This window comes from Capra hircus, chromosome 15 (assembly GCF_001704415.2).
Source record: "Capra hircus breed San Clemente chromosome 15, ASM170441v1, whole genome shotgun sequence".
NCBI lineage: Eukaryota > Metazoa > Chordata > Mammalia > Artiodactyla > Bovidae > Capra > Capra hircus.
Window position 1 is genome coordinate 26,711,972 of NC_030822.1, and position 71,239 is coordinate 26,783,210.

The 71,239-nt window shown below is 50.8% G+C and overlaps 1 protein-coding gene across 1 annotated transcript; it reads right to left on the bottom strand.

Annotated features, from left to right (window-relative positions):
• On the bottom strand, nt 23,307–37,067 carry TSKU (tsukushi, small leucine rich proteoglycan). Its single transcript, XM_018059313.1, has 2 exons — nt 36,981–37,067; nt 23,307–25,822 (listed from the first exon to the last, which is right to left on the bottom strand). The coding sequence occupies exon 2, from the start codon at nt 25,813–25,815 to the stop codon at nt 24,736–24,738; it is 1,080 nt and encodes a 359-aa protein (XP_017914802.1). The 5' UTR covers nt 25,816–25,822; nt 36,981–37,067; the 3' UTR covers nt 23,307–24,735.

A 71,239-nucleotide genomic window follows, 5' to 3' on the forward strand; every position in this document is an offset into this window, starting at 1 on the left:
ATCCATCTGAGAAGTGACAGGGCAGAATGGGAACCAGGTCTTGTATGAAGATAACCCCTGTGGTCTTTCCCTACCATCTCAGGGAGCCAAACTAGCAACTGGCAGCAAAATGGATGAGGTTATCCCCACTGCAGGTCTGATCCCTGGGTCCGGAAGATCCCCTGGAGGAGGAAATTTGCCATTTCCAGTATTCTTGCCTGAAAAATCCCACGGACAGAGGAGCCTGATGGGCTACAGTCCGTAGAGCTGCAAAGAGTTGGACATGACTGAGCGCACACACATACATACCTACCCCCGCTGCAGAGCAGCTCTTGAAAGCCTGAGTGCCTCCCAGGTGAGAGCAGGAAGCTCACATCTCAGCAGGACTGTGTGAATATCGACTCCTATTTAAGTGAGCATTTCTTAGAAGCCAGGCTCTGTGCCAAATGCCTTGCAATATACTTTCCCTAAACATCTCCCAAGCCCTGTGAACTAAGCATTTCTAAAACCCAATTCTCAAGTGAGGAACTTGAAGCCAGGAGTTAAGCAATTTGCCCGAAAGGCTTGTTGAGGAAGGGGCTGGGATCTGAATCCATATTCTACTGGCTACGGGTGAATCTAAGTGCTGATGGAATCAGTGGAGCCTCACAGGGCTGAGAGAGCTTCCTGTGTGTCTGGAAGAATCTCTGGAGGCACCAACGACCATAGGCAAGACAACCTACATGGGACAAGCTGAGAGAGAAAATCTTCACCTTGAAGATACAGGGAAGCTGAGACTTTGATGGAAAAAGAAGGTTTCATTGGAGAGTGGACAGTTTTGTTCCTCTCCATCCCCGCCTGTACAGACCCCCATGTGAGAAGGGTAAAAAGGAGCTTCTTCCTTTCTTAAACCAACTGAGGGAAGCTTCCAGGGAACCACCCAGAGAATGTTTTGTGTGTGTGTGTCTTGACATTTCATGGATGTAGAACTAGTCCCTGAACCACACCTGAACATGTATATGGGTGACAGCCTTGGCTAGAGCGCCCACTGGTGGCCGAGTCATGACATGGCATGCTTTGGGATGCAGGGTGTTTCTCACAGCCAGGTTTGTCTCCATGGAGAGAAGCGGGGTTAAGAGGACACTCTAGAAGGGCCTGAATGGGAGCTGAACTGAGGGAAAATACATAGATTTCAGGCAAAAGAGGCAAAACCGTGTCAAGGTGCCAAAGGTGGGAGATCCCTGGGGATGGGGAAGGGCCATGAGGCACTCAGGCACCCTTCCACAAGGCAAATGCCAGTGATCACACAGCTACCTTCAAGAAGAGTCCAGTGTTATGTCTGCACCTGTAAATTCAGACTTCGGCTGTTCTGATCTCAGCTCCCCTCCACTTCCACCTAAGGGGGTTTGGAATGTGTCGGGGAGGATTGGGGTGAACAGCAGCTAGAAGAGCTGGGTGTGGAGATACCCAGCCCACCAAGGGCACCGACTTAGAGACCATTGGACTCAGTCATTTCCTTCTGAAGCCAAAGGGATAATCATTCAAGATAGTTCATTTCCTTGTAGTGATGAAATATTCCACATCTGGAATAAATCACCATTTTCTTTTTTAGTATCCCTTTAAACACTGCCACTCCTTTGCCCTGGAATAGGAGTGGGAAGTGTCTGCCGCTTTTTTTGGAGGGGCTGCACTGCAGCATGTGGGATCTAAGTTCCCCAACCAGGGATCCAGGGATCGAACTTGTGCCCCCTGCAATGGAGGTACGTGGTCTTAACCACTGGACCACCAGGGAAGTCCCACCTGTTGCTTTTAAAAAATAATTATTATTATTTTTGTGCCTGTTCTTTTAAATTGACATCTGGCTACACTGTGGCCGCTCAGTTCCATCTCTTACCTTCTGTAAGCAAAGATGTTTCTGAAGGAAAAGGCCTGCTCTGGACAGGAATTCCACATGCCATAGATGGGAGGAGTTCCAGGGTATGGTGGAACCCAGTACTGAGCTGCTACTTTGTACCAGGAACTTCCTCAGTGCTTCCGGGGAGATGACTGAGGATCGTTGTTTGTGTAAAAACATGGAGGGGCTTCCCTGGTGGTCCAGTGGCTAAGACTCTATGTTCCCAATGCTGGGAACCTGGGTTCAATCCCTGGTTGGGGAACTAGATCCCACATGCTCCAACTAATACCTGGTGACGCCAAATAAACATAAATAAATAAAAAAGTTTTTTTAAAGACATGAAGGAAAATGTCTGTCCCCCAGGGAGACTGTGCCAAGCTAACCAAGCCCAAGAGAGACCCCAAAACAATCATCACTAACTTTGGAGTGAGTGGCAGGCATTTCACTCTTATTATAAGAAGATAGATATTATTTTTTCTGTTTCATATATGTATTCAGTTATTAACAGACATTTTATTATGAACTAGGCACTGTGCTCCATTCTGTGTATAACTCCCAGATTTAATCAGAACCTTTAGGGAAAACAAGAAACATCACTTCACTAAATGTACATACAAATTTTCAGACACATCACGAATTAAAAAAACAATCCAAGGAGAATAAGGCATGTCTTGGAGGTGAGGAGCTACAGCAAGACTCTTGGATGGGACTGCTTTGGGCCATCCTGACTCTCACCAGGCCTCTCTCCAGAACCTGGACCTTCTTCCCCAACCCTGGCCTGAATCCAGCTCCAAAGCTGCCAGGAACCCTGGGACTCACTCAGGACCCTGCCAAGGCCCTACGACGCCATCTGGGCAAACCCTGGATGACAGAACAGGGCAGGGCCGTGTTTCCAGATGGCGCCTAGGAACAGCTTGGTTTTTGAAAACAGTTGATCAGCTCTCACTGACACATCAGGTTGGGAGAGCAGGGTACACAAAGGATTTAATGGGACTAAGAGATTCAAGATGGATGACAATGAAATAGAGTGAATTTCTTAAAAACACTTCCCATGGGGCACTAGCAGTAAAGAAATCACCTGCCAAAGTAGGAGATGTAAGACATATGGGTTTGATCCCTGGGTTGGGAAGATCTCCCGGAAGAGGACATGGCAACTCACTCCAGTATTATTGCCTGGAGAATCCCACAGACAGAGGAGCCTGGCGGGCTACAGTCCGTAGGGTTGCAAAGAGTCAGGGACAGTTTAAGTGACTTAGCACATTATTACATAATAAGCTTTTCCTTGTTGAAAATTTGAAAAATACAGAGGAGGCAAAAGAAAAATAGCTATCATGACCCACTTTCATCATTTTGGTGTGTAGTGTGGAAAACTGACCCACCTTCCCCGGCTTGCCTGCTGCCCTCAACACACACGCATCACACTCACATAGATCACACTCACATATCCACCTTCTCACACACCTCCACAACACACACATGCATGCACATCACACATACATGCTCACTGCACGTACATCAAGAAGAGAACTAAAGAGTTTGATAAAAATCCTTATTAGAATGGTCAATCTGGGGACTTCCCTAGCGGTCCAGTGGTTAAGAAGGCAATGCGGGGGAGGCAGGCTCAATCCCTCCGCAGGGAACTAAGCTCCCACAGGCCATGGGGTAGCTGAGCTCTCGTGCCTCAACTACTAAGCCCACGCACCACAACCAGAGTCTGTGCACTGCAGCAAAAAACCCACATAATGCAACTAAGATCCAACACAGCTAAATCAATGTTTAAAAAAGGAATGATCAATCTGAACACCTCCTTCATTTGAGGGAGAGAACCAAGGGGCAGAAGTTGCAAGCCTCGATGGGTCTGAAAACTACCCAGAGACACGTTGAAGGCACAGATATCTGGTCTCACCCCCAGGATTCTGATTCTGCACATCTCGGGTCAGGGTGGGCTGGGTGGGTGGATCCAAACAGTGAGACCTCCCTCCTGCGGTGGGCACTGGATATCTGTGGGACTGGAATGGAAGCAGATGAGAGGCTTGTGAGAAGGAGGCTTTTGGAGAAAGAGAGGTGTGGATCTCAGAGCAAGTGTGTTAGTTGCTCAGTCATGTCCCACTCTCTGCGACCCTGTGGATTGTAGCCTGCCAGGCTCCTCTGTCCATGGCAAGAATACTGGAGTGGGTTGCCAGCAAGTGAGGGGAGGTTAGAAACGGGTATGTTGTGTGGGGACCTCTCCTTTTATGAAAAATCCTAAGGGTTTCCCTTCCATATGCTGGGAAATGTCAAGAGAGGGAGAGCCTTAGCCTTCCCCTTGGATACTGTAGCACCTTTTAGGATTGTTCAGTTCTTCTATGCAGAAAGGTTTATTCCTTGCCCAATTTGATGTTTAACTAGAGGGAATGAAGGGGCAGGGAAGTGGGGAGAATGGGGCCTTGTTCCTTTCCATCTCCCCCAGGACTTCTATGGAGAAAGGTGTTCACATCCCACTTAGGGGCTACAGCCCAGGTCCCAGTGGATAGTGGCCCAAACTGCCAAGAGTGCTCCAGAGTGGACAGTTTAAGAGAGGCAAGAAGACTGAAGTGCCTCTGACCCCTGCTTGTTAGAAACGGTTTCATTTTTGAAAGGAGAAAGAAAAATACCATGAGTATTGGACCACCTGTAGCCCACTTGGTACCTCTGTGCAAATTAGAAAAAAGGCCCTCCCTCAGGACCCTCAACTTCCATCTGACAAACCGACATAATACTATGAGGGAGCAAGCACTAGACTGCTATCTACTGGAAAACTGTTGCAACAAGCATGCACCTCTCAGTGGGGAAGGGCACCCTGACGTGCCCCATGATTGCATGGGTCAGACTTGCCTAAGGTGTCTAAGAATTGTACAGAATAGGAAGCTGAGCTGAGAGAGGATGAATAGGTAATTTGACCAGGGTCACATGGCTGGTTAGAGATGGATTCAAACCCAGCTAGTCTGACTCCAGTGCCCAGGCTCTGCACCATCAGGCCACTGTTTCTACTGGAAATACATGTTACTCCCTCATCTCCTTGAAAATACCTTAACTATTATCCTTAAAAATGTCAATTTTTACATTTCAAGTACCACTTCCATTTAGGCAGCCTTCTTTGACCTCACCATGTCCAGTTGGCCATTCAGTCCTCTGATCCCTGCTCTTGGACTTTATCTGGCTGTCTACTGAAGCCTCATCACACTGAGTGAATTCGGTGAGTTTACTGTCTGTCTTTCCTCTGAGACTGTGAGCAAACTCTTCAAGGGCTGTTGGGGAGACTGAGAAGCGCCAGCTCTGAGCCCCCAGAGCCTGGCACTGAGCCCAGGGCAGAGGAGCAGCTCGGTGATGATAAATGAAAAGAACTGAAATGAGCTCTCCTGCGAGGGGATTGGACACCGTGCCCTCCCAGGACCACTGCAGCTCTGACCTTCACAAGCGCTTGACTGAGTGTTTGATTCTAAACCTCTGCCAACACTGGGGGCCAGAAATGACAGCCATGCAGAGCAGAGGGAGGCAGGATAAAGAGTAATTGCCAGGAAACGGCAATTACATCTGCTTAGAAGATGCTAGAGTGATTAGATGGAAATGGGTCTAGAAATCGTGAAGCTTCTTAGGAGGCTCACAGGAAATACCACTGAATGCCTGAGGCCTCCCCAGGCAGGGTGGTCGGAGAAGCTGTCAAGGTCATCACCAACTCTGAAATCCTCACGCTCCTCCATGAATAGGTTTTCAGGAAAGGAAGAAAAACACAATGGGCTGTCATTCTAATCAGAGAACATTGATAATGCTTTTACTAGAAAAAGGTCAGGGGCTTTTTGCCAATTTCAGCCAAGTATCCAAGGACATCCTGGGCATGTAGAAATTTGGGGGGAATAGTGAGAGATTAGTGAGCTCCGGGGCGTGACAAGACACAGCTAGTGAGACCCCCCCGGTTCCACCCGCTTCTCTGCACTTAGTGGAATGAAACTGAACCCCATGTGGGCTGGGCCCCACCATTAGAGAAGAACAGGCCTTCTCACTCCAGAACTCAGGGGGATCTTGAGGGCTCAGGGGTGTCTCTCACCCTTTAGATTTTACTAGCACTGAGCTCTACTAATCTGGGGGCAACTAACATATAGTGACTTGTATTTGGTGATTTAATCTCTTTATAATCCTGTTTAATTCACTCATCAATTGATAAAAAGAATTCCCAATGTATCCAAAAGATTCACAAAGTTGCTCTCGCCCCTTCATCAATTCATTCAATGTGGTTTTCTTCATGTCTGTCATGAACTTGTGGCCCAGCCCAACAGCATCTTACCCCTGTCCTCCTCATCCACTTGGAAGGAACACCCCCAGCGCCCTCTTAAGCCAGAGATCCTGATGCAATTCATTAGTGGCTTCTGTCCCACCTAGACTAGGGTCTAAACTCCAGAAGGATTGCACCATTCACAACCCAGAGAAGTACCCGCCCAGCTGCTGCCTGGGCCCAAGGGGCTGCTTTTCCATGTGACAGAACACGCAGGGTGCGGGGCAGAAGCACCTTCAGACCCTTCGGCATGGCTCTAAGGGACCGTCAGTTCAGACTCTGCATCTTTATAGAGAGGACATGGATTAGTAACCTTTGATTTTGTTCCTAGAGAAGGAATGAGGGAAATACATAAAGATGGTAAAAATCCCCTGTGACTCATCATTAAGAGATAATTGTTTTTAATATTTTGATGTTTACTATTTCAATTTTTAAAAAAAATGCATACATAAACACTAACAGTAGTTTTACAAAAACAGAATTACTCTGCAACACTTTTTTATGACTCCCTTCCAAAGCATAAATTATTGTGACTATTTCCTCATATTTCATATTTCATAATATTGCTTAGTATGGATATAACAGTTTATTTAACTTCCTCTCTATTGACATCTAAGTTATTTACAGTGTTTTTCCTACTGGGCAAAAAATAAATTTTTAAAAGAGATGATGGGCATATCTTATTATTAATAACTCACTATGCATCCCTCTCCCTTGGTTTTTCCTTCTGTCTCCTCCACCAGCTTGTCAGCCAAGCCAGAACTCTGGAATCAATCCTATCCCCTCCCTGCCTCTCACCCCCACCCCACCCCCCCATCCAATTAGTCACCAGTCGCCCAACAGTCTCTTCTGTTGGGCCTCAGCCCTAGCTCAGACCTTGTCCGTTCTTTCTGGAGTTATCACAAAGTTCTGGTCTCCCGGAGACACCCCTCAATTCCTCCTCCTCCCCACTCTGAATCATTTTGGAACCAGGATGATATTCAGTTTGCTCATCTAATGTCATTGGGGGCAGAGAATGCAGCCAAAAGCTCCTAGTCTTGGCAGAAGAGAACTGTGTTTAATGGGGATAGCCATACTCATGTTTTGAGGACACCAGCCTCCAGGGGACAGGGGAGAAATTGGTGATGGGGTGTCAGAAGGAGACAGTTCTGAATCTCTGGGATCTCTGCTAAGGGTCCTCTGGGGTCAGTCAGGGTGCTAGCTGGGAGCTCAACCTTGGGCCGCTGGCTGGAGCCCTTCTGGGCCCTTCCCCTCTGCTTTCATAAGTCCTCATTCTGGCAGGAGCGCTCAGCCCCTCCTTGGAGGAGCGAAGGGGGAGCCAAATCTTGATTTTGGGAAGATGAAGGCCCTGTGGGCAGGAGAGACTGTGCGTGTTTAAGGCTGGCTGCAGTGGGATACAGATCCCACTGGGAGTTGGGTAATCCTGTGACTTTGGCTCCAGACACTTCTTTAGTCCAGAGACATGACACTGCCTCTTGGGTGCAGAGGGAAAATAACCTTATGTTCTCCTTTTAATCAGGGTCAACTTGGAATCTCAGACTTTAGAAAAACATGAAAGGCCTTTTATTCCAGCCTCTCTGTCGCCTACTAATGTTGTCTCCCCAGAGTATTCCAAACACAGCCAGCTCCTTCCAGGCCCTTCCTTCCAAGGAAGGAAGGCTTTTCAGTCTTCACATGGATCTTTAGAACTTCTTGGACCATGATGGGGAGGCCCTTTCTCACGTCCTTGCCTTTGCTTTGTAAGTTGGCTCTGTCCTTTCCCATCTTCTTCACCAGGGCAAACTCCCATTCCTTCTTCAAATCCTAACCTAAGGTCACTTCCAACTTCCTTGAATCTCACAGACTGCGTTCTGTCTCCGGATTCTCCCACAGTTCCCTGAGTGTCTCATTATCATTGGCAATTGTTAGTTTACTCATCTACATTCATCCCTGTTCTCCCCTAACCCCTCCTGCCACCATGGACACTTCTGAGGGTGGTACCCTGGCTGATTCATCTATCACCAGTGCCTGGCCCAGGGCTTGGCCAAGAGAGAAGGCCTGAATGAGTGGATGAAAAGGGAAGAAAGGAGGGTCCCAGAACTCTAAACAGCAAGAGCTCCTGGATCACCTTTGTTATCCCAGGTCCCTGATGTTGCTCTTATAAGTCGTGTCTGACTCTTTGTGACTCCATGGACTGCAGCACACCAGGCTTCCCTGTCCTTCACTATCTCCCAGAGTTTGCTCAAATTCATATCTACTGAGTCACTGATGCCATCCAACCATCTCATCCTCTGCAGCCCTTTTGCCTTAAAGCTTTCCCAGCATCAGGGTATTTCCAATGAGTCAACTCTTCACATTGGGTGGCCAAAGTATTGGAGTTTGAGCTTCAACATCATTCCTTCCAGTGAATATTCAGGGTTGATTTCCTTTAAGATTGACTGGTTTGATCTCCTTGCAGTCCAAGGGACTCCCTCCCTTATTCCTGGTCTTACTGGATCCTCACAGCAGCCCTGAAGTGGTTGATGGTGGGGCCACACGTCCTGGTTGGCAAACAAGGAAGCTGAGGTCCAAGGGGAGAAGTGACCTGTTCAAGGTCACTTCAGAATGCCTTGCGGGAGACCAGGAACTGTTTCCTTCCTTCCTCACCTTCTTTTCCTCAGCTTCTCTCACCTGATTCCGGTCCCTCGGGACTGCTAGAGCAGAGCCGGTTCCGTGAGACCTGAGGGATTTCAGAGGCCTGGAAGTAGTTCCGGGCAGTGAAGTGTGTGTATGGCGTGCATGCAGGCTCCCCGGGGTGTTTGTGGGGGAAGGGTGATGCTGGCTCCCACAGGACCCCAGATGAGGTCTGGCACCAAGATATCTCCCAGGTCCCCTTTCTACCCCCTGCTCCTCAAAGGGGAATCCCAGATGGCCCCCCAGTGTCCAGAGAGCTCCAGCCATGTCAGTTGAGTCAACAGAATGCTGTGCCATGACAGCCACTGATTAATCCCCTATCAAAATTGCTGTGTGACCTTCAGCAAGTCACCCAGTGTCTCTGGGCCTCAGAGTCTGGATCTAGAATATTTAGAAGCTTGGAGCCTTGTCCTCAGGAAATAGGGACAGGGACAGATCGTCATCTCCCAAATTCTATAGGACTGCACAAGGAAAGGGGATCGTGCTTCTTCGTACAGCCCAAGGGGCAGGATGAAGGTGGATGAAGGAAAGTGGAGGAGTGGGTGTAGATTTGGGGTCAGTGGAAACACTAGGTGATTCACTGGGCACTAGAGCAGCTCTAGAATGGAAGCAGACCCCCTGACTGGAGGTAGGCAAGTAGGGGCCAGGTGGGAATCTGGGGACACGATATAGAGGATGGTAGTACCGGACTGAATGACGCGTGAGGTCTGACTCAGAGAGCTCTGATTTCAGTCTCCCTTGGAAGTCCCCTTTGTGCCCAGCATAGTCTTTCGCCCATTTCAGCAGGGTAGTGAAAGCGAAAGCTCAGGATCAACGCTGGCAGACTAGAGCCAGTCTTCATTCAGATTGGTAAATGTCTGCAGACTTTGGATAAGTGACTCCTCCGCCCTGCCCTACAACTGCCTAATATCTTTAAAATTTTACTTTCCTCAAATTAATTAATGAATTAATGAATTTTTAGGTATGCGGGGTCTTTGTTTCAGTGCACAGGCTTCTCACTGGGGTGGCTTCTCTTGTTGCGGAGCACAGGTTCTAGGCCCACAGGCTTCAGTTGTTGCATCATGCAGGCTCAGGAGTTGTGGCTCCAGGGCTTAGAGGCATGTGGAATCTTCCTGGACCAGTGATCAAACCTGTGTCCTTCACACTGGCAGGCGGATTCTTACCCACTGTACCACCAGGAAAGTCCCTGCCTGATATTAAACCAGAATAACGCAAGAACATGGTTACTAACAATAATACTTGTAAACTAAGAAATTCCATACAAATATCAAAGATTAGCATATAAAACAACTTTTTGTGTGTGTTTTTTCAAAAGTAAAACATGTTTATCACGGCAAATATGGATAACACCAACGAAGAAAATTTAGAATTAGCCATTATTCCACCATCCAGAGACTACCAATGTGAACATTTGGACATGTCTTCCTTTATTCACTTTTCTATGTGTGTATATATTCATATAATTTTTAAACTAAATATTATATCAAATAATAGATACTATTTTGTCCTCTGCTTTTATTTCTACTTAAGATAGCTATCTATACATGAATATTTTCTCACATCCTTAAATATTCTTCTGTAGGTTTAACTTTTAAGGAAACACTTTATTGAAGTATAATATAGATACAGAAAAGTTCATGGATTATAAATGCACAGCTCTTTGAATTTTCACAAGCCAAACTCATCTGTGTATCCAGCACCCAGATCAAGAGAACAGAATATTACCAGCTCCCCAGGGGGTTCCCTCAGGCTCCCTGCCAGCCACCACCTCTCACTCCTGGGGTTGTAACTTCATACAACATTTTTATTTTGAAATAATTATAGATTCAGAGGAAGTTGGCAGAAGAGATGTACAGGGAGGTCCAGTGAATCTTTCACCCAATTTCCTCCAACGGCAATATTTTTGCACAACTATAGCACAATTGGAGAAGGAAATGGCAAGCCACTCCAGTGTTCTTGCCTGGAGAATCTCATGGACAGGGGAGCCTGGTGGGCTGCCGTCTATGGGGTTGCAGAGTCGGACACGAGTGAAGCGGCTTAGCAGCAGCATAGCACAATATCCAGAGAAGGCAATGGCAACCCACTGCAGTACGCTTGCCTGGAAAATCCCACGTGCAGGAGCCTGGTAGGCTGCAGTCCATGGGGTTGCTAGGAAGTCGGACATGACTGAGCAACTTCACTTTCACTTTTCACTTTCATACATTGGAGAAGGAAATGGCAACCCACTCCAGTATTCTTGCCTGGAGAATCCCAGGGACAGGGAAGTCTGGTGGGCAGCCGTCTATGGGGTCGCACAGAGTCGGACACGACTGAAGTGATTTAGCAGCAGCAGCATAGCACAACATCAAAACCAAGAAATAGACATTGGTATCATCTACTGAGTACTCACATTTCACCAGTTTTATATGCCCTGATTCTTTGTGTGTTCTTCTATGCAATGTTGTCACTGGTACAGATTCATGTAACCATCATTACAATAAAAATACATAATTGTCTCATTTCCACAAGGCTCCCTCCTGCTCTCCCCATTATAACCATATCCACTCCCCTATTCCTAAACCCTGGCAACTGCTCATCTGTCCTCCATTAATTTTGTTACTTCAAGAGTATTAAATAAATAGAATCATACAGAACATAACCTTTGGGATTACCTTTTATAACACAGCATTGTGCATGAGTGCTAAATTGCTTGAGTCCTGTCTGACTCTTTGCAACCCTATGGATCAAAGCCCACCAGGCTCCTCTGTCCATGGGATTCTCCAGCCAAGAATACTGGAGTGGGTTGCCATGCCCTCCTCCGGGGGATCTTCCTGACCCAGGGACTGAACCCAAGTCTCCTGCAGCTCCGGTATAGCAGGTGAATTCTTTCACTGCTGAACCAACCAGGGAAGCCCATAACATAGCACAATTCCCTTGAAATCCATCCAAGTTGTTGCATATACCAATAGTTCATTCCTTTATATTGCTATGCAGTATTCCATAGTGTGGATATATCACATTTGTTTAACCATTTATCTGTTGAAGAACATTTGTTCCCATTTCTTTCCTTCTTCTTTTTTTTTTTTAAATACTGAATGTTCCAACCCAAAGTGTGAGATTTCTACCTGTTTATTTATTTATTTAGCTGCATCTCAAGGCATGCAGGATCTTAGTTCCCCAACCAGGGACTGAACCTGTGTCCCTTACAGTAGTTAAGACCAATGGACAGCCTGGAAAACTTGTTTCCATTTCTCGACTATTGTGAATCACCTTTATGAATATTTGTGTGTGAACGTGAGCGTTCATCTGTCTGGGATAAATGCAGAAGAGAGTGATTGCTGGGGCACATGGTGAGTGTGTTGTTTAGTTTTATAACAAACTGTTTTCCAGAATGACCGTTCCCTTTGCATTCCCATCAGCAATGCACAAGTGATCCGATTTCTCTACATCCTTGTCAGTATTTGGTATCATCACTATTTTTTTTAATTTTTTTTATCACTATTTTTTAATTTTAGCTATTCTGAGAGGTGTATTGAGGTACCTGACTGCGGTTTTAATCTACATTTTACTGATGACCAATGAAGCTGAACATCTTTTCACATTTATTTACCATCTGGACATCATCTTCAGTGCAATCTCTGTTCTTGTTTTTTTGCCCGTTTTCTACTTGGGGTGTTCTTTTTCTGTTGAGATTTGAGATTTTTTTTGGTATTCTTAATACAAGTCCTTTGTCAGATATGTGGTGTCCAGCTATTTTCTCCCAATCTATAATTTATCTTCTCGTCCTCTTCATGGGGTCTTTCATGGAGCAAAAAATTAAAATTCTAATGAGGTCTAAATTATCCATTTTTATTTTATGGATTATGCTTTTGTTATCAAGTCTAAAAATCTTTTTGCCTAGATCTTAGGCTTGAAGCTTTTCTCTTCCCCACCCCCCTGAAGTTTGCATATGTTTATGTTTTACATTTAGGTCTGTGATCCATTTTGAGTTAATATTGTATAAAGTATGAAATTTGGATTAGGGTTGACTTTTCGGTTTTGTCTATGCACAGCTTAATTTTCAATGAGTGGACAATGTTCTATCCTTAGACATAAGTTACTTACACAGCCACCCTGTGGATGAATCTTCAGATTGTTTTCAATATTTTTGCCATTATCAGTAGGTGATGAATATCCTTGTAGCTAAATTGTATACTTCTCCATGATTGTTTTCTAAGAACATTTTTAAAGTGGCATCACCCAGGCAATTTTTAGGGTATTGGGTGCATACTACCAAATTGCTCTTCAGCAAAGTTGGTGCCAATATGCTGTCTCTTTCGAGCATGGCATGAGACAGCCTACTCTTCCTGCCACCTCCTGGAAACAAACCAAAACTTCACATGAGCTCTCCACTGTGTTTTAATTTGCAATTCTTTCATGACTAAAGGCAACCTGGGAGGCAGACATAGGGGATTCTGCGCTCCCGTGTTGCTTCCTTCTTCCTTGTCTTTCTACGTACATGTTCTCACCAGGTCGGGGGACCAGGACTGGAGTTTTCTCTCCTATCACTGGATATACGGCCCTGGACAAACCCCATTCCTCTTCTCTGACCCTTGGTCTCCTCTTTTGTAAAGGGAGCTCACAATGCCATCCTAGCTCCTCACAGATTTTTGTTAAGATCAACATATGTCATGGACATGCAATGGCTTTGAAATGTTACGTGCTGTTCAGGCTGTAGGGCATTACTCATTTTACTGTTCCTTTTAGTTCTTCTTTCTGAGTATTTTCTGGCTAAACTTTGCATTAGTGTCATTTGTTTTATCCGTGCCCCCAATTGAGTAGTCAATGAGATAATGACCCAATCCTCACTTTCCAGATTAGACCTAACGATGTAAGGACAGCAGCAGAAGAGAGTCACAGGATGTAACTACTCAACATGGCACTAGTCAAAACCGACGTGGGGCCCTGTCCTGGGATATTCACCCTGAACCTCCGCCTTTGGAAGGAGAGGAAGGAGATGATGCTACCTAAGTCCCTCAGTGGGTCAGGCATGTGATGGGGCTCTGAGCGTGGTGAGAATGGGCTGTAAACACTGTTAAGGTCACCACTTTCCTGCCAGGTAACTGGAGCTCAGAGGGTAAAATGCCTTGGCTGGGGTGATGCAACTAGAAAAGTGGCAGGAGAGACTGGGATGCAAGGTGCCAAAAGCTTTCTCTGCCACTCTGAGTTTTTAAAAATATTAATTATTTTATCTGGCTGCTCTGGGTCGTAGCTGTAGCACATGGGATCTTCAATCGTCAGTTGTGCATGTGGGACCTCTGAGTTGCAGCACGTGGAATCTTTAGCTGCGGCATGCCAGCTCTTAGTTGTGGCATTTGGGATCTGGTTCCCTGACCAGGGATTGAACCTGGGCTCTCTGTATTGGGAACGTGGAGTCTTAGCCACCTGACCTGCCAGCCTGATTTGAGACGCAAAACATTTCCTTCCCCCGTTGACCTACCTTAGTGTCTGAGAATCCTCACATAACCAAATATTTTTAGCAAATCTCTAAAGTCCCTATTAGAAAGCCATGGTCTAGGACAGAGACTAGGCCGTGTCCTCATCTGCCATGAGCAGTGGCCCACGAGACGTTTTTGGGCTTACGCTGTGCTGAGCAGGGCCCTGTGAGCGAAAGGGAGGGTCCGCCTGGATAGGAAGGTCAGAGGACCCAGGTTCAAATCCATGACCACATGGCTGACCAGCTTTTAGAAGGTTACCTAAGGAGGGGAAGAATGCAAACTGAGGAGCCTCCCAGAGTAACTGCCCTTGGCCAGGAAAACACCACCCAGCAGTGAGCAGACGCTGCTTCTGGTCGACCCTGCTTAGAGGCTGTAGCATTGGGCTGGAGCCTGGATCAAAGCAGGTGGATCACTGGCCTGCAGGACCCAGAGTCCCTTCTGAAGTCCCCACCAAGCCCATCTTGGCTTTTGTTAAGGAAAGAGCCAAGGAGACTGACTCTCTGGGATCCTCTGTTCCTGATTATGTAAGGTTAGTATTCTACTTTTACATTTTATGCACTTATTTTATTTCTGGGCTCCAGAATCAGAGATATTTACTTTTAAAATCTGTAATCCGTCACTTTCTTGCTGTGTGACCTTGGGTAAATTATTTAACCTCTTTGAGCTTCAGTGTTTTCAACTGTCAAACACCTTTTTGCATGATGTGTGTATGTGTGTGGTCAGTGTTGGCCAGCTCTTTGTGACCCCATGGACCGTAGCCCACCAGGCTCCTCTGTCCCTGGGATTTTCCAGGCAAGAATACTGGAGTGGGTTGCCATTTCCTTCTCCAGGGGATCTTCCTGACCCAGGGATCGAACCCGCATCTCTTATGTCTCCTGCATTGGCAGGTAGGTTCTTTACCACTGAGTCACCCGGGAAGCCCATTTTATATAGTAAGAATAAAATAAGTCAATGTATAAGCATTGGTTTAGTTGCTAAGCTGTGTCCAACTCTTGCGACCCCATGCACTGTGGCCCAACAGGCTCCTCTGTCTATGGAATTCTCCAGGCAAGAATACTGGAGTGGGTTGCCATTTCCTTCTCCAGGGGATCTTCCCCACCCAGAGACAGAACTCACGTCTCCTGTATTGCAAGCAGTCTCCTGCACTGCAGGCGGATTCTTATATAAATAGTTAATATAAACATCAACTATTTGTTAAATTGGAAAAATAAATAACCCCCCCTGAATACATGTTCGTTTTAAAATTCTGGAAAACACAAGGCTGGAAGTTATTTCATCCAGGGGAAGACGTGAAGGTAATGGAGTCCTTGCAGACTGCCAAAAACCACTGTTCCTTCCAATTTCTGCTGTCCGTACTCAGCTTCCCTCTAGGAATGCCCCTACTCCCCTTCCAGCCTAGGCCTGGGCAACAGCAACTCCAGGAAAAAAAGGCGCGGAGAAAGGGCGGGGGAGAGTCCCAGGCAGCGCCCTCTGGTGGCCGATCAGAGACCTGGACTCAGCCCCGAGCTCGGCCAGCTGCTCAGATCTGGCCGGGACCAGAGGGGTGGGGGGTCCTCCGTTAGTCCCTCTGTTAGATGGGAACGCACATTCCAGCCCCGCCTATTTAGTCACTTGCCACCTTGTATTGCAGTCGACAGGGATCCCCCGGGACCAGGGCTGGGTTTGGTCCGCCTCTGGGTGCCCTGTGGCCAGGACTGTGGTTTCTTTCTAACAAACGCTGGCTTGAAAGTGCGCGTGGGCGGATTCTGAGCTCTGAGGCCTGGGGCTCAACCCCTGGGCTGCCCTAATCTTTTGAGTCAGTCTCTCAGCATCCTGTTGCCTTTGTCCCCGAGTTTTATTATTCCTGTCATCTCTCACTCCCACCTCCTAGAGAATGGGCTTCCTACCAAATGATTTAGCTCTCTGCCAGGGCTCAGCAAGCTATTTGGGCAGGTCTATCAAGTAATTATTCTTTTTTTTTTTTTTTCCCCTTTTTCTTTCTTTCTTTTTTGTTTGAACCAGAATCACTCTGGTTCAATCACTCCGGAGAAGTGGGAGGAGAGTTTGGAATAGGTCTTTTGACTTCAAGTTCCAGATTCTGCCACCCACTCTCTGGGCATCATTTTGCCCACCTGTGAAATGGGTTCCTGATAGACTTTCCTCACGAAAAGGTTGTGAAGAGGACACGAGGTATGGGTGTGAGAGGAAAGTTTTGTGTAAACTTTAAAGTGTTGTCTAGACCTGATTATGCAGTAGAATCCTCTGGATTTTTTGTTTGTTTGTTTGTTTTTAAACCTTGAAAACTACCATCACACACACACACAATATATATATATAGTGAATGTTAGAAACTTATGTAAAATACTAAAGTAAAACTGTGGAACCTTCCCTGCTGGCTCAGCTAGTAAAGAGACCCAGGTTCAATCCCCTTCCAGGTCATGAAGATCCCCTGGAGAAGGAAATGGCAAACTACTCCAGTATTCTTGCCTGGAGAAATTCCGAAGACAGAGGAGCCTGGAGGGCTATAGTCCATGGGGTCTCAAAGAGTAGGACATGACTGAAAGACTTTCTCTTCACTTCAAAACTCTGGTATGTTTGAAAAAAAAAAACAAGATTTCTGGGGCTTTTTGGTGCTTGGTGAAGGTTTGTGCCTGATGCCACACAGAAAGCTGGCCAGCTAGCCTTCTTCAGCCTCTTTCCTACAGGTTCCCAGACCCTCAGTTAGAAGGAGCCTCCAGATCTCCGACTCACGTTTCTGCTGGGAAAGCAGGCTCAGAGAGGTGGGACTTGCCCTCCCATAGCCAGTGGGGCTGCTGTTGGGATGGGTGAGGCAGGGCACAGACTTAGCCACCCGGTGGAAGTCAGGTGGGTCCCTGTCAGGGTGCCGGAGAGGAAGAGGTGGATCCTCACTGTGGACTCCTGCCCATCCAGGCCTACCAGTGCACACACCTGCCACTTGAGGGATGGGGAGGGAAGCAGGGGGAGGGAGGGTCCTGTTTCACAACTGAAAGACTCAAGAGTTGGTTTCTTGCTGAATTTGTTGTGCAGCCTTAGGGGAAAAAATCCCTTAACCTCTCTGAGCCTCCACTTAACCATCAATAAAATGGACATATTTTTTATTTTTTGAATATGTGTTGGTAACAAGTTATGTGCCAGGCACCCAGCGTAGGTGCTAGGGACCCTTTGGAGAGCAAATGTAGGCACAGTTCTTGCCCTCAGTGTAAAGTGGAAGCTGGAAAAATAAACAGAGAATCAACGCGCTGAGTGTCACTCTGGAGGGAAGATGGGGTGAGCATGGAGGAGGTGCACCTAACCTTACCTAGAGTGGGATGGCAGAGGTGGCCAAGGGAGGCATCCCAGAGGAGGCGGCAGGGACACTGAGAGGGGAAGGATAGGGGGAGGAAATCGGGCTAACAGGTGTGAAAGCAGGGGAGCATTCAAGCCCCCTCCCCTGTTCCTTCAGGCATCGTCTTCCTGTAGAACATGTAGGCAAAGGGAAGTTCTCCATAGTCACTCCTGAGGAGTCTGTTCCAAACCTAAACCACACTCCCTCCAAGCACTGCTCTTGGTCTCCACTCCCTACGTGTCTGCACAGACGCAGATTTTACCGGCAGGTGGGGCCAGTCAGGAGAATTACAGTGTTTGTGTGTGGGGAGACTATTTTTAAAGCTTGAGCTAAGTATGACTTTGTCCACAGTCTGCGGGAAGTGCTAAAAAGCTTCGCCTTTCCCAGGCCCCCTGTGTTCCAGACTGGGTTCTCCCTTGCCTATTCTCATCAGACTGCTCTCACCTGTCCCCACCCAGTGCCTGTCCGCCCCCCAGCCTCCTCAGTCCTCTGCTTGTAAGCCCCTGGGTCTGGAGGAAAGGCCCTGAGGGAAGGAGATGGTCCCTTTGCAGGAGGGTGGGTCTAGGTCTTTACGTCCCAGTTCCCAGCTGCAGCTGTGGAGAGATGAGGGTGAGAGGTAGGTCTGGGGACCTGCAGGTCACTTGTCTGGGCTCTGAGGGGAGTGCAAGGCCGAGGGGAGACAGGCCAAGCCTGCTGGGTGGCTGTGAGGCAAAAATATAACAAGAGATGATGAGCTCATGTGCAGGCCTCATGAACTTTAAAATAGGGGGTACATGTGTTTCCTTTCAGCTGTGCCTCTCTGCCTGGTTCCTAAAGGAGTCTCTGGATGTCTGGCTTTGTCATTCGGTGTCTTTGCCTCTTCGGTTGCTCAGGTACCATGGCTAGGTTAGCTATTCTTCCACTAGGAATGCCAGAGGGGTGGAGGAGGGACCACAGGGCTGGTGTGTGTGTGTGTGTGTATGTGTGGCGGGGGGTGGGGGGCAGTGTGGGGGAACCCAGCCTGTGACTTGCTTGTTTTGGTTATCTACTGCCATGTAGGGCTTCCCTGGAAGCTCAGCTGGTAAAGACTCTGCCTGCAATGCAGGAGACCTTGGTTTGATTCCTGGGTTGGGAAGATTCCCTGGAGAAGGGATAGGCTACCCACTCCAATATTCTTGGTTTTCCCTGGTGGCTCAGCTGGTAAAGAATCTGCCTGCAATGCAGGAGATCTGGGTTCAGTCCCTGGGTAGGGAAGATCCCCTGGAGAAGGGAATGGCAACCCACTCCAGTATTCTGGCCTGGAGAATTCCATGCACTGTATAGTTCATGGGGTCACAAAGAGTCAAACGTGACTGAGCGACTTTCACTTTCCCTGCCATGTAAGAAACCACTCCAGAGTATAATGGCTCAGCACAGCAGTCAATTGCATTTCATATCACTTATTATATGGAACTTATTATATGCCAGACACGATTCTAAGTATTCTGTGTACATTGACTGACTTATTTCCCATATCAACCCTTTGAGGTGACTACTATCTACATTTTATGGAAATATGGGAAATGTGGAAACTGAGGCTCAGAGAGAAGCTGAGTGGCTTGGCCCAGCTCACTTGGCTGTATGTAACAGAGCCGTCCTTGATCGCAGGCAGCCTCTTTTTAGAGCCTGTGCCGTAACCACTTGTTATGCTGCCCAAAGGAACACTTGCGCCACTGACTTAACTTCATTTGAGAACTTAGCTTTTTTCAGCCCAAAGTAGGGCTCTGTGTCCTTCTTTGCCAGAGCAAGGGGGCTGAGGTCTTGAATTATTAACTCCGTTTTGGAAAAGTTGCTGCCTCTAAGAATCAACTAATTAGAAAATTTTTCTTGTGTTGACACTTCTGTCCTTAAAGCAGTTTCTCTTTTTCTGTCCTTCTGTACCCTTCCTATATTTAATAACTATATATATATGTTACATATACGAATGTGTATACATCAAGAAACATAAATGTATGCTTGCATTCCTAATTCAAAATATGTTGACTGATGGGTATGCCAAATAAAATAATAAATAGCTTCTGGAATTACATTGTAAACACAGGAAGAATTTCCCACCCAGCTCAATAAACACAATAATCTCCATAAATACAACCCCTGGGACTTAAATAAATAGAAGAATAAACACAGGGCATGTGACTTAACCAGATGGCTATTTGCTGTTGCCAGATGTTGAGCTATGGACCGACATGAGGTACTGACACGCAGAGCAATGATCAATGCAGTGAGCCACCTGTGAGCACTGACACTGTGTATATTGGGCAGTAGTGGACATTTGCCCTTTGTGAATATCAGCCACTGGTGAGGGCTGTCATGGATGAACATTAGGTGTTGATAAATGTCAGTTATCAACCGGACATTTGCCCCTTGGTGAAATTAGCTGTCATAGAACATTGAACATCAGTGGGCAAGACCTTGTTAGCCTATGATGATGTCTAATGTCTTGGTGGACATTAGGAACAAGCAGAGGTAGGTCTCTGCTCCCCACATGCCTGGCAGTCTAGTCCAGAGACACATCCTATGAGCTGGTTTGGAGGCAGTTGATGGGTGATGGTATCTCCATACCCTCTCTGAGGGGTCAACCGCTTGGCCATGACAATTTGGGGAAATCAGGTGGTGGTATGATAACACTCATGGAGGGAAATTACTGGATTTTCAAGATCTAAGCACAGCAGGACTGGCTTCAATGGGCAACGGGAACTTAGAAGGGCCCCATGCTTGGTTTAAGACTCTGCTCTTGCCATCTTGAATTCTTAATAATTTTGAACACAAGATCCTACATTTTCATTTTACCCTAGGTTTCACCAAGTATGGAGAAGGCAATGGCAACCCACTCCAGTACTCTTGCCTGGAAAATCCCATGAATGGAGGAGCCTGATAGGCTGCAATCCATGGGGTCACGACGAGTTGGACATGACTGAGCGACTTCACTTTCACTTTTCGCTTTCATGCATTGGAGGAGGAAATGGCAACCCACTCCAGTGTTCTTGCCTGGAGAATCCCAGAGATGGGGGAGCCTTGTGGGCTGCCATTTATGGGGTCGCACAGAGTCGGACACGACTGAAGCAACTTAGCAGCAGCAGCAGCCACCAAGTATATAGCCAGTCCTGAAGCACAGAATTCTGGCCAGGTGGCCCTGTCACCTGTCATGTAACCTTGGGCTGCTCCTCTCTGAGCCTCCATTTTCTATCTGTAAAATGGGGCCAGGAGGGGAAGGATTTTATCTTTTGCTTTTCACGCTCTGCAGTGCAGGAGACCCAAGTCCAATATCTAGGTCGGGAAGATTCCCTGGAGAAGAGCATGGCTACCCACTCCAGTATTCTTGCCTAGAGAATCCCATGGACATAGGCTGGTGGGCTACAGTCCATGGGGTCGCAGAGTTGGAGTGACTAACATTTTGACGCTCTAGAGTCCATGGTCTGATTGGAGATACTTAGAGTTGCATAACTCCACCCCCTCTTTTTCTTCTAGCAGAAAAAAAATGGAGTCCTAGTGTTTGTTGGTTTCTCAGAACACCTCTGCCCTCTCTGACACGTGTGACCTGCACAGTTGACCTGGACACTGAGGGGGGACAGCCAGGAATGCCAGACTCACCATCTGACAGATGAAGCCAGGAACAGGATAGTTTCCTCAGCTGTGTATGGTGACAGTAAGGCCCAGGGCAGTTATGAGGAGGAAAGGATCGCATGTACACCGTGTCCCAGGACACGTGCCCAGTAAATCACAACTGAATTATTAATGAGGTGCAGTGAAATGTTTGTGGCCTGTGCTATGATGACAAACTGTGCTCAGCTGTTTCCCCACCTCTGCAACTCAGCTGGCATGTGTGTTGAGGGTCTATTCTGCCTAGGTGCACAGAGCAAAGGTCCCGTGGGCCACACTATGGCTCTGCAGGTCTACCATCCTAAAGCTTTATGAAATCCTTCAGTTCTAAATCAGATATCAAAATATGAGTCTACGACCACGTGGTTCTACAATCTATGGTTGAATGAGAAAACAAGCATTTCTGGAGTCTGTATTTTCTGCCAGGCACTGCACCTGACTGTTTACAAATGTTACTTCCTTTCCTCTTCATACAGTCCTGTGCAGGGAGATATTTTCATCCCCATTTTCCAGGCTCAGAGAAGAAAAGTGACTTGGCCGAAATCACACAATTTTAACCCTTTTTGGGGAACTCCAAAACAGAATGTTTGCACTAATCTCTATGACTCTGTAAGGTTCCAATGACCTCGTTCTCTGCCCCAGGATTCCAAGAGAGCTGGGTGTGGCGGGATGACGGCAGTAGGGATGACTGCGCAAACTGCACTGGGCTACTTTGGCCTCCAGCGGCTCTACGCCTCGCTTGGCGACCCCTCGGATCTGGGGTGTCTGGCCATGCGCGACCACGAGGTGGCGCTGCGGGCTGAGTGCCACCGGAGGGGTCACGGGAACGCCTGGTTCTGTGAGGCCACGCAGGCGCTGGAGGTGTGCAAGGCGATGCCCTCACTGGCAAGGCGGAGCCCACCCTCCTGCCGGCGCTTCCCTCCCTGCCCCATTTTGCAGATGTAGAAGCTGCAGCTTAGGGCCAGGTGACTTGCAGGAGCCCCGGCTACCTTTCCTCCGATTTCAGTACCACTAACTGTAAGACCCCTATGTTCCATAGCCCTCCCCCAAGGACGCTTTCTTCAAATGGGGCTTTGGGTGAAAGTCTTAGGGATCCCTCCCTCCACCCCTGTATTTGAGGTCTCTCCTGCCCCAAGGAATGTGGGAGGATGAAGTACCAGTCAGGACTGTGAAGGCTGCGGTCTCACTCGGATCCTTTCCTGTCCCCCTCGCTTCAGGCCTTTCCCATGTTGGTGGTGGCCAGCCTCTGGCTCAGGGAGTCCGAGCCCTGGGGGCTTAAGCCTCGTGATGGGCAAGCACCCCAACTACACACACAGCGTGAATGTCCGGGGAGTTTGTGCTGCTGCTCACCGACGGCCCTTCCTGAGTGCCAGCCCCCTGTCCAGGTCCGCTTGTTCGTGACTCCACGGGTGAGCCTCCTCCAGGAAGCCGCCCTGACCCCACCCCGGGGCCTGCGCAGCTCCCGGTGCTGCTCTTCTGTGTGCCCTGTCCCCTCCCGTCCCAGGAACTTGAGTCCCAGAACAGACAGGGCGAGCTTGGTGGTGGCGGCGACCGTTACGGATATATTGCTGCAGATCTCGGCCAGTCAGAAGGAAGAACTTGCTGACAGCAGTGCCATTCAGATGAGCTGGAAGTGGGTTCCCTGTCACAGGCCGTGCGTGAGCAGGAGAGGGTACCACAGCATTCAGACGCCAAGAAGGAACACAGTACTGCTGGAGCTTAGAGGGAGGTGGCGGGAGGGGTGGTGGAGACCTTGGGGAAAGCTTCTAAGGAGACGAGGCAGAAACTGGGTCTATTAGGCTGGGAAGGAGCAGAGAAGCTGGGGTGGGGGCGGCAAGGGCCCGGTCCCAGAGTAACACCCTGAGCAAAGGCAGAGGCATGCAAGGGCCTGACAGCTGGGGCTGGGGAGGCAGGGAGAGAGGAGGTAAGGAAGGTGGACAAAGGGTAAGTTGCACTGAAAGGTTCCACCCCAAGGAACTCCCTCCCTCACTCCCCTAATCCTAGGAGGTTATTGGGCTTTTCAGAGGGACCAAGCTTGGCTTGATTCATCCTTGTGGCCCCAGAGACCCATCTGGGGAGTGTCAATGGATGCTGGTCAAATGATGGCAAGAAGAAGACTCTTTGTAGTGTTTATTAAACCAAGGTGTTGGGTGTGGCTCGTGGGGGAGGACAGAGCTCTCGTTGTCCTGTGGGCGTCTCTGAGGGACCAGCCCCACGGATGCCCACATGGCGACGTACGGCTTGACTTCTACCCAACGCCTCTTCTCCCAGCTCATCCCCAGGACAGTGTTACAAAAGTGAACAAATGCAATATCTTCCTTCTTTAAAAATGACATATTTCCAATCCCCTGCCAGCAGGGACCTGGATGCGGGGGGTGGTGCTAAGTGACAGTCCATTAAAAAGGCAACAACTTTTATGAAACTGATACTAAGGAAAGCGCCCAGGGCTGGGAAGCTGAGATGCCACCCTGGTGGGGAAGCATAAACATGGGTGGGGGCTACCCTGCCTCCTTGGCTGCGTTCACAGTAGGCTGAGCTGGGCTGTCGGGCACAAGGCCAGTAGGGGCTGACTCCAGGAGGCCCCTTGGAGCTGGCAGGGCTCCAGGGCTGCATCAGGTCCTGGGGAACCAGCTAAAGGCAGGACCTCAGGGGTCAAGGAGCACATTTCCGTTCTGGATGCTGGGGGATGCCACCCGAGTGGGAAACTGGGACTGGCACCCCTGAGGCTTCCAGAGGCTCCGAGGTGAACTGACTTAACCTGTGCCACAGCTAGTTACTGGGCCCAGAGCGCCACCCTCGAGGCCCTGGCCTGCCCTCCCGGGGATGACAGGGAAAGGGCGCAAATGGGAGGATGTGAGTCTTGGAAGCAAGGGGGAGCCCAGAAAGGGGAGGGGGGACATGATTTAGAGAAGAGAGAAAAGCGCAAATGGGCCCTGTGGGCAGGCAGGCAAGACACTGATTCACTCATGCCTCTGCTGCTGGAAGACCTCTGAACACCATCTTTCCTTCTCTAGGCCTCAGTTTCCCCATCTGTCACATGAGGAAGTGGGCTTGACATTTTTCTCCCATCCTTTCTATAACTGAAGTCCTATCCAGAGTTCTAGGGGAATAAAAAAGAATGAGGTAGGCCTCACATGGCCAGAACAGAGAGAGATTTATGTCATAGAAGAACCCACATCCGAGTGGCTGGACCTCCCTCCCGCCCCTCTCCTGTCACAGGTCAGGTTGGTCCAGGCCTCAGGGAAGGCACTTTGGGGACAAGTGGGGAAGGACAGCAGGGGGCTGCTGTCTGGTTTGGCATCGAAGACCCTCCGCTTATGGTCTGGGGAGCAACATAGACAGACGGGCAAAACTTTCCTCCTGGGTGTGGGTCCCAGGTTCAAAGCCTCTTTTTTTTTTGAAAAAAAAAAGCCTCTCTTTCAATGATGCTGCCACACAGGAACGGAGAGTCCCTATGGGCATTGGCACATTAGAATATAAATTACCCAGGACCTGAGGAAACCCAGGGCACAGTCTGTTACACGGCCCCAGGCCACACTATTCGTCACAAGGTATTGGAGCCCCTGGCACCTAACTCCTGGGTGTCTATGCAGTGCAGGGCCACCTTGGGGGTGAAGCCAGGCTGCCGTGGGTAGGTGCCCTCCCGCACCAGGCGCCGGCACTGCACGCCCTGGCCCACGCTGATGCTCTGCAGTGCAGGGAGGTGGACGAGCAGCTTCTCGGGCAGGGGCACCAGGCCCGTGCCCGACAGGTCCAGCTCCTGCAGGGAGCCCAGGCCTGAGAACACCTCAGGCCCTGCCCACTGGAGCCTGGGGTTGCTGGACAAGTCCAGGACCTGCAGGCCCTGCAGCTCGTGGAAGCCGTGGGGCGCCAGCCTGGGGAGACCCTGCAGGCTGCCCAGCGATAGGTGAGTGAGGCCCGCCAACCCCTCAAAGGTGCCGGGGCCGATGGCTGCCAGCGGGTTCCCATCCAGGCTCAGGTAGCGCAGGGGCAGGCCCCGGAGGTCGGGCACAGCGCGGAGCCGGTTCCAGGCCAGGTTGAGGCTCTGAATGGTGGGCGCCGGCCGGCCAGCCTGCGAGGAATGGGGCAGCAGGCGGTGGAGGAGGTTGTGGGAGAGGTCCAGGTGCAGCGCCCTGCCCTGGCTGTGGGTGGCAAAGGCAGACACGGAGACCTCGCGGAGCCGGTTATGGCTCAGGTTCACGTCGCTCAGGGGTGAGCTGGTGAAGCTCTCGGCGGGCAGGGCGGCCAGGCCATTGTGGCTGAGGTCGAGCGACTCCAGGTAGCGGAGGCGGGAGAAGGCCGTGGGCGAGAGGCTGGTGAGCAGGTTGTGGCTGAGATCCAGACCAGACAGCGTGGTGTAGCCCGGCCCTGCCAACACGGACTCGTTCACCGTCTCCAGCCGATTTGAGGACAGGTCCAGGTGGGCTGTGTCCAGGGGGATGGGCACGGGCACGATATGGGGGCCCAGGCCACTGCAATCCACCCGTGTCAGGCTGAAGCTGTCAAAGAGGCCGAAGGTCTCCACCTCGCACTGGCACCCGGGGAAGCAGGGCCGGGTGGTCTGGGCCCCGCTTGCAGCCAGCAGCAGCAGCAGCAGCAGGAGCGGCAGCAGGGGCCACGGCATGGTGGGGCTGGAAAGAGAGCCACAGGTGAGGGTCAGCAGTGGGTACCCTGTTCAAGGGGCTTCCCAGGCAGCATTAGTGGTGAAGAACCTGCCTGTTAATGCAGGAGACGTAAGAGATTCAGGAGCAATCCCTGGTTGGGGAATCCCCTGGAGAAGGGCATGGCAACCAACTCCACTATTCTTGCCTGGAGAATCCCATAGACAGAGGAGCCTGGAGGGTTACAGTCCAAAGCGTCACAAGGAATCGGACACAACTGAACTGACTATAAGCATGCACGCACACACCCCATTCCAGATGATTCTCGCCCACCCTGGAAGACACCAGCCAATGAGTGTAGGCACAGCTGAAAATAGCCACATGCCCCTCAGTGCCCCTAGACGCTTTCCCTGAATACCCCTTCCTCAAATAATTCCTAGTCCCTGTTCCTCTCTGGCCTCAGTCTCCCCATCTGTATGATACGGCGAGTTAGGCTAGATGGCTGGGTTTTAAACTGCAAGTGTGCGAACCCTTTCTTGAATAAGACTGGCAGGTGACAGTGGGCCTATTCTGGGGTGAAGGTGGGAGCCTGAGTCTTCCGTGCGTGTTCACTGTTCTGCCGTGGGATGTGAAGGGCAGGTGCTTTTGGGGAGTGCTCCCCCTCACCTCTGCGGAGCCTGTGCTGCGGGCTTGGTGCTGTGCTCGCCGGCTCCCTGCACAGCCTCACTCAGCCCTCACAGCCACAGAAGCCACACGGCAGCAATCTTGTCAGCACTTCACGAAGAGGGAACTGACTGAGGTTCAGAAAGCCATGCACGGCCACACGTGAGTGGGAGCGGATCTGAACGGCGCTCAAAGGGCCTGGCTCACTGTCGTGCTGAGCTGTGCCTGAAACCCCTGCTCCAGCTTCCCAGACTGAGGCCTCTCCTGCAAGGTGGGCCTGCTGCGACTGTCCCCTCCTCACTCCTTTTGTGGGTAACGATGGCTGGGTTCACAGTCATAAGCCCTCTCCCCTGGCCTGGCCTCTAGGGACAAGATCCTTCATTCCAACAGGGGACCCTGCGTCTAGACTTCCAGATGGGCCCTGGGGACCACTCTGCTGAGTCCCTTCCCCTTGCCCACCTTGACCCCCAAGCTGTTAGAGTGATTACACTATTCTGGCCCTTCCTTTAACCCACGGCAGGCAGCTGGGCTGTGCCCCCTATTATACAGATAAATAAATAGAGGCTCAGAGACAAAAAGGGTTTTACCCAAAACCCATACGTAAAAAGCAGGGCAGGATTAGAACCCAGGCCTGCTCAGTCCTAATTCTACTTTCCTCTGCTGCCTCCTGGACTGGCAGGAGATGCGATCCAAGAGGGCCTCTTCCCACCGACGGGGGCTACAATACAAGCCACTGCCCCTCCCCTGGCTTCGTCGTCTCTCCCTGGATAACTGTAACAGCAGCTGCCATTGATGCCAAGCACCACCTGTACACTGCCACCTTCAACACTCATCCCCACACACATCTGTAGCTCCTGGAGGGTGAGAGAGAAGGCTGAGCAGTGAAAGAAAGCTTCTAACTGGACAGTCTGCGATCACCCTCTCCCCCTAGAAGAGCAGCTCCTCAGCCCAGAGACAGAAGACACCAAGCCTCACGCCAGCAGATCCTTCAGCTGGAGTGGCCCAGCTCCCCGCTCTGCACCCCTGCCCCACCGTCCCCCCCACCTTCCTCCCCCTGGCCTTTAGGGAGGGTGGATGGGGGAGCAGCAGGATCGCATTACCAGTTCTACATGAAACTTTAAAGGGGCAGCCACTTGATCTGCACTTGGGCTCTTCTCCCTGGGCCTCCCTCTGCAGGCCCCTCCTCTCCCACCCCTTTCTTTCGTAGAGTCCAATTTGAGGATTAAACCCAGCCCAGGTGCATCCTGGGCTCGGTCCCAATTGAGGCTGGACAGAGTGTTCCAATGTCTGGAACCAAAAGGAAAATATTAAGTTGCTTCACACCCCTTTTGTTCCCCGGGTAAGCTTCTCACAGCAGGAGTTCATTACTACCTAGGGCCTCACCTTCCCTGCTAAGCTGATCTGCTCACACCCACCCCTTCCTGGGGTTTAAACAAACACCAAATGCACACAAAAAGGCCTAAGATTACCCTTCATTCCCAAAGGTGATTATACAATGTGCCTCTCAAGTGCCAAACGGCCCCTCATGAGCTCCTGCTTATGTAACTCAGCTCAGGGCTCCCCAACCCCCCCTCCCCCGCCACGAGGGGCCTCTCCAGCCCTCGGCTTTGTCCTCTGTACCACAAGGCAGTAATTTCTGCCCGCCTCACACACACTGATGCAAGTCACATACAGTGCAATGCAAACTGTGAGGCACTGTGCACATGTGCTGGGTGGTCATCACCGGGCCAGGGGAGCAGGAGTGTGGATGGAGACCCGCCTGCAAAACTGCTTGTGATGCTCCCAGGACACCCCGACAAGGTCCCTGCTGAGCCTGCACTGTGGACACCTCTCCGTGGGCCCCTGTTCTGGGCCAGGCCTGGACATTGAGTGGAAAGTGCTGACAGTAACTGAGCCTGTCCTCACTACGTGCCAGTCACATGTCCCCTTAGGTCATTCTCGGTCACTCCAGGAGGTCAGTCTTATGTCCATGTTACAGGGGAGGAAACTGAGGATGGCAAAGGAAGGTGCCAGGTGCCAGAGACCAGCATGTGAACTCAGGCCTTTGTAGCCTTGTAACTGGCTAGGTTCAGGTGGAACATGCACTTCTGTGTGTTGCTGGGGAAAGCGCTAAACGTCCAGGGTCCCACGGCCGGGCTCCAGCTCCTGTTGGCCGCTGTGACCGTCAGTGCCCAGCTTCCTAATACTCAGTGGCTCTTGGGTGTTCCTGAGGTCACAGCAGAGCCCAGAGGTCTCTCAGGGTTGTCCCACACGGCTGGGACTGGGAAGCCCTGGGCCTGGAATCAGAAGGTCAGAGCCTGAGGATCCGCTGCTATCACCTCACTGGGGACCCAGGGATAAGATGAAGGATCTCAGCTTTCTCATCTGGAAAGTGAGGGATTACATGCCCTGCTCTGCAGCCCTCACAAGGTCAAATAAGCAAAGGTCTTTTGGAAAATATCAAGGGCTGTGCCCTTGGTAGGGGTTTTCCTTATCTTTTCCTGGGAGAAGAAAAAGAGAAAAGAGAAATTTATGGAAGGTCTCTCAACTTTGGAGCCAGCAGGGGGCAAAGGTAGAGACGTGGGCTAGTGGTCTTTGAGGGTTGGTACCCCTGCTCTGCTCAGAGGTCATGTCCCCTTTTGGGTAACGTAAGGAGGAGTGCCTTTGTGTGAGTGACTCAGAGATGCTGAGGTCTGGTTTTGCTGCTTGGAGCCAAAGGCAGGGCAGAACTTTCCCAGGAGGAAACTGAGGGAAGATAAGGAAAACCCCTGCCAAGGGCACAGCCCTTGATATTTTCCAAAAGACTTTTGCTTATTTGAGCTGTGAGGGCTGCAGAGCAGGGCGTGCAATCCCTCACTTTCTAGATGAGAAAGCTGAGGTCCCTCATCTTGTCCCTGGGTCCCAGTGAGGTGACGGCAGCGGATGCTCAGGCTCTGCCCTTCTGACTCCAGGCCCAGCACTTCCCAGTCCCCTCAAGATGCCTGTGGAACTCTCCGAGGGATCTTATGGAGTCAATAAAAATAGTGCTCAGAAGAGTCTGCAGTCTCATGTAGGAGGGGGCTGGTGCCATAATGCTAAGGATCATGAGGGTAAAGTACATGCTAAGAAAACTATACATTAAAAAAAAAAACAACAAACCTAAATTGTAATTTTAGAAAGTCTAGAAGAAAGTCTGTCAACCCGGTAATGGTCTTCCTTTAGATGGCAGAACTTTGGGTGGTTTCACCATGTCTTAATCTCCTTTTCCCCCTCTTATTTCCTCGCATAATAACTATATATATATATATATATATATATATATATATATATATATATATATATAAAACAGACTGAGTAATAAAGACTCATAGAACTGTCTCATGGCCATCTCTGCTTTCTCTGACCTTGGCTAGCCACAATCTCCAAGCCTCAGCCTCCTCATGTGTCAAATACAGGTGTTAATAGCCATGTCACAGGCCTGTCAAGAGGATGAAACGTACTTGTGGGGGGGGGCACCTGAGCATGGTTCCCCGCACGGGGGAGGGTACAGTGGGGGCTCCCCTGCCCTCCTCCACAGACAGGGAGTGGCTGGGGTGGGGATTTCTCTTCCTTCAGCAGACACTTATCAAACATGACAAAGGTCTTACTACTGCCCTCCAGGAAAGCAGTTCTTCCTGGGAAGCCAAGCTATGCTGTTTCTCAACAGGGCTGCTGGGCCTGGGAAGGGATGACTAATGTGAGTTCCTCTTCACAAAAACCGCTAGCCTCAGCTCATACGGAGAGGAAAGGCCTGCATAGGGACTGAGAAGACTCTCGACATCAACTTGCAGTAGAACTGAGCAAGTCACAACCTCTCTGGACCAGTTCCTTCAGCTGTGATTCTGGGATACTAATGATGGTTCCATTAGCCGCAGAGAAGATGGCTGTGAAGATGAGACTCAGAAGACCGACATCCCTATAGAGAAATGGGGCCCCAAGGGGGTGGAAGCCATATAATTGAAAGACTGTGTCTTTTCATTCCACCTCTACCCATATCCACTGCAGACACAATCAACCACAGCACTAAATTGCAGAGGGCAAGGCAGTCTGTTAGGCCCTGTGAGGTGCATGCTGGGGTCAGGGCAGGAGATCCCAGGGCCTCCGTCCCCATGAGGCTTACAAACCAGCAACAGGGACAGGAGACCAACTCGTATCAAGATCACTAGCACCTGCCTTAGATCCAGGAGACCAGGACTCTAGTCCCAGCCCTGCTACTAACTGTGTGAACTTTAGAGTTTTCTTTCTTGGAGCCTCAGTTTTCTTGTCTTGTGCAACTTATTCTGCCTCCTTCCTTCTCTCGAGACCCTGTGATCTACACTCGGGAGAAAGGGAAAGGCAGGCAGGTATTCACCATGGAAGGCCAATAGAGGATACTTCACTTACTCTCCAAACCCTAACCTGCAGATCAAAGTCATCTACTGATGATCCAGGTTACAGAACATAAGGGCAGCCGGACAAAGGCTTAGCGGCATGAGGTCCGCTGGGCAGGGGCCATGAGTGATTCCTTGATGGGTCCATCAGGACTCTAAGGAAAGTTACAGTGTCAGTGGTGGGACCCTAAGAGGTCCCCAGGCAGGTCTCCCCACTGCAACACCCCAGACCCTGCTAGGAGAGCCTCTCAAGCAGCTCTGGCTAGATCATGCCCCTTCTTGGAAACCTCCTGACTTCCACTTTATCTACAGAAACCAAGTTCTCTCTGGCACACAGGTATCTGCACCTTTGTGCAGATCTGCCCGCATGGTCCTCCCTCTTTGGGTTGAAAGTTCCATCTTGATGTGAACCTATGGTGGTGGCCTCGGAACAAGTCTCAGCCTTAGCGCACACTTCCCCAAACTCAAGAGGATTCCAGGGCTGGAAGAGCTGGAAGGCCCCTCCGAGATCACGGTAACTGAGGCCCAGAGAGGGACTGTGATGGCAAGGAAACCTGGGACCTGGGTCTGGATGCCTCACACCACTGCCAGGACAGCCGAATCCCCCAGGCCTGCCCCAGCCCTGCGAGTGCAACAAAGCCCGTTCTGTCCACTCAGGCCCCTGGGCCACTCCCCCTCCTCTCCTGGCTTCCCGGGGCCTCTCGCTCCGCTCCGTACTGTCAACACACCTTCAGACACACACTAGGTAAATTCTCTGCCTTTATTGACCTGCCTGTTTCCTGACTTGAAGTGTGAAGCATCTTGGGGCGGTGACCCTGCTTTCTTCACCTGTTAACCCTTCCCCCACCTGGGGCCGGAGCCAGGCCTGGCAGGCATGGCAAACTTGCTGGATGAATGGAGGGCCCAGTCAACTGTGGGACAGTTCAGCTCTGTACCTACTGGCCTCGGGCACGTCTCAACCTTGCTGAGGCTCAGTGTCCTCAACACGGGTGACAACACAGGGTTGGTGGAAGCATTAGGGGACAGCAAGTGAAATATTTGGTGTGACTGCTACAAGCTGAGTACTGAATGCATAGTAGACAAGGACGGGGATGATTTATTAAGCTTTCTGAAAGCCATGACCATGTTATTTGTTGTTCTTTCCCTCTCCTCCCAGCTGCCCTAAGAGGGGCCAGGCACCCAGCAGGGCTTTGACTACTTGTGCTAACAGCCTGTGGTCACTGCGCTGGTGTCTGTTGGCAAGGCCCCCATCTCCTTTCTCCTCTGAGGCCTATCCGGGGGTAGGGGTTCCAGCTCGTGTTCTCCTGGTCCCAGTCACCAGCACCCCAGCATCTCTGGCCCACAGATTCGCCAGCTCCTCACCACGTCTTTAAGGGGGAGCCTCTTGTAAAGGGACGAGCTGGGCACGGGGCTGAGCATCCACCCAGGATGGGTTTGTCTCCACTGGCTGCTCAGTGCTGAGTCACGTCCCACCCTTCATCGTGACCGTACGCAAGTTGACGCCACTGAAATCCCCAGGTGGAAATTCCATCAGTGTCCTGGCCCCCAACTGCTTAAGTCAGTTCTGGAAACGCAAGGCAAAAAGAATGCCTAGGGCCAAACTCCTGGAGGCTTGAGGGTTGTGTCTCCCAAAAGAGGCACTAATGCCACTGCTGCTGCTGCTAAGTCGCTTCAGTTGTGTCCGACTCTGTGCGACCCCACAGACGGCAGCCCACCAGGCTACCCCATCTCTGGGATTCTCCAGGCAAGAACACTGGAGTGGGTTGCCATTTCCTTCTCCAATGCATAAAAGTGAAAAGTGAAAGTGAAGTTGCTCAGTCATGTCCGACTCTTAGTGACCCCATGGACTGCAGCCTACCAAGCTTCTCCCATGGGATTTTCCAGGCAGGAGTACTGGAGTGGGGTGCCATTGCCTTCTCCACTAATGCCACACATCTGTGCAAACACATCAGCTCACCACGCACTTCTACAGCAGTGGCTTGTTTCTGCCTTCCCACCACCCTTGACCATGGGGACTACTGTCCCTGTTCTGCAGACAAGAAGACTGACATTGAGTGGGGTAGAACAGGAACCAATCTCAAACCAAATCCAATGCTCCTTATATGGCTGTGCTTCAACTTACAAATGGGCACATGTGGATTGTGCTGGACTATAATTACATTTACCTATCTCTGCTCCTGTGGGCAGGCATGGGGTTAGATTCACTTTCCAGTCTTGGAAGCTGATTGCTAGGCCTGGCACAGAGTAGGTACTATATGAAGATACACCAGGCATTTAGAATATTGCCACCTCACCAAAGGACACCTCTCAGTCTTTCCACTGCCTCCTCAACTCTCATCTGCTCAGTCACCCTACAAGATCAGCAGGTTGGATGGCATGGTATCTACTGTACACCTGCCTAGAGACCCAGAAAAGTGCGGTGATCTGCCCAGAGTCACAGAGCCAGTGAGGTCAGAGGCTGGACTCAGCATCCAGGTGTTCTGACACCCGGTGCCTATGCTCCTCCATGACGTCATCCCTGGAGAAAAATCTACAGAGAAATGGACAAGGCTCCCAATACTATTTTCTCCATTCTGAAGCTTGGCAAGTTCCCTTTGGTCTGAGCCATGTGTAGGCACATGGGCAGGCAGTATGGGGCGGAGGAAACGGCTTTTGCAGTCAGGCACACTGGGCTCCACCCCACTGAACCTCACCTGCTAGGAGGCCTGTGTGTGTCCTCTCCCTGCCAAGTCTTCATCTGCAACCTGGTGAGAAACCTGGTGCTCTTCCCACAAGGTCCCTGATGATCACATGAGGTAAAGGGAAGACTCAGCTCCAGGCCTGGCACACACTGGTGCTCACTGCATGTGGGTTCCTGCCCCACCCCCTGACCAGCGGGTGATTTCAGAGACCAGGAAAGAAAAAGGGGCAGTGATACCAGCAGATCTGAAAGCAAGGCAGGGGCAGAGGACAGAGAAGACTCCAACACGGACTCTTCCTGAATTCTCAGTGCACCCTCTGGGGCTTCACTTGGGCTACAGGTGCTCTGCCAGCGAGTTGATAAGGGAGTGTGGAAATATCGCAGAGGCTGAAGGAGGCTGAAGTAGGTGTGTCACCGGTGACAGAATGAGGACCTGAGACTTAGCAGCTACCCCTGGGTGGGTGGCTCACTGTCTTTCCCTCCCTCTCGCTTTGGCCTTGCCCGGTCAGGTCCAGGAGGCCTCCTGGCCAGGACTGCTGCAACAGCCTCATTCCTGGCCCTCTGCCTCCAACTGCCAGCCTTGCTGGGCACCAGAACGCCATCCAGACAGATCAGGACGGCACCACCACTCCTGCTTTAAAACCTCTCCTGCCAAGAGAGCTTGCCTGTTTAGGGGCCTGTCTTTCTCCTTGGGCTCCACATCTCTGCACTTCAGTGAAGATGATAGAGACACCCTTTTCTTTGTCCTCCATACAAATTCTCACTCATTGGATTCAAAAGTCACCTCCTCAGTGAGGTTTTCCCAGTCTAACTTGCCCTTCATCCAGTAAAGGTCACTCTCCTCCTGGGCCACCCCTGTCAAGGTTCATCACACTTTGTGATGTGTGGCTACCTCCAAATCTGATGGTCCAGCTCCTCTCCTGCGTGGACCTGGCCATGTGAAGTGGGTAAGCCAGATGGGAGAAATGCCCTGAGCAAAAAGCTTCCCTTTGCTAGGAGGGTACCAGTTGATCCAAGCTTGCAGGATACTTAGGGCTTTTGCCAGGTGGTGAACTAAGGTTTAGGACCCATAGTAGATACTGGCTCTGCCTTCTATTGTTAGTGCAGTTCAACAGATGTCTGCACAATGTAATACAGGCCACAAACTTCTTCTTGTTGTATTAGCACAGGTAGTTTGTCATCATATTTAACATCCATAACAGTCAGTGAGACCAGAATTACTATCCTCATTTGAAAGATGAGGAGACTGAGAATCAGAGAGGTAGTCACGTGCCCAGGGTCACAGAGCTAGGAAGCAATGAAACAAGTGAAAATCTCCTGATTCTAAGAGGCTGGAGCACTCAAGCCTCCAGACTGGCTTCCCAGGCTCCAGCACCACCCACGAGCCAGAGGACAGTTTCTGAGAATTACAACTCCACCCTATCATGCCAGCTTAAAAAACCCTCCAGCAGCTCTCCACTGCCTAGATCTCCGCTCCTAGGTATGGCATTCAAGGCCCTCATCTGTGGCCCCTGCAATCCCTCCCAGCCTCAGGTTGAATTCCACCCCTTCTTCCCCAATCTTGCATCTGGCAGTCCACAATGCTGACCACCCCTGTGCTGTTTCGGGACACACAGAGTCATGCAGTACAGTTCCCTAGGGGGGAGGCACTTTCTGCCTCTTTTCCCAGTGTGTTCCCCCCACTTCCCCATTGTGCTGCTTTTCAGCCTTCCTGGACTTCAGGGACTCCAGGAAGGCCTTAGTCTCTACATAACTTCACAGCCATCTCCCCTCTCCCTCTTCAAAAGCATAAATTAGTGCCAAGTCAGAATGAAAGTTAAATATCAAAGTGTTTCCAGGTTCTAGGGTCTCAACCAGTCAGCCACAATAGGAAGGGAAGAAGGAGGCTGTCAGTAACCCCTTTTCCAGCAGGGAAACTGAGGCCCAAAGAGGGAAAGGAAAGCGCCCACAGTTGCCTCCTTCCAAGGTTAGTGGCTTGTACCCACCCTTCACATCTGCAGGACCTAGCAAAATTCTAGGTTAAAGACTGGCAAGGGGTAGGGGAGGGAGGGGGGTTGTTGGGTTTATCTTTGCCACCCAGGATCAAAGAGCAGGCTCCCGGCAGCCTGAGCCCTCCCTCACAGATCAGACCTGAACTCTGCAAGTCTGAACTTATCGAAGGGTAGAGCAGGCAGGAGGATCAGAAGCTCCTGAGTCACCTCCTCCGCCAGGCAAGTGTGGGTGGGCACTGCATTCTGGCCGGCCCTGGCTGCGCTGCTCATCCCCACCGCAGGCTCTCCCTCGCCAGAGAGTTTTCACCCCATCCAGGACAGGGTGATTGCGACTCAGAAAGGTTAAGCAACTTGCCTAGTGCCATACTGTGGGCCAGTGGATGTCCCATTTGAAACTAGAGTGTGCAAGGTTCCTACTGCCAGCAGCCCAGCTGGAGGTCCCGGTAGCCGTCATCACCTTTCCACCTTTGGGACTGGACGGTTCAACCCCCTCACCCCAGGGGTGGGATGCAAACCGAGTGCGGATCTCGAAGAGGAGGAGCGTGGGGAGGGGGAGGGGGACGGGGGTACCCAGGGGCTGGCCTCTCCGCCGAAAAGACAAGTCCCTCTCGGTCACATACACTCTCTCCGAGAAGCGTGGGGCGGGGCACACCGGTGCCCGTTCCTCTCCTCTCTTCAGCCCCCAAGTCGGGGGGCCAGGACCCGCTGTTACCTCTCTACTCTCAGCCGCTTCGCCTGGGGTGTCCGGCACGCTCTGCCCAGCCTTGGCTCGGATCGGTCTTCAGGCGCTGCCGATCCCCCCACCCATCAATCCTATTCCATCCCCTCTCGGCTCTAAAGACCCCTGAGGTGTAGGAAGGGAGGACTGCCAGCGCCCCCTCACCCCCCGGCCCGGGATGCAGCGGGGAGGAGGAACGCAGAGAAAAGTTTGAAGCTAAGTCGGCCCGGGTGGACTGAGGGGAGCGAGGAGTTGGGGCGGTGTCTGGCTCTCGGCGCGCACATACTCCGCGGACACCCAACCCAGACACGTCGACAGGCACAGACCACGTACGCGGACAAAACGATGCGCCCACCCACATCCACAAGCAAACGCGGGCCCCCATCCCGGGTCCTTGCCCCCTTCCCCAAATCACGGACCCACAAAGGCACGGGCAGATGCATGGCCCCGGACCAAATTCACAAAGAGCCACAAACGCACGTGTCCGCACAAAGACCCCAGAGGCGCCGGCCGACGCCCACGGCCCCGGGTCAGAGCCTTTGTCTCCTGGAAGCCCCCCTTCTAGGTCCGGGTTCCTCACTCTGGCCGAGCCCCGCGCGTCAGGCGGCCGCTGCCGACGCCCTGGGTCCGGGAAAAGTTGAGGGGCCCCGGCCCCGCCCCTGCGGCCAGCGCGGCTCGCCCGCCGGATGGAGCGGCGAGGCTGGGGTAGGGGCCTCCGGTCCTCCGCCCGCAGCGCGAACTCCCGCTCTGCCCGGAGACCCGTACCCACCTGGAAGCCTGCGCCGCAGCCGCCTCGGCACGCTCACCCAGGCGGCCCGGCCGCGGGCCCTCCGGCCGGCGCTTTTCTCGGCGCGGCGCGGCCCGCCCCCCGGCCCCCGCCCGCCGTAGGGCGCTCCCCCGCCCGCCCGGCGCCCAGTGGCGGCTCCCGCCGGCCGCCCAGCGACTTAGGGAGCGTCGCTAAAGTGCTGGCCTTTCCCGGAGCGCTCCCCACTCCGCGCCCCCGCCCGCCGGCAGAGCCCGTTCCTAGCCCGGGTTCCATCCTAGGGAGCGTCTCAAAAGTGCGCATGCAGCTCCCACCCACTCTAGTCGGCCTTGCTCCTAGCTTTCTGCATCCCGGGGTTCCTTCCCGCTTCCCCGGAGCGCCTGAGCCTTAGCAGATGGCCGCACGGTCGGGAACATCTGGAGGTCGCCGGAGTGTGTGTGTGTGTGTGTGTGTGTGTGTGTGTGTGTGTGTGTGTGTGTGTGTGTGTCTGAAAGACGAATCGACAGAGAGACAGTCAGGCTTAGGCAGAAAAGCTGGCAAGAGAGGAGAGAGAGAGGGAAACAGAATTTTTTTTTTTCTTTTCCTGGAGGGAATCATCGACTTCTGGTTAGATTTCTAAGAAGGGAAACGGAGCAGTTTAAATCTATTCCTCCCTCTGCAGCCCATCTTCTCTCACCCTTCCTTATGGTGAAAAGTGCAGAAAAGCATCCAAGAAACCTTTTTCGCTTGAGAGTTAGGGGGAAGAAATTGCCTGTTGGATGCATTCCCTACAAGGAGTGTGTGTGTTTGGTTGGGGGGCTTGAATTTGAGTCTCCCTGCACACCCAGACACTCTGGGGTTGAAGGAGGTGTTAGTTCTCAGGCACCCCAGAAGTATATGGCCTGGGGACTGTGGGAGGTTTTGGCCTTGAACCCTGGACCTCCCAGGAGCTTTCCTACTGTGTAGAGATTGGGCAGTGTTCCCTTTACAGTAGCCCAGACTTGCACACCCAGTCTTTTTGTTCCTTTTATTACTTTTTTTTTTTTTTAATTAAAAAAAAATTTGCTTGGGCTTCTGAGTCTGTGTCTGCTTGTCTGCCTGGGAAAGGAGAGAGACAAGTAAGGAGACGGGGAGGGAGGAGTAGAGGCCACTACCCCGGGCCTCAGAGCAGCAAAAACAAATCGGCTTCCCTGAGGACAAAGTGCTCTTGCAGGCACTCACTGGCGCTAGCCTGTGTGGTTGCGTGGTGGTGGTGGTGCTGGTGGCGACTCTGCTCCCCTGGGATGGCGAGGCCTGGGGCCCCTGGCAGTTAGGGAGGTGCAGGGAGAAGGCTGGGAGCCTAGTCCTACCATTCTGGGACAGGGAAAGCTCCTCTCCCTCCTTTCTGCTTCTCACTGTCCTCCCCTCATTAGAATCCCAGCTTCTGGAACTGGGAGGCCACCAGCTCAGACGTCTCATCACACTGTCTTTGAAATTGTACCATAGGCCTCTTTGCACCCGGTCTCCTCACAGTCGTGCTTAATAAGGATGCTGTTGACATTCAACGGTGCATCCCCTAGTGGTTCTCTGTGCATCCTGGGACCGTCAAGAAGGGTCAGACCTTCCTGCTCCTACTTCTTCCTGGCCTGGAGGTGGGAGAGACCTGCCAGTTCGTGCCTGGTGAGGGCCCCCAGCTTGAACAGGGTTCAGGTTCCAGCCCTGGCATTTACCAGCTCTGGGTTATTTTAGGGAAGTTACTCTCTGAGTTTCTGCAGCTCTAATAGAGCTGTTGTGAGGAGTAAACAGTAACTTAGTAATGCTTTAGGCTAGCTGATAGGAAGTGCCATTGTGGATTATTACCATTATTAGTAAACCAAGTTGTCTCTGATCAGGAATGGTGTGTGTAATCTGGAAAGATGAGCTGCCTTGGGAGGGGAGAAGCCAGGGGAATGGTCACTTGACCCTCTGCTCATCTAGCTCACCCGCTGGCCATGGGGGAGGAGAGGGAGCATCTTTCAAAGGACCCCTCCCCCTCAAACTTTGTGCTGGAGAACTTGCATCCTCCCCTCCCTTAAGGTGGAGTTCTGAGGTGAGGCTCCTGCTCAGCATCTGACAATGGAGATAAACACTAACTCTAACTCCCACTGTCCTTTGTCTGCAGGCTCTAACCACAGAGGCTGGAGGCTCTACGCCCCTCCAAAAGGCCTCTCACTTAACAGAAGCATAACAAACCACCTTTCACACCTTGGCCGGCAGCTGGCGGCAGTTTCAGTGTACTGCTACATTCATCATTTCCCTTGCTTGATCTTTTCTCAGTGGGAGGTGGCCTCTGGAGACTTTGGATTGGGCATCTCCATCAGCTCTCCCCCCTTCCCCCACAATGGTCCTTTGGCCTCCAGGCTCCTCCTCCTGTCTGCTGTTCTTGCTGCAGTAAAAATGACCTTTTTAAACTGCAAATCTGCAAAATGGATCAGGATGCTTGCCCCTTTAAAATCTTACAATGGCAAAAGTCAAACTCCTTGGCTTCACTTTCAAGGCCCCTGTAATATGCTCCCCTGGATCCTAGCTTTTCACTTCTGGTCACTCCCCTTTTACACATCCCAAGCTCCAGTCCTCTAAGTCACATGAAACTAGAGGGAGAGAGGGAAGGGAAGGAAGGGCCTCTGAATTCTTCAAATCTCTGTCCAAATTTCCCTCCTCCAGAAACCCAATGCCTGGTGAATTTGGTCCCTCCTTCTATACCCTTTGCACATATGCACTATCATTTTCCCCATTCTCTTCCCCTTCTTGTGGTCACATTGTTGCCAAAATCTTGACCCCCTGTCACCCAGGGCTGAATAAAAAAATGTGTGCAGAGTTTGGAAGAAATAGAGAAATGGCTTCATCTGGCAAAGAGGAGTACACAGCCGGCTAGTGCCTCAAGACCTGTGCCCTGCTTCTATGGGGAACAGGGAGAGATTTTATATCCTCACCAAAGTCTTGTATATGATTTTTTTTTCCTGCAAGTTTACAGCCAAAAGCTGGCATCAGGTAGCTCAACCACCTGCTCTGGTGTCCCTGAAGTAATTGACTGTGAGCTTCTTCCTTTGGAGGTGCAGAATCCTACAAGGGAGTGTAGGGGGAGAAGAGTGCCAGCTGTAGAGTATAATTTATAGAGTCAGAGAGTAATTAGTTTTGTGAAGGACAAGTCCAGCTACAAGTGTTTGTTAGTAGTAACAGCTAAAGAATAACCAAGACTCTTTAACTCTTGCAGTTCTGTTTGGCTGGTATGTACAAAAGGCTGTTCACTCATTACCGTTTTTGCTGCAACAGTCTTATCTGTTATCCCATGCCAGGGACTGTGCTGGATACTTTTACGGTTATTACATCATTTAATCCCTGTAACAACTGCCCTAGATTGATAGTGATGAGGCCCAGAGAGGGTAAGAGATCTGTCTTGGGTTACACAGTATGTTTTCTGCAGAGCTGGAACAATATTTCGGACTCTAGTGTTCTTTCTACTACCTTACAATCAACACAAGAAGCAGGATGTGGTATGGTAGAGAGGCCTTGGCACCTAAGAGTCCCATGTGGAAATCATTGCTCTGTTCCCGGCTACCTATTGACCCTGGGCTAGTCACTCTTTCCCCCTGAGCCTTAGATTCCTAACCTGTAAGATGAGAATAAATAAGAAACCATACCTCACAGGAACTAAAGTGCCTCTTGATGAGGGTGAAAGAGGAGAGTGAAAAAGCTGGCTTAAAACTCAACGTTCAGAAAGCAAAGATCACGGCAGCTGGTCCCATCACTTCACGGCAAATAGGTGGGGAAACAGTGGAAACAATGACACTTTATTTTCTTAGGCTCCAAAATTATTGCAGAAGGTGACTGCAGCTATGAAATTAAAAGACTTCCTCCTTAGAAGAAAAGCTTTGACAAACCTAGACAGAGTATTAAAAAGCAGAGACATTACTTTGCCAACAAAGTCAAAACTATGGTTTTTCTAGTAGTTATGTATGGATGTGAGAGTTGGACTATAAAGAAGGCTGAGCACTGAAGAACTGATGCTTTTGAACTGTGGTTGGAGAAGACTCTTGAGAGTCCCTTGGACTTCAAGGAGATCAAACCAATTAATCTTAAAGGAAATCAACCCTGAATAGTCACTGGAAGGACTGATGCTGAAGTTGAAGCTTTGATACTTTGGCCACCTGATGCAAAGAGCCAACTCATTAGAAAAGACTCTAGGCAGGAGGAGAAAGGGATGACAGAGGATGAGATGGTTGGATGGCATCACCGACTCAATGGACATGAGCTTGAGCAATCTCCAGGAGATGGTGAAGCACAGGGAAGCCTGGCGTGCTGCAGTTCATGGGTCACAAAGAGTCAAACACGACTGAGCGACTGAACAACAACCTTACAGAGATAAGGAGTGGATCAAATGGATTAATACATATATAAATATGTTGTAAGTTGTAGGGTTTTGTGTATTTTTCTTGACCAGACATACTTCAATTGGGGTGTTGGCTGAGGATCTCTTTTCTCTCAGAACTCTCCAGATTAGAGATCAAAGGCCCCGTTAGCCCTTTTGGCTACCTTGCTTATTTCCACATTTTGAGAATGCTGAAAGGTCTTTCTTTTTCTCTCTTTTGTCAAATCTGTCAAGCCCTGACCAGAAAAACCATCCAAATCCAATATATTTCCATGAAGCTCCTGTGCCTAGTGCTTAGTCGCTCAGTTGTGTTCGACTCTGTGCAACCCCATGGACTGCAGCACACCAGGCTCCTCTGTCCTTGGGATTTTCCAGGCAAGAATACTGGAGTGAGCTGCCATTTTCTTCTCCAAGGGATCTTCCCAACCTAGGGATCGAACCCATATCTCCCGCGTTGCAGGTGGATTCTTTACCAACTAAGCCACCAGAGAAGCCCGTGAAGCTCCAGGATCTCTGGCTATTCCTCTTGCTGTGTTTTCTTCTTTGCATTTGTCAGAAGCTGGCAGATCGAAAGTCAATGGAGCACCAAGACCTTGTGAAGAAATAATGGAAAAGAATGCCAGTTCAACCTCCTGATTCTGTAGCTCTGGGTTAGTCTGTTGTATGTTGTGTTTTTTAAAACGAATTAATTCATTTATTTTTAATTTTTGGCTGCGCTGGGTCTTTGATGCGCAGGAGCTTTCTCTCAGAGAAGGCAATGGCACCCCAATCTAGTACTCTTGCCTGGAGAATCCCAGGGACGGGGGAGCCTGGTGGGCTGCACAGAGTCGGACACGACTGAAGTGACTTAGCAGCAGAAGCAGCAGCAGCAGTAGGGGCTTTCTCTAGTTGCGGAGAGCAGGGGCTACTCTTCCTTGCGGTGTGCAGGCTTCTTATCATGCTGGCTTCTCTTGTTGCAGAGCGCGGGCACGTGGGCTCCGGGGCACCAGCTCAGTAGTTGTGGTGTGCAGGCTTAGCGGCCCTGCGGCATGTGGGGTCTTCCCAGAGCAGGAAATCAAACCTGTGTCCCCTGCATTGATAGGTGATTCTTGACCACTGGACCACCTGGGAAGTTCCATACATTGTGTTTTTTAAAGGCACCTATGGTGGCTCAGTATAGGGATTGGGGGACATGGCAGAGTGCCTTAGGGTTTATAATGTCTTTTCACCGTCTCATTTTGAAACCTCCTAGAAAAAATTTTGAATAGTCTCGTATCACCTCCATCTTACAGATGTGGAAACTGAGACTCTGAAGTGACTCATCCAGGGTCACACAGATAGAACCTACAAGTGGCTCTTTAAAACAACTCCAGCCATTCCTCCATGGGGCCAGATTCGGTGCATGGGCTTTGCCGGTGTTCAGCAGTCACTGTACGACGAACATTCCTCCCCTCCTGCCAAATCAGATGCTTCCCTAAATATTTCTCTCCCACTCTCCCACCTCCATACTTTGTCCCCTGCCTGGAATGACTTTCTCAGCCTATCTACCAGCTGCAGTCTTCGCTAGCTTCCAAGCTCTGCTGCCTCCTCCACAAAGACATTTCCATTTCCCACAGTTTCTTTCCTTTGAGCCTGGAAGCACTTGGTTTGTGCCTCTGTGCGGCCCCCCTTGCTAGCCCTGCCTCTTGCTGCGACTTGATGCCCTAGCATCTTTAGCTGTTGTGGTTCTCTGCATTCTGTCAGTTCCTTGCTGCCTTCATGTCTTTGCCCTACCTTTGGAAGTGCCCCTTGCCCTATCCCTGTCTCTTTCTTATCATCCAAAATTCATCTCAGGTGATCACTTCCTCCAGGAAGCCTCCCCTGATCTTCCCAACCCTTAACTTTACCACTGGAGGCCCTTCCTCTGTGCTTCCATAATACAGTGAGGATACCTCTGTCGTGAACAGGATTGTTCATTTACTCATTAATTCATTCATTCTAGCAAGGCACAGATTTTGGAGCCAAACTGCTTAGTATGCATCCCAGCTTCAGACTGGGCAAATTCTTAAAACTTCTCTCTGCCTTATTTTTCTCATCTGTAAAATAGTCCCTAGCTCAAAGGTTGTTGCAAACATTAGGTGAATTAATCCGTGTAGAATAGTGACTGACTCTAGTGAGCACTGGATGACTGTGGGTAACTAATATTATGATTTATTAATTCATAAGAAAAACACATGCAAAACTGGACAAGGAAACTGAGGCAGGAGCCTGATTGCATGGCCTAGGAGAACACAGTGGGAGGTGTAGGAAGCATGGCAGGTACAATGGTTTTTTCTCCCACTGCAGAGAAAAAAATGGGAGGTGGCTTTGACCTTGAGTGAAGAGAGGGGACACAGTAGAGAAGGAGGCTCCCTCAGCTGGAGCCCTGGGTCTCTGGTTAATCCTCTGGGCAAGGAGACCATGGCTTGCAAAGAGCAGATGGCTATGGGTCAAGTCTGCCAAGTCCTCAGCCTCCAAATTGCTGTTTGGTGGTGGTGGTGGTAGCAGGTCAGGAACAAATTGTTTCCTGAGTTGCTGCCAGAGGTGGTCTCCTGCCAAGAGGCTGGGTCCACACCTCAGGTGCTGCCCTTTTGTATCATGGCTTCCAGGCTTCTTCTGACCCCAGAACCGTGGCCCCCATCCCTGTATCCAGGAGCTGAGTGGACCTGAGTGTTCAGACAGAATGCGATGCATCTGCCACCATGGAGCCAGCAAGGCAGCTGGAGGGCCCTTGGGGATCAGATATCAGGCATCGTGCCCTGTCACCTCTGTCAGGGTACAGGCGGGAGGCTGAGGTCCAGAGAGGTGGAGTGACTCGTCCCAGGTCACAGAGCTAATGAACAACAAGGCTTCTAGACTCCCAGTTAAGAGTTCCTTTAACCTCTTTGCAACTGCGTGCTTCCTCTTCTCCCAGACCATCCTCCCATTCATCTTTCCTAATGATTTTACTCTCCACCCATCCACCCATCATCCATCTAACAAGTCTTCACCTCTTGAACCTCTGACATATGTCAGATCTGGCGCTGGGCTCGGGGAGCTCACAGTTGGAGTGGGTCCCAAAGACGTGTCTGAGGACCTAAAGAGTTTTGGATGCCGGTAGAAACCTGTGCAGAGCATTCAAAACAGAGAGAGGCCAGGCTCTAGTCGGAGCAATGAGGAAACATGTCATCAGGAAGGTGATGCTTGAGAGAACCCTGCTGAGTTTAGAGAGATCAGGAGTATGGGATTAGGGAGCAGGTTAAGGGCATTCCCCCTGTGGGAGCAAAGGCCAGAGGGAAGAGTATAGAACAAGTGGTTCAGTACTGTTGGGCTACAGCACCTGAGGGGGCCTGGCCAGGGACAGTTCTGAGAGAAGGGGAGCAAGTTGCAGGGCATGGGGCCCTATGGGTTGGCCGAGGTGACAATCCTTGGGGCCAAAGCTTCCAGAGACCTTCCGTCCCTCCCCATCCCCCCACGTCATGCCCCTCTTCCCCATTCCCTCGTCTGGCCCTGTCTCTCCCTCTTTTTAGCCTGTCAGTCCTATTAATCATCTGGGCCCTCCCCACCTTTCCCCTTTGTCCAGTCTTCCTGACAAGAAACAGATTGTCTCTTACCACCACACTCTGCAGGCAAAGAACCTCGGACTGGAGGTCAGGACATGGGATTCCAGGCCTGGCTTTGTCACCAGCTGACCTGGGCAAGAACAGCTCGCTAACAACAACGTATCTGCCGGGCCATTTCCCCCTGATAAAGTCGGAGGACTGTTGTCTCCTTGACCCCCTTGTCACAGCGCCCTCTACAGGGGAAGAGGGCTCATCTACACCACCATTCAGCAGCCTTTCTGGCTAGTCTAGTCCTTGAGGGCCAGTGAACTCTGGGGAACGTGTTATCAGGCTTGCATTACATAATTACGTTATCGCGTGCAAAGGAGTGTGTGCTCAATTTATTACCATCTGTCCCAGGACAAACAGAGCTGCAGAATTCTACCCCCACAGAAACTGACTCTCAGAAAACCTAATCATCTTTCTAATCCATAAGCAAACAAGTTCTTTGAAGAGGCTTTCAGATTTTTCTCTTTCTTTTCCTATCCTTTCTTTCCTCTCTCCTTCCCTCCCTTCCTTCCTTTCTGTGTATCTATTGATTAAAAACAAAATCTGGAGAAGGAAATGGCAACCCACTCCAGTACTCTTGCCTGGAAAATCCCATGGACGGAGGAGCCTGGTAGGCTGCAGTCCATGGGGTCACTAAGAGTCGGGCACGACTGAGCGACTTCACTTTCACTTCTCATTTTCATGTATTGGAGAAGGAAATGGCAACCCACTCCGGTGTTCTTGCCTGGAGAATCCCAGGGACCGAGGAGCCTAGCGGGCTGCAGTCTATGGGGTCGCACAGAGTCGGACACGACTGAAGCGACTTAGCAGCAGCAGCAGCAGCAGCATGATATAAAGAATCCTGTGTAATCTGACCCCAGCTTACCTCTCCTGCCTCACATTTCTCCTGTGTCTTCGTGTTCCAGATGTAGCAACCACCTTTGGTTCCTTGGCCAAGGTGCCCCTACCCCTGTTCCAAACTTTGTACCTCCCGTTCTCTAGAACTAGAACTCTGGTTAATGTGCACCACTGTCTCCGTGTGCAGCTTAGCTGGGCAGCTCTTCAGGAGGCCTTCTCTGAGCTGCTCTAAGAGGGTCTGCAGTATCCTCTGCCTCTTCCATCACACTTCTCACCTCACAGGCTCATAATGGGCTCATGCTTCTCCTCTCTGCCTCCAGATGGTAAGCCCTGTGAGTCTAGGGACTCCGCTGTGGTGGTTGCTATGCCTCTGGCACAACATAGACACTCCATGAGAATTTGTAAAAGAATGCATTTTTTGACTGAATGAATGTTGGAAACATAACAGAACGACCACAATGTTAGGGATAGTAACCAACATTTGGGACAGAAACTGTTACAGAGTCGGAGGATGTTGGAATCATGGACATATAGTGTCCATATAGTGTCCATATAGGCTTATAGTATACAGATTTGTGGGACCAAAGGATATTCAGTTCCACCGCTTCCCAGCTGCAATATCAAGCAAGTTGATGAAGCCCTTTCTCTGATTTTTGGTTTCATTTTTTATAAAGTGCTGATAAGAGCCCCTGCCAGTCCAGTCTGTGGGTTTTAAGCCGTGAAACCATGAACGTGACTATGAGTGTGCACATATTGCTCCCTCTGATCTGATTGAGTTTCTTTGCAACCAAACAGCTGTCCTGGGCTTTTCACGGGGAGACCTGGTTGGATTATTTTACTTAAACTATCTGTGCTTTTGGGCTTATTTTCCTGGGGACTCAGGACAAACCCTGCCTTTGACTGGCATGCATCAGTACCCAGCGTTAGGCCCTGGGGGAGAGGACAAACATCCTTCAGGAGCAATTCTCTATAATCAAGTCAGGCTGAGCTGCCTTCGAAGTCTGGATTTTACAGATGAGGAAACTGAAGCTCAGAGAGGGTGGGAACTTGTCCAGGGTCACACAGCATGTTAGAGCAGGGCCTCAGCTAGAAGCTACTCCTTTGGGCTCTGAGTCATCAGGGAATGTCCTTCTTAGATTCCCAATCTCTCTAGTTCTAGACTATCTGGAGGCATTCACTTTGGTCTAGAACAATAGGAACCATGCTTAGGGTTTCTGCAGATGGCAGTGTTCCAGGTTCATTCTTCAGATGGTTCCAGATCATTACATTCTGGGTCTGCCAGCTGAGCAGAGAGTTCTGGTTAATTATTCCTTCCGTGACCACAGTAAGGTCATGTGCACAAAATGGTTCTCATACCCCTGTGTGAGATGGAGAGAAGGAAAGGGGCATTTAGTTTAGGCTCTGGGCTGAGTGCACACCTCCATTACATCATCTTACCTCTGTCGTTTGAATGAGGAAACTGAGGCTTAGCAAGTTAAAACAGCTTGTCACTCAGCTCACAGATGGAAGAGCCAGAACTCCAGCCAGATTCTCTGATTCTGAGGCCCACACTGTTTCAGCTGCATCACGCTGCCTCCCTTAGGCACTCACTGCCTCCTGCCCTGGGAAGTGGACTGAGCAGGGAAGCTGCTGGGAAAACGATGGACCACAGAGTTCAGTGGGAACAGCCAGAAAAAGTGGGGAAGAGCGCAACTCTTAGACATACAGACCTGGGATGGAATTTGGGCTCTGCTGCTTCCTTTTAGCCCTTAAAGGCTCCACTTCCTTTTCTGTAAAATAAAGGAAATTATTACCTTGCAAGGTAGTGGAAGGGATCCAGTGGATTCAACTTATGTAAAGTGGTTCACATGATTCCAGACATATAATATTGCTCAGTGCATTGGAGAAGGAAACGGCAACCCACTCCAGTGTTCTTGCCTGGAGAATCCCAGGGACGGGGGAGCCTGGTGGGCTGCCGTCTCTGGGGTCGCACAGAGTCGGCCACAACTGAAACGACTTAGCAGCAGCAGCAGCAGGAAGTGTTTATTGCGTGTTGTGTGTATGTGCTCAGTCACGTCCAGCTCTTTGTGACCCTGTGGACTGTAGCCCGCCAGGCTCCTCTGTCTGTGGAATTTTCCAAGCAAGAATACTGGCGTGGGTTGCCATTTCCTACTCCAGGGGATCTTCCCAGCCCAGGGACTGAAACTGTGTCTCTTGTGTCTTCTGCGTTGGGAGGTGATTTCTTTACCACTGTGCCATCTGGGAAGCCCAAGTGTTTATTATGGTCAATAAAATAATCATCTCTTACAATAAACATTTTAGAGGGAGGTGGTTGGTAAAGTCTTGTTGATTAATTTGGGGTGCTCAGATCACATACCTGCCTGCAGAGCTTAGAGCAGAGGGTAAAGGAGTGGAGGGCAAGGGAGGGGACTTATATGTATGAAACTCCTGCTGTGTGTCAGGCACTGGGCTAAATGTCACTATCGCCCACATCACCTCTGTGAACACGCACAACAAAGTAGGTGTGATCGTTCATTCGAGTTTAGAGCTGGGAAAACTGAGGCTTAGAAAAAGGGAGGGGTTGGATGGCTTGCGAGTGGCTAGATGGAGATTAAAACCTCAGGCTGGAGACTTGCAAGCCTGGAGCACTCAGCCACACCCCTCCAGGCTCACACCTGCCAGAACCTCCCTCAGAGCAGGTGAGTCAGCTCTAGCTCACCTGCTGAGAGGTGCCCTGTGCACGCCCCACACAGGGCCACCACACTGGACCCTCTGAGGGGGCTCTGGTTCCAGGGAAGCGCACACTGATCATTAGGGCTTTGCCCCATCACCTCTGCTCCCCTCAGTCTCTCAGTGTTCTTGGAGGTCAAGAGGGGGGCTCTGCCTGCCCATCCAGGCTCCTTCCCACTGCACGTCTGCCCACCCACATACACAGATGATCGCCACCTGCGCCAGCCACAGGCCCCCAGACACTGCAGTGCTTTCCATCCTCCAAAGGTCTGCTCTGGCTGTTTCCTCTATTCTTAGTAACCTCTCCCCTTAAACCTGAAGATGAAATCCTGAGTGTCTGTCATAAAGGCCTAGGAGCTGGGAGGTCCAGGTCTATCCATAAAACCAGGGCTTGAGTGGGGAAGCAGGATGGTCTGAGTGTGAGGAGGCAGGAAGCAGAGAAGAGGTGAAGGAAGAGAGAGGGTTGGGAGAGAAGAGGGTGAAAGGGCAGGGCAGGACCCAGGGTGCTCTTACATAATGGTGCGTGCCCACGGCCGATGCATGACTGAACTCAGGCACCTTCCTGGGCAGGTGAAGAGAGTTCATCAGCGGCAGGCTCTGTGCTTCCAGAGCAAATATCCAGGAAACAATTGCACAAGAGAGGAATGCTTCGGCCTTTGGTGAGCAGCCAGGATCAGTGACTTGTCCATGGCAGAGATGGGGGCCTCCTCCCCATCCCAACAGGCTCCAAGTCCTCTTCTTTGGAGGTTCAGGGTGAGTCCCCTACCCAATCGCTAAAAGGATATTTGTCTGCTAACATGTTTTCATTTTCATTACTGGGGGTAGTCACAGGAATTAAACGTCTGTAGACTATTTATTAGGTTGCTCAGTGGTAAAGAATCCTGCCAATGCAAGAGACACAGGAGACGCAGGTTTGATCCCTAGGTCAGGAAGATCCCCTGGAGGAGGAAATGGCAACCTGCTCCAGTATTCTTGCCTGGGAATTCCATGAACAGAGGAGCCTGGCAGGCTACAGTCCATAGGGTCGCAAAAGGGTCGGACACGACTGAGTGACTGATCACGCACGCACGCAGACTGTTGCCAGGTTCCCTGGTGTGGTTACCTTTGATGCTCATGGGAACCCTGGAAAGTGGGACTCAAGCCCTTGCTTTACAGACTGGGGCTCAGAGAGGTTGTCCATGGCCGTGCTGTGAGAAAGAGGCAGAGCTGCGATTTAAAGTTAGTTTTTGTGCTGTTGGTGCCTGTGTTGGTGGCTCTGCTAAATAAAACTTAGACTTAACAACTTACTGAGACTTCCAATGGGCAAGATACAGATCTTAACTCATTTAATCCTCACAACTCTATGAGGAAGGCACTAATGTTATCATTCCTATTTTACAGAAAGGGAAACTGAGGCACGTTGTTGTTGTTACTTGCTAAGTCATGCCTGACTCTTTTGTGACCTTATGGACTGTAACCCTGCCAGTCTCCTTTGTCCATGGGATTTTCCAGGTAGTAATACTGGAGTGGGCCACTATTTCCTTTTCCAGGGGATCTTCCCGACCCAGGAGTCAAGCGCAGGCCTCCTGCATCAGCAGGTGGATTCTTTACCACTGGGCCACTGGATAAGTCCACCTGAGACATACAAAAGTTAAATAACTTATTTGATTCACAGACTTAGTAAGTGGTAGAGCCAGACTTAAATTCAGGCCCTCTGGTTCCACATTCCATGTTCTTGACCGCTGCACTTATGTGGGGGTTCAGGGTGGAGGAAGTTCCACATGTGCCCTGAGGCCCCTGCCTTCTCACTCGTGGATAGCAGCTCATTGAGCCCCCAAGTTCAACAGCATGGTCAGCTGGCCTGGCCTGGGACAGGCAAGTGGATGAGGCATGTCTTCTAGGGATGGTTGCCAGGCTTGGGTCAGGGGAGGTTATGACACTGCAGGAACTCTGGTGCCCTGTTCTAGGTTTCTTATCTCCGGTGGAAACCAGCAGATAAGAGGCTGTTGAACTTACATGCAGCTCCCATGGGTTGAGGTCATGGGTGGGTGTGGAAAGCTGGTTCTAGTGGGGTCAGGGCACTTGGGCACATGTGATCAGGAAAGCTGGAGATTGGGGTGCCAGCCCTGCCTCTGGCCCAGTTCACTGCACGCACTAGGCAGATCCTTGTCCCTGGCACCAGTCTCCCATTTGCCCAGTAAGGGCCTTGGACGGTGCAACTTCTCAGGCCCTGTCCATCCAGGTCCCTTCCAGCCATGGACCCTCTTCTCTGAGCTGATTCCTTAGATATGGCTTTTGTTTTCAAAGGAAGGAAACTCCTTCTTGTCAAGCACCTTCTAGGTCAGGAGGAATTCCAGGCAGTTTTCCACCTTGATTTTTAGTGATGGTCCTAACCAAAGCCAAAGAATGTTCAAACTACTGCACAATTGCACTCACCTCACATGCTAGTGAAGTAATGCTTGAAATCCTCCAAGCCAGCCTTCAACAGTACATGAAACATGAAATTCCAGATGTTCAAGCTGGATTTAGAAAAGGCAGAGGAACCAGAGATCAAATTGCCAACATCCGCTGGATCATCGAAAAAGCAAGAGTTCCAGAAAAACATCTACTTCTGCTTTATTCGCTAAGCCAAAACTTTTGACTGTGTGGATGACAACAAACTGTAGAAAATTCTTCAAGAGATGGGAATACCAGACCACCTGACTTGCCTCCTGAGAAATCTGTATGCAGGTCAAGAAGCAACAGTTAGAACTGGACATGGAACAACAGACTGGTTCCAAATCGGGAAAGGAGTACGTCAAGGCTGTATATTGTCACCCAGCCTGTTTAATTTATATGCAGAGTACATCATGAGAAATGCCTTGCTGGAAGAAGCACAAGCTGGAATCAAGATTGCCGGGGGAAGTACCAATAAACTCAGATATGCAGATGATACCACCCTTATGGCAGAAAGCAAAGAACTAAAGAGCCTCTTGAGGAAAGTGAAAGAGGAGAGAGAAAAAGTTGGCTTAAAACTCAACATTCAGAAAACTAAGATCATGGCATCCAGTCCAATCACTTCGTGGCAAACGGGGAAACAATGGAAACAGTGTGAGACTTAATTTATTTGGGCTCTAAAATCACTGCAGATGGTGACTGCAGCCATGAAATTAAAAGACGCTTGCTCCTTGGAAGAAAAGCTATGACCAACCTAGACAACATATTAAAAAGCAGAAATATTACTTTGCCAACAAATGACCATCTAGTCAAAGCTATGGTTTTTCCAGTAGTCATGTATGGATGTGAGAGTTGGGCTATAAAGAAAGCTGAGCACCAAAGAATTGATGCTTTTGAACTGTGGTGTTGGAGAAGACTCCTGAGAGTCCCTTGGACTGCAAGGAGATCCAACTAGTCCATCCTAAAGGAATTCAGTCCTGAATATTCATTGGAAGGACTGATGCTGATGCCGAAACTCCAATACTTTGGCCACCTGATGCAAAGAACTGACTCAACGAAAAAGACTCTGATGCTGGAAAAGATTGAAGGCGGGAGGAGAAGGGGACAACAGAGGATGGGATGGTTGGATGGTGTCACCAACTCGGTGAACATGAGTTTGAATAAGCTCCAGGAGTTGTTGATGGACAGGGAAGCCTGGTATGCTGCAGTCCATGGGATCACAAAGAGCTGGACACGACTGAGTGACTGAACTGAACTGAACTAACCAAAGGAATGACTGATGGTAGAGAATAGGCCTGGCATTCAGATTGTGTGCATTGGGACTGTTTCACTGACTGTGAAAAGATGGATATACTTGTATTTGCTTTGTAAATAGCCATTTCCCTTCATTTCTTCTAGCGCTCCCTAGTCTGCCGGACACTCCAACAACTCAGGGGTTAGTGCCTGGCAGCCCCTGTCCTAGCCAGGACTGCCAACCTCCACTTATCCATGCTGCCATATTGCTCTGTGGCCATACAGTGGTCAAGCAGTGTGACTATTGCCCCGGGTGAGCAGCAGTGTGGTGGGGTAGAGCAGGTCAGACACAAGAGTTCATGCCCTGCCTCAGCCATGAACTCTCTGAGTGCCATCAAGCCACTTCTGTTCTCTCAGCTTCAGTTTCTCCAAGGTGCCCACCTCACAGCATTGTATTAAATGCAGTCAAGGGAGCAAAGCACTTAGACACTGAGAGCGCGCTAGCTTGCCTTTTGGCAGACTGATGAGAAATCAACCTTGGATTCGGGAGAGAGGAAGAAGGATAATGTGGTATGATAGAAAGAGGTGGATTTTCAAGCCAGAAAGACCCAAATTCAGTCTGGTTCTGTCACGTATCCATCATTACAGGCTGAAATGAGTTCCCCTTCAATCCGTACATTTAAGTCCTAACTCCCAGTACCTCTGAATGCCTATATTCAGAGATATGGTCTTTAGAGAAGTAATTAAATTAAAATGAGGTCATTAGGGCAAATTCATTTCCAACATGACTGGTGCCCTTCTTAGAAGAGGAAATTTGGACACAGACACATATAGAAGAGGAGCGCCACGTGGACATGAAGATGGTCACCTACAAACCAAGGAGAAGAGTGCCCAAGGACCAACCCTGCCCACACCTCGACCTCAGACTTCTAGCCTGCAGGACCGTGAGAAAGCAAATTTCTATGGTTTAAACCATTCAGTGTGTGTGCTTTGTCAGGGCAGCTATAGCAAATGAGTACACTCACTACGCAACATCGAGCTATTCTGTGCTTCAATCATACATTGAATTAGGTACTGCCTGAGAAAGCCCAAGCACATAGTAGGCTTTTAGCAGGTGCTCCCTTTGCCTCCCCTCAGTGCATGGGAAGGGTAGCTGGCTCTTTCAGGAGAGGTGGGTGGCGACGTTCCTGAGTCATCCTACTTCAGCATGAACCTGCAGGACACCTGACTCTTGACTTGGCCCTTACCTGACCGCAGACTAGCAGTCCTGCTCTCAGCCCCACCCCTGGCCTTGACACTGGCCTTCTGGCTGCCAGGCTATGAGGTGATCAGAGTTCATAGAGGTTTTTGCCCCTGGCCAGGTTCAGCTGCAAACCTGCTGTGTGTTGTTGGCCAGTTTGGTTTAGGCCCTACCCAACACCAGGGCAGGGTTGGAGGGGTAGGGAAGGTGGCCTGGGGGTGTTCTCAGGGTGAAGGAGCTGACTGTTGTGTTGCATTGCATTTCCCCAAATACTTGCATATTGTATTTCATCTGCTGTTCATAGCAACCCCTTCAGGTGGACTGGGCTAATGGCTCCTCTTGACACAAAGAGAAACTGAGGCCCAGAAGTGTTAAGGGGTCCTTCCCAACTCAACAAACCCTTGTTGGGATTAGGACCTTGGAATCCAGACTCAACCCCTGGCTCCTTGCACCATGGGGACCACTCGCTTGCCCTCCAAGCCTCTGGGGGTCTGTGGGGTGTGTGGGAAACACATGACCCAGGAGTCACGGCCCAGGGCTCAGATCCCAGCCAGGTCCGGAACCAGCGCTGTGACCCTGGACAAGGGTCCACCTCACCAGTGCGCCAAGAGGCTTCATGAGAGAGGGCGGCTAGCTCTGCCCCTGGAGCTCTCACAATAAATGATGGCTATTGTGACTTTTTCATAACTAACTGCTCAGTAACTGTGGCTGAATTGAATTCCTGGAGAGCCAGGAAATGTGTCTGTGGGTGGGAGAGACGTCTGGCACTTCCACGGGGGCCCAAGCCTTCCTTCCTACATGCCTCCTCCCCCCAGCCCCTAGCAGCGCTGGAGAGGGAGTGTAATAGGGTGGGGTGGGGTGTGGGGTCTTACAGCTGGGTGGGTCTGGAATTTACCTCCCCCAGCCCACTGTACCTGTCTGGAACTCCTGTCTCCATATCTGAAGTTCCCCATTAATAAACACTTTTACTTTCTTTATAACAGGCTTCCCTGCTGGCTCAGACAATAAACAATCTGCCTCCAACGCAGGAGACTTGAATTTGATCCCTGGGTTGGGAAGATACCCTGAAGAAGGGAATGGCTGCCCACTCCAGTATTCTTGCCTGGAGAGTTCCACGGACCACGGAGCCTGGTGAGCTTCATAACACCTACCACCACCCGGGCTTCTTTGGACTATGATATTTTCACTGTCGCCTGCCGCTCCCCCTCCCCACCCCTCATAGAATGATAGTCACACAGCAGGGATTTTGTCTGTGTTGTTCCCTGCTCTATCTCCCGCACCTAAAACAGTGCCTGGCGCGTAGTGTTCACTCATTATGTGTGGAAGGAATGAATGAGGTGATCATTTGTGGTCAGCTCTTTTCTGCATTTGTGGAGGCTGCTCCAGTCAGAGCCGCAATCTGTTTTCTAGAGGCTTCCAGCCTTTATGGGGAGGCGGACACAGGCTGTGACCAGGGTGTGACTTGCACTTCCAGGAGGTGCCTGGGCTGGGAGAAGCTGGAGCAGGGGACATTGATCCACTTCAGGGAGAAGGAAGGGCCACATAGGAGGACTTGGGTAGGCTCTCAGAGCAGCCTCTGCTAAAGAAATAGAAGACAGTCAGAGTTAGAGGGACAAGGAGGGAACAGCCTTCCAGGCAATAACAGCCCGCACAAAGACACAAAGGCAAGAGAGGTCACATGGGAGTTAGAGGCATCTGGTGTGGAGACAGGCAAGGCGGAGGAGCACTGGGACCCTGGATGCTGGGGGCAGAGAGGGGCACCCGAGGAAACAGCGGAGTCTGTTGGGAGCACAGCAGTTGTTGTTCAGTTGCTAAGTCTTTTCTGATTCTTTTCGACCCCATGGACTGCAGCACACCAGGCTTCTCTGTCCTTCACTGTCTCACAGAGTTTGCTCAAACTCATGTCCATTGAATCGGTGATGCCATCCAACCATCTCATCCTCTGTCGCCCCCTTTTCTTCCTGCCCTCAACCTTCCCAGCATCAGGGTCTTTTCCAATGAGTCAGCTCTTCACATCAGGTGGCCAAAATATTGGAGCTTCAGCATCAGTCCTTCCAAAGAATACTCAGGATTGATTTCCTTTAGGATTGACTGGTTGATCTCCTTGCTGTCCAAGGGACTCCCAAGAGTCTTCTCTAGTACCACAGTTTGAAACCACAGCTGGGGGATGTGTAAATCCAAGCTGTTTCTCCTCCCAGTTCTCAAGGCTTCCTTCCCACCTATTGCAAGGTAGGGCTGCCACTACTAGCCAAGGAATTGTGGCTGTTTCCTCCCTACTGCCTGACTTCCAGGTAAGCACATTCTCCCCGCTGAGCTGGTGTCTATCTCAGCCTCTCTCTGTCTCTCTCTTGAGAAAGAATAGGCTTGTGGTCAAGGCTTGCCCATCAAGGACAGGCGGTGTGTGGGGGTGGGGTGGGGTGGGTGTGGGGTCTTGGAACAGCTTCTCCCCTTTCTGAGCCCAGTTTCCTGCTCAAATTCACAGTGGTTGGATAATAAGTGCTTTCCAGGCCTCCCTCCCTGGAGTTTTGGATTTTGACAGATGGAGTAGGGCTGGGGACAATGTGGTGGCTTTTCCAGTCAGGAGACCTCCTCAGTGGCCCCAGGAAGCCTGACTCATTTCAGTCTCACTAGGGGTGGGGATCAGGCTCCTGACTCCTGCTCTCCAGAGAAGCCTCTGGGCATAGTCAGTCCTGGGGGAGCCCGGAAGCCAGAGAGATGATCTATCACAGACTTTCTTGGTGACCCCAGCAAGTTTCTCCTTCTTTTTAGACCTTGGTCTCCTCTTTTGTCCCTGGAGAAGGAAATGGCATCCCACTCAAGTATTCTTGCTGGGAAAATCCCATGGACAGAGGTGCCTGGCGGGGTGTTGTCCGTGGGGACACAGCTGAGCAACTGAGCGGGAACATAAACTCATCTTTTGTGAGACAGGTTATAACAGTGCCTGCTTTGTTTTCCAAGAGGCTGGAGACCTACCCTTCCTCGTCCTGGATTTGGTGCCCGCTCACCTTGGGCAAGTCTGTTCCCTTTGGGGGCCTCAGTCTTTTCATCTGTATGCTGAGGGGATCGGTCATCAGGGGAGAGGATTTCCTGCTCAGACATCCTCCCGAGGCTCATAGATTCTCTGGATCAGTTGGTTCTTGGCTATCGCACCACTGGCATATACTCGCCCAAGTGCGCTTGAGTGCTTCCCTGAGTCACCACATCTGCGGCTTCCTTCTGTCTCGGACAGTTCTAGCAGAAGGGCCCTCCTCATACTCTTTATCTTCCTTTCGGCATCACCCAAACACTGGGATCAGTCCTACCTCTGGAGGCTACGAAACTCCATACAATTCAACAGACTAGGCCCTGGGCACCTGACCAGGCCTTCTGCTGGATTCCAGAGACATGGAGGAATTGGAAATGCTCATGGTCCTCTAGGCTGTCGTTGTCAAGCTGGGGAGACAGACCAGTAAACAAACTTGTAATTTCAGTAAAAGCTTAGGGCATGAAAGAGAATGCTGGGACCACTGGAGAAAAGCACCAGTGAGTGAGAAGTGAAAAGGCAGGCTGGGTGTCTCAGGTACCAGGCCAAGAAATTTCTCTGTTTCTCCAGCAAGGACTGCAGAGATATGGATCCATCAGCTCTGTTCAGCCCCAGGTTCAATAATAATCCTGGCTGCCATCTACATCTCCTGGGTACCAGGCCTCAGTGCCTCATCAACCACCCTCAGTAACTAGCTCATCAAATCATCACAACAATGCTGACAGGTGGTAATGCTTATTCCCATTTCATAGATGGGAAAACTGAGGCCCAGAGCAACCAAGTATCTTCCCTAAAAGTTCACATGGTCAGTATACTTTGAGCCTGATTAGAATGAATCTGGCTAAAAGACTCTTTCTAGGCTTTGCTGCCTCTTATTTGTCCATCTGTCCCTGTTATGACCGAGTTTGGGGTCTGTTAGAACCAGAATCAGACCCTGGCTGCTAGTTCATTTTCTAAGGAAAGGGAGTGGGGTGGGAGGCTCCCAGCTGGCATGGAGATTTTAGACCTGAGTGGAGAGTCAGGAGGCTCATCACGGTGGAGGAATTCTAGGTATTGCCTGCAGCCTTAGGAGGTACACGTTTGTGTGGGTGAGTAGGGGCTCTCTCTTGTCCTCTTAAATTCCCCGTTAAAAGTGGCCTTTGTTGCGGTAGCCTGATAGGGCTCTGGTCTGGGAGCCTTGAGTCAGTCCAGGCTATATCCTGGCTGGCCCCTGGCATGCAGAGTGACCTTGGATGGGACTCTTCCCCTTCAGGGCTTCAGATTCCGTGTTCACAGACAGGAGGAGGGGAACAAGCTCTCTAAGCAACACTCATAACTGCAGCTGAATCAAATGCTGTCTTGGTCTGATCTAGAAGGGCACACGTGATTCTGAATGTGTTCCCCCAGCCCCTCCCAAGACCCCTCCCAAGTCTCTAGGGGCGACAGCTGGGCCTACCCTATGGCTGTCTTCTCAGTGGGACGTCGGTTCATACAGGGAAAGAGTTTCCGCAGACAGTGGTTAGATGGGAGGGGCAGGAAAGAATGAGGTCAGTGTGGTCAGCAGCTTGCTGGTGAGACGAATAATGTCCTAGGGTCAGACAGGCCATTAACGAGCTGCGTGACCTTGGGCAGAACACTTAACTTTCCTGAACTTCAATTTCCATATCTGTAAAGTATGATAATAATAGTATCTACTACTGGGGGGGTATTAATAGTGAGGATACAATAAGGATTAAAGAAAAATGCATCTGTAAAACACTTGGCTCAGAGCCTGGTATGTTGTAAGTGCTCAACCGTGTGGCCTTGATGACAGCATGATAATAGTGATGATGGTGGTGAAGGGGAGAATAACACGGTTACGTTGGGCAGTGCAAGATGCTGCGGGGCCCTCTCTCAACACGCTGCTACTTTTCTCTTCCCTCTTCCAAGGCTTGGCACTTACTGGCTGCCATTCCCAGAGACTCTCCTACTCAGGTGCCAAAATGCATCTGGAATAACTGAGGGCTCTGGTGGTACCTGGCCCTGTGGATCTGACCTTGGACCAAGATCTCATGCAAATCTGTGTCTGACTCCTGCACCCTGGGCACACTGGGGGCATGAGGTTTGGAGGAAGTTAGTAGAAGTTTTCTCGGGAAGGCAGAGTTTCACCAGTCTCAATGGAGGAGTAGGGATGGGCTGGAAGGAGAGAAAAGGATTTCTTTTTCTACTTCAAGGCATTCCAGGCAAATGAAATACCATGTGCAAAAGCAGAGAGGTGTGAAATAGCATGTTGAGCTTGGGAAACTGCAAGAAGCACAGTATGGTTAGAAGGTGGGAGCAAGTGGGGAGGGGTGAGAAAAGAGAGTGGGGTGGAAAGGATGTCAGGAGCAGACCATGAAGAGCCTAGTGTCCTAAATAGACATCCCAAATTCGTCCTGAAGGCAGCAGAGGGTAATTCTTTTCATCGTGTATAAAAGCATTCCCGAGGATCTACTTGACTCAGTGCACCTTTGTAGGGGGTGCTGTGTTGCACTCCCCAAATGCTGGCACCTTCCCCCTCAGACTGGAGTATTCACTCACCCTTCTGATGGCTGACAGCTCGCCCCCGAGACTGAGACTCCCGTTTCCACCATCATGTTAGGCTGATGAAACCCTCCTTATCTAATGTCACTTCCCTTCCCAGGACCAGCCTGTATCCAATGACTGGTCCATTTGGAGGTTTAAAGGGCTCCTGGCCCCAGTTTGGCACACCTGTGAAAAGTCATTCCGGCTCCAAAGCTCCTGAGAGTGGGCTGAGACATTCATGGGATCTGAATAACAGTCTAACTTGTCCCTCTGCTCAGTTCTGCTTCATTTACAACGCCCCTTCCCCCATAGGTATTGATCTGGACATCAATCCCCAGTAAACCTCCTGCTAGCCAATATACATCTCAGAACCTCTTCCCCCGGAACCCTGCCCGGGACAGCCATCAGTGAGGGAGGTCAGTGACAGCAGACATCTCGTCTAGGGGTCAAAGAGAGACCCCTGCTTTTGGAAGTGGCTCTGCTCAGTGTGAGAATGAAAGGGAGGGAGACGTCAGAGTCCAGAGGCCAGTGCGGAGGTTGTGCCAACTTCACAGAGGAATGATGAGGGGTTGATCAGGGGAGTCAGACAGTTGCCAGATTGGATACAGACTGGGTATGGAGACTGCCTGGAGCATCTGGGCAGAGGTGGAGCCAATTCCTGGGATGGATTTAATAGGACTCAGCTCAGGCTGGGAGTGGGGAGCATGCCTTGCCCATAAGACATCTGTGGATTAACCAGCATCTGGCAGTTTACAAAGCATTTACTCACACCCATTAGTTTAACATGGGCACCAACCAATTAGAAGGGTCACCAGGGCCCTGGAGACTCTCTAGTGGGCCAGATGTTAATCCTTTAGTTGCTGAATCATGGGGACAGTGGTTGATGATGTGCTGGGTGGGAGGGGCACTCAGGGGACTCTGAGTAGCAACTGTTTACCAAGCAGTAAGTTAGAATCTTTGCAGGTCAGCTGAATATCAGCCGTACTGGCTCCTCATATAATCCTCATAGGAATCTGCTGAGGCAGATACTATAATCCCTTCTTAAAAAGAGGAAACCAGGGCTCAGGGAGGTGAATGACTTGCCAAAAAAATGACAGCTCCTAAACAGTAGAGCTAGAGTCAAAAACAGGTCTGTCTGATCTTGCAGCCCATGCCTGTGATTGCTCAAGTGGGAACCAGAAACTGCAGATCTTGGCTCTTGGGTCAGGGTCCTACCCCCTTGTTTATATGGCCACTTCCTATACTGAATTCCAGAACTTGTGTTCACAAGCCAAGATCTCCTTCCAAGAAATGGTGCTGAGAATGTCCAGACTCGTGGGGAGGGAGGGTGGAACAAGAAAGCCCAGAGCCAGGCACTAGGGAATTTCCAGACCCGGGGATCCCCCAGCAACTGGTTTGGAGCCCAGGCGTGTGTGGGAAGGCTCATGGCCTCTCCAATAGATGGTGCCTCCCCGGAGGCAGAAGGAGATCTAGAGGGCCAGCTGTTCACCACCTCCAACCTGTTCCTCCAGAGACATGGGTTCCCTGTGAAGCAGTGAGCATCTTGTTCTGTGGAGCATGCTGCTGCTAAGTCGATTTAGTCGTGTCCGACTCTGCAACCCCATAGACGGCAGCCCACCAGGCTCCCTTGTCCCTGGGATTCTCCAGACAAGAACACTGGAGTGGGTGGCCATTTCCTTCTCCAGTGCATGAAAGTGAAAAGTGAAAGTGAAGTCTCTCAGTCGTGTCCGACTGTTAGCAACCCCATGGACTGCAGCCTACCAGGCTCCTCCATCCATGGGATTTTCCAGGCAAGAGTACTGGAGTGGGGTGCCATTGCCTTCTCCACCTGTGGAACATAGCTATTCATTTATTCATTTATCCACTCATTAAACATTGAACCATTGGTGGCTCAGATGGTAAAGAATCAATCTGCAATGTGGGAAATGTGGGTTTGATCCCCGGGCTGGGAAGATCCCCTGGAGAAGGGAGTGGCAACCTACTCCAGCATTCTTGCCTAGAGAATACCATGGACAGAGGAGCCTGGTGGGTCCAGTCCATGGGGTCGCCAAGAGTCAGACATGACTGAGTGACTAACAATTTCACAATCCCAGGCTTACCTGGGTCCAGCCTCATCTGCGATCAGACTGGTGGGGAGGCTGATGCTAAACAGTCCAGTGAGACAAATGGGGAGTGTCCAGGGGCCATTCTGTTTGTACCTGGGTCCCCTTTACCAGCACATATGAAGCCAACCAGTGACGCTGTCAGGAGCTGTGGTTAATGGGTCATGGAAGCAAGCGCTGGCTATGACGGGACAAATGGAAGGAGCTCCTGGCTGGCCTGAGAGAGTCTTGCAGGGGACTTTAGAAGAGGGGGAGCATCTCCATCCTGGGAGAACACCAGCCTTTGCCCTCAGAGTGCAGAGTGCGACAGCTACGCCTATCGAGGCAGGAGGCTGGACTCAGAGACGCCGGGACCTTCTCAATCTGGAATCTTCAATTCTGCTGGATCCAAGTGGCATCCAGCTGCCAAAAGGACATTTTGGTTGTTTGCTCAGCTGTGACCTAGAACACAGTGAACTGACTTTCTGGCTAAATCCTCCTCGGGGAGACTGGGAGAGGGTTGGGCTGAGGGAGAAGAGGAGAGAGAAGCTCCAGCCACAGAGCTCTGATCTCCTGTCCCCAAGGCCATCATAACTTGGTAGGTTGCGTGGTGCCACTTTTTAAAAATGACCTGGTGTGTGTGTTTCTTGTTTTGTTTTAACTGTTTAAACTTTTCTGAGAAGATGATTTTAGATCTTGACTCTCCTCCCATGTCGCAGTCACGGCTTCATCCTTAGCCCCATGGGACTATATACTCAGAAAGGAGGACAGCTTCCTGTGTAGCCTCCCATGAAAGAAGTAACTGCATGAAGAGGGGAAGGAGAGGGAGGAAATTTTAATGAGCGCCTACTGTGTGCCAGGTTTCAACAGCCTCGTATGTCATGTCAGATTTTTGGTGGAGAGGAAGCCGAGAGATAAAATAACCTGTACAAGATGCACACAGTTGATGATGCCAATACTAACAAAACGATAATTATGAGGTGAAACTCTTACTTGAAAAACTGGCAATTTCTTACAGTTCCACTAAGACATTATTCCGTCACAACCTGGGATGTTCTTTCTATAGTCTCATGGGAATCCTCTGCAAGGAAGGAGTAATTATCCTGATTTCAAAGCTGAGGAAATTAAAACTGAGAGAGATTAGGCGACCCGATAACATGGCCCAGCAAATCAGTAGTGGGGCCAGGCCTTGAACTCAGGTCAGTTTCTAAAGCCCTTCAATTTCCTGACCTCGAGCCACAAACCACTTTGTTTCCTTCCCTGCAACTCATACTGACTCAAGAGGTGGAAAGACACTGGCCTGGTGGTTGGGAAACCCAGCTGCAACAGGCCCTGCTCCCAAGCGCTGGGTGGCAGGGCCCTCCCTCTCTGGAACTCTGTCCACATCTCTGAAGGGAGGGCTGGAACGCACCCATTTCGGCTGTGACCGCCTCTGGATGTGTGCTGTGTGCAGGGTGGGCTGGGACCACGCCTGCCTCTTCTGCCCTCCCCATGCCTGGGGTGCCTTGGCTCAGAGGGGACCACCGTGAACTTTCGCTGACTGTTGGGGTGGGAGGGAGCATGTGTGGGCGCTCTCTGGGTGGGCATTGCAGTCTCCAAGTGAGTGGGAAGGGGTTCCAGAACTATTCCTCTCAGGTAGGAGTCTCCCTGATGGGGAAGAGTGCTCCCTGCTTCAGGCAGGCCTTGCTCTGGGGACCCCTGTCAGCCTCACTGGGGGACTCGTACCCTGGGATGCTCCTTAACAGAAAGACCTGCAGCTGTTGACCTTTCTTGGGCCTCCTGGAGGTGGGAGTGGGAAGCTTGCAAAGGACTGCAGTGTCTAGAGGCTTCCTCTGAACTGCCATAGTCATTAATGTCACTGAGGACTCAGCCATGCTCCCAACTCCAGAGGAAGAAGACCAAGTCATGGGCACACCTGGAAAAGACAGCTGTCTGCCCACCCAGCTCTGAGGGCAGGAGGGAGAACCGAGTTAGGAGTGCCCACAGCCAGCCAGGGAGAGAACTCACAGGTGCTGTACACCAAAACCTGCCTTGACTTCCTTGTTCGTGAACTTCAGGTGGCTCAAGCTGAGGGCAGCATACGAGCCCTCTTCTTACGACCTGACCCGCCAGCCATGGTAGCAAGAGTGACCATTTATTGAGCACCAACTATGTGCCAAGCAAGATGCTCAACTCTCTGCATTTATTATCATATTCAAACCTCACAACAGCCCTGTAAGTGACTGCTTTTATTCCTACTTTGCAGCTGAGTAAACAAAATCTTAGAGCTATTATATAACTTGTCCAAGTTCAGACATCTAGTAAATGGTTGAGTTAGGATACAAATCCAGGCTACAAGACTTGGACTTTGAAAAAGAAAATTATTTATTTAATTTTTGGCTGCGCTGGGTCTTCATTGCTGCACACAGGCTTTCTTTAGTTTTGGCGAGCAGGGGCCGCTCTCTAGTTGAGGCCAGTGGGCTCCTTATTATGGTAGTTTCTCTTGTTGGGGAGCACAGGCTCTAGGGCATGTGGGCTTCAGTCACTGTAGCACACGGGTTTAGTTGCTCCGAGGCATGTGGCATCTTCCTGGACCCTTGGGATTGAACCCGTATCCCCTGCATTGGCAGGTGGATTCTTAACCATTGGACTACCAGGGAAATCCAAGATTTGGGCTTTTAATGACTACATTATACTAGTTCCATCCATCCATCTATTCATCCATCGATCCATCCAATCATCTCCCCAGTTACCCATTTGTATCAGACAAGGTGCCAGTAGAAAAGAGATTCACATGTAAAGCCAGGAGCATTCAAGGTGGGCTTCATAAAGGGACTATTTATAAAGATGGAGTGAAGGGAAAGTATGCAGGACCCTGTCGTGCCTGAGAGTTAGGAACAGTGGGATGGTTAGTGTCAGAGCCTGAGGAGATGTGGGATGAAATGTTAGTGGGACCTGGGAAGAGGGGACCTGATAGAAGCCACGCCCATTGTCAAGAGATGTACCGGCCCATCTGAGGCTCCTGCAGTGAGGAGTAAGGCCCCCAGCAGCTTCCTCCCTAGCTCACCCTCCCCTTCCTGCTGGGCTCCCCATCAGCTGGCCCAACTGGAAGCCATAGGACACTGGAGCTGCTAATGCAGTCCCTTCAGGTCTGGGGCCCAGGGCAGGGTGCTCGGAAAGGTGGAAAACAGAGCTGGAGGGTCAAAGGGAGGACACCCTGCACACCATCCAACTCTCTGTCCTGCACGTCTCTCCTGGTGCCTTGCCCTGCCACACAGGAGAAGATTATTCCAGGAAAAAGAGATGTGATTCATTCATTCACCAAGCGCTGTGTAGGCCTCTGTGAGAAGCTCCACGCTAGATATTAGAACACAGGGAGGAGAGGAACCCAGATCCTGCCCTTGAATGGATCACAAACTGCGATGTGGCCTGGGCTGCCTACTCCCTTGTGCGGGTCAGGGGATACGGGGAGGTGGGTCAGGTGAGATGGACGGAGACGAACCAGCAGGAAGCGTATGTGCTGGACTCGCTAGTTTGACCAAGTATTCTTAAGACTGTACTCGTCTTTTGCAGACGGGGGTTGCAGTCAGAAATGAAGGGCCTTGCTTAGGACCAAGACTCAGCATCATTAACATTGCTATGCTATGATGAAGAAACAAAGCCCGGCCACAGGGGAGCAAGTCACTAACTAGAACTTCTAGGGCTCTTATGGTGCTTGGGGAGGAAGGCAGAGCCCACTTACTGAAGGCCTGGCTGCTACTCCAGCTCAGCTGTGTGCTCTTGAAGGAGTGAAGCTTCTCCCTGGACCTGCCTTCCCAGCTATACAGAGGCTGATGGGACCTCCAGCTCTGAGTTTTGGTGAGTCTGGGGAGAAGCTGGGGCTCCTGTCCCCTTCCCCCTGCTGTCCCTGGAGCTCTGGCCAGGCCCCATGTGAATGCCTCTGTACTTCTGTTTCCCCTCAAGACCTTGAAGCTGCCACCTCACTTCCTTGCACTCAATTACCATCTCTCCCATTGGTCCTGATTTAATTACCACATCAAAGCCCCTCTGAGGGGTACTCAGGCTTGCTGTGAAGTTAATGGTGCCAGTAGTGCTGATCCAGGGGGTCCAGGCATGCTGGGGGCAAACTGAGAGTCCACCAGGGTGTGTGAGAGTGGGAGGAGGGGTCTGCCTCTCCTTCTCTCTGACACAGGAATGCTCGAGCTCACCCAGTGATGCATCTGTGGCCCTGGGGCCTGGCCTGCCAGGGATGGGGGCAGTTTGTCTCTTACTTCCATGTCTGGTCTTTTTGTTTGCTCAGTTAGCAGGGTTCCAAAATCATTTCTTACCAGACTAGACATTCTGCATTTTGATCTCTGTGATACGCAGGAGGCTCTAGAGTGCACGACCCAGGCAGGAGACCCTTTTGCCCAGATTTACGATGGTCGTTGTTCAGATGGGAATGTGGACCCTTCAGCGGACGCCAGTGGGGAGAGGCGCTGGTGACCAGAGCCACTAGTGGGAATGAGGGGCTGCGGGGACTGCTACTGTGGAACGAAAGTGACCAAGGACAGGTGCCCTTATCCTTGCATGTCACTATGAATCCTACCCACTTCCAGAACTCTAGTGCCCTGGTAGGAGGGGAAGGGGAAAGCCCTCAAGTGTCTGTGAGAACCCGGAACTGACCCGAGTTGTGTCCACCCACAGCAGAATTTCTGCTTCTACACTTCTGCACTCGTGAGCATGGCTGAGGTAGGCCATCCCTCTCTCCAGCTCAAGCCTGTATCGTTGAGGTTTTCTCCTCTGTATTGGCTCAAAGCCCTTTCCAGCTAAAAGCATCTCACCCTTTTTGGAGTGAGGGCTGAAATTCTTCATCCTTGCCCACCGCTGTGACAGCAATCACCCCCTCCTGCCACTGCTCAATTGGTAGTAGGCGACTCCTTGGCAAAGAGTATGTGTGACTGTAGGCTTGACCGTGTGTGTTAAGAGTGTGAACGAGGCTTCTGTGCGAGAATGTGTGCCCACATGAGAAACCTCCTTAAATTGAACAAGAGAACATTGAAAAAAGACCCAGCAAGTGCTACTGGCCCATCAGCCTTCAAGTCAAGGTGTGTGTTTCAGATGAAGAGCCCAGCAGTTAGCCTGGAGTTGACTAAGAGACTCCAGCCCTATTTTTTTTTGTTTTGCAGGTTCCATCAGCATCTTGGGGTGAGGGTCTCCTCAGGCTGAAAGGTTAGGGAGAGTCAAATGTCAGGAGCCAAGGAGACATTCTGTGTCTGGCAAAGCAAACATGAGCCCTTGCTCAGACCTCACAGAAAGACCATCACAGGATAGATTCATGCAGAGGACCAGCTCTGTGGCAGGGAATGGTTGAGGGAAGGCCAAGTAATGGAAACTGGAGGAAAGAAGGAATGGAACTCTCTGGGATGAGAGACGTCTTCATGTACAACTCAGTTCCTCGTCACCATGGTCCGAGCAGGTTAGATTATTACACCTACTTTATAGAAGCAAAAGTGATTGCCCCGGAGGGAGAATGACTTGCCCAAGGTCATGCAGCCAGTAAAAAAATCTCCATTCTATCATGTTGCCACATTGTTCCCTAAGCACAACAGAACCTCTGCCTCAAGAAGTGGGGAGGAAAGGGGTCAGGCCTGGGCTTGCCCCAAGGACAGAGCAGGCAGTTAACATGACTCCAAGATTCGAAGAGCCTGGTTTAGGGGAGCCTGACCAGGTGGAATTTAGAAGCACACAGAGGTTTTGGAGTTAGTGTCTGCAGCCTCCTGGCTGGGTGATCTTCGGCTCATCATTTCACTTCCCGGAGTCTCAGTTTTCCCACCTGTAGAATGGGGGTACTGATACCCTTTACTCTCTTCATCAGATTGTTATGGGGGTTAACAGAGCTACTGTGAGAGAAGCATTTGGGCCTGACCCAATGTTCTTCTGTGGCTGTCATTATTGGTGTTGGGAAGGAGGTCCCATCTCTGCAGGGTTGGCATGAGGGTGCCACATCTGGGGAAAGCAAAGAGGAGAGTATCCCCAGGTAAGAGAGAACCTGGACATTGACCAAAGTTGCTCTGTGTCAGGAACAACGCATAGGGAATTCTTTGTTCTCGTTCTTTCCCCGTGAAGCTATTCCCACTTCTATACCTTCTAATAACCTTTAACTTTCAGATAAAGAGTGGAATTGTTCGGAGAATTGCCTGGCCCTTCAGATTTTTCATCTCGAATCATCACCTTCTACTCCATACCCTTCCTCCACGAAGCTGGCCGTGAGAAACCCTATTAGTTGGAGCGGCAGGGCAGCTCCCACTGACCCTGGGGATTGAGAGGGTGCTGGGGAGAGGGGAGGACAGAGGGAGAAGCAGGATGGCTTCCGCTTCTCGCAGGAGGTGGGGCCCGGCCTGCAGGTGGGTGGACTTCAGTAGGACCAGTCTCATGCTTACAGAGGCAGAGCCGAGTGCTTTACTGTCCCTGATCTCTCCCCAGCTTTGTCCTGGTGCAGTCTAGCACATACACCACGCCACAGACCACGCTCTCCACAGGTCCCCCGTGAGCTCCTTGCCAAATACCTCTCACTCAGCCTTGGCCGGCTGGCCCTCTTATCTTCTTGAGTGCTCTAGACACAGCCTCCTTCTTCAGACACCCCATCTGATGCCAGTGATCGGCTTCCCTCACCTAGCTGCCTCTTCCCTCTTCCCTAGGCTCCATCTTCTCATTGCCTCTGAGGGCTCCTCCTTCTCAAGGGTCCCCCACCTGTGTCCAGCTGACTGTGTCCAGTGACAGGTACAAGCCCTTCCCGCTCCACATGCCTTCCATCCTCCTTTCTCTAACTCCTCCCAGATCCCCCTCTGCAGCCCCAGTAGCAGTCTCCCTCGGTTCAAAATGAATGCTGACCTGGAAATTCATTTTCACCTATAAAGGTGACAAATTTTGAAAAATATTGATGATATCCAAAGTTAATGAGAGTTGTTGGCAGTGTAAGCTGGTGTAGCCTTTCTGGAGCCCAGCGGACAGACTCTATCAGACTATAAAAGTACACCATCTTGGTGTATTGGACCCAACGCTTCACCTCTTGCAATCTACCCCAGTGAAACACCAGCACGTGTGCACAGAGAGGACGGCACAAAGATATTTATTATAGGGTTGTTCATAATAGCGAAAAATTGGAGGGAAATGCACAAGGATAGGAGATGGTGCATTCATTCTATGCAATAGCAGCAACAGGCTCGTGCACTCGTAAACTTGAACTTAGAGTACAGCTTGAGCATGTGCTTCCCCGGGCTGTCCTGAACTCCAAGGGACCTGGAGACTGAGTTAAGACCCAGTGAACTAAAAGGCCTGGAAGGATAGAGTACCAGGCAGGGGGCTAGAGGGAGAACAAGGCAGAGACTGTGGTTCTGCAGGTACCACAAGCCAAGGTGGAGCCGGATGAGGCAGGGCCACCAGTGGGCGCGTGACCTGGGCTGGAGACCTCCCTTAAGGAACCCAGCTTTGCCCTGGAGAAGCAGGCAGTACTGATGGTGACTGCCTCTTCCTGACAATCCTATAGCTGCCTGGTTGCTCCCATTGAGTCCTCCTCCTCACCACATGGGCTTCCCCGGCGGCCCAGCAGTAAAGTAAATCCACCTGCAATGCAGGAGCCGCAGGAGACACAGGTTTGATCCCTGGATGGGGAAGATTCCCTGGAGGAGGGCATGGCAACCCACTGCAGTAATCTTGCCTGGGAAATCCCGTGGGACAGAGGAGCCTGGAGGGCTACAGTCCATAGGATTGCAAAGAGTCGGACACGACTGAAGCGACTTAGCCTGCACACCCATACCTCCCCACACAGCGGGGGAGGCAGGTGGAGGTGAAAGCTACCTCAGGGATAGAATGTTTTCATACAAGGCAGACTGAATATTACCAAAAAGAGACTGTTTAATGATCAGATCAGACTGAACTTGAAGTCACATTAGATGACATTATGTAATGTTTTCCCACTGACCAAGGCAGGAGTGGTTTGGGAGGAAAGTCGGATTAGTAACAAACAAAATAATTACAGCTTCCTTGTGCACTGGAGCGCACAGGGAGCTGAGCTTGTGACCCTGGTGCATCTGTACTTTTTTCGCTCAGTTTCCTATGCCTGGCACACTCTCCCTCCCCTCTCCTTGTGGATGGCTCCTCACCTCTCAGTATGCCCTGATAGGCCCCCACAGGGAGCTGCCCTTGGATCCCCAGACCGGCTTGCACACCACACAGCTTCCCTTTATCCCAGCATCTAGTCCACTGTGTTGTTAGGCTTGCTTCCCCCTTCAGACTGTGAGCTCTGGGGAGCAGAAATTCAAGTGTGAGTCACTCAGTTGCTCAGACTCTTGATGACCCCTTGGACCATAGCCCACCAGGCCCCTCTGTCTATGAAATTCTCCAGGAAAGAATACTGGAGTTGGGTTGTCATTTCCTTCTCCACGGGATCTTCCCAACCCAGGGACTGACCCCAGGCCTCCCATATTGCAGGCAGGCTCTTTACTGTCTGAGCCACCAGGGAAGCCTGAGGGGCAGGGGCCTCTGCTAATCATCAAAGAACCCCAGGACCAGGCACGGTACATCTTAGCCCACAGCAGGTGTTCAGTTAATGCCTGCTGAATCATGAATGGCTACATGGATGAATGAGGGAGAGGGGCTGCCTGTACAGAAGACCTGGAAACTCTGTGACCTCAGGCCAGATGTTCCCAGCCCCCACCCTCCACCCTGGGCCTGTTTTCCTTCCACAAAGAGGTGGGGCGGGATTCTCTCTGACTACTGGACCCACCCAGTCCTCCTGCAGAGCCCAAGACAGATGGGATGGATGGGGTGGGACCTCTGTCCTCTCTGCCCACTGAGAAATCCCAGACCAGAGAATCCAGTCTGTGTAACTTCCCTGCCCACTGCCAACTCAGCCTTTGCAAAATTCTGCTGCTTTCTTTTTCCAGACGTGGCTCATGTCTGACTCCCTCCCCACACCCTCCTCCTGGAGGGACCCTGAGTGCTTCCAGATGCAGGCTTTCCTGCCTCCTTCCTGGAGTCCAGTTGGCTAGCTCCATCTGAGGAGCTGCCGAGGCCTCTCCCTGCCCCCACACTTGGGGGATGGGGGGAATCCCTCTTGCTCGGGCAGCTCTCTCTCTCTGTGTGCTGTTCTCCCCTCCATCACTGTATCCCTCTCCTGCTTCCTTCTCCATGGCTATCTTTTGGCCTCTGTGCCTCTGGCTTTGTCTTTTTTTCTCTTTCTGCCTTTCTCTCTCTCTCTGCTTGCTCTTCGGAGAAGGCAATGGCATCCCACTCCAGTACTTTTGCCTGGAAAATCCCATGGATGGAGGAGCCTGGTAGGCTGCAGTCCATAGGGTCGCTAGAGTCAGACACAACTGAGCGACTTCACTTTCACTTTTTACTTTCATGCATTGGAGAAGGAAATGGCAACCCACTCCAGTGTTCTTGCCTGGAGAATCCCAGGGACGGGGAAGCCTAGTGGGCTGCGTCTGTGGCGTCACACAGAGTCGGACACGACCGAAACGACTTAGCAGCAGCAGCAGCTGCTTGCTCTTTGCGTCTATGTTTCCCTTTCTATATCTCGCTCCTTGCTTTTTCTGCATTCTCCTCTCCAGCTTCTTCTCTCCAGACCCCTTTCCCATCCGAGAGGCTCCTCGCCTTCCACAGTCCCCTTAACCCTGCTGAAGGGTGGTCTCAGTTCAGTTCAGTTCAGTTCAGTCGCTCAGTCGTGTCCGACTCTGCGACCCCATGAATTGCAGCACGCTAGGCCTCCCTGTCCATCACCACTCAAATTCACATCCATCGAGTCAGTGATGCCATCCAGCCATCTCATCCTCTGTCGTCCCCTTCTCCTCCTGCCTCCAATCCCTCCCAGCATCAGAGTCTTTTCCAATGAGTCAACTCTTTGCATGAGGTGGCCAAAGTACTGGAGTTTCAGCTTGAGCGTCATTCCTTCCAAAGAAATCCCAGGGCTGATCTCCTTTAGAATGGACTGGTTGGATCTTCTTGTAGTCCAAGGGCCTCTCAAGAGTCTTCTCCAACACCACAGTTCAAAAGCATCAATTCTTTGGTGCTCAGCTTTCTTCACAGTCCAACTCTCACATCCATACATGACCACTGGAAAAACCATAGCCTTGACTAGATGAACCTTAGTTGGCAAAGTAATGTCTCTGCTTTTCAATATGCTATCTAGGTTGGTCATAACTTTCCTTCCAAGGGGTGAGTGTCTTTAATTTCATGGCTGCAGTCACCATCTGCAGTGATTTTGGAGCCCCCCAAAATAAAGTCTGAT

Coding starts and splice junctions, on each gene's coding strand:
- TSKU (XM_018059313.1), bottom strand. CDS start 25,815: ATGCCGTGGCCCCTGCTGCCGCTCCTGCTGCTGCTGCTGCTGCTGGCT.